Source organism: Amia ocellicauda, chromosome 6 (genome assembly GCF_036373705.1).
Source record: "Amia ocellicauda isolate fAmiCal2 chromosome 6, fAmiCal2.hap1, whole genome shotgun sequence".
Lineage (NCBI taxonomy): Eukaryota > Metazoa > Chordata > Actinopteri > Amiiformes > Amiidae > Amia > Amia ocellicauda.
Genome location: NC_089855.1, coordinates 984,980 through 1,057,068, shown reverse-complemented (window position 1 = coordinate 1,057,068; position 72,089 = coordinate 984,980). Strand labels below are relative to the sequence as shown.

At 39.7% G+C, this 72,089-nt stretch overlaps 2 protein-coding genes, 2 long non-coding RNA genes and 1 gene segment (V, D, J or C); all 5 read right to left on the bottom strand.

Moving 5' to 3' along the window:
• Nucleotides 1-12,584: 12,584 nt before the first annotated feature.
• On the bottom strand, nt 12,585-34,480 carry LOC136751675 (uncharacterized). The gene is made up of 10 exons (XM_066707468.1): nt 32,662-34,480; nt 32,280-32,556; nt 31,548-31,901; nt 27,378-27,728; nt 23,707-23,772; nt 23,143-23,244; nt 22,936-23,078; nt 22,170-22,293; nt 14,408-14,457; nt 12,585-12,719 (listed from the first exon to the last, which is right to left on the bottom strand). The coding sequence occupies exons 2-10, from the start codon at nt 32,320-32,322 to the stop codon at nt 12,585-12,587; spliced, it is 1,368 nt and encodes a 455-aa protein (XP_066563565.1). The 5' UTR covers nt 32,323-32,556; nt 32,662-34,480.
• A 256-nt stretch (nt 34,481-34,736) lies between these two features.
• Nucleotides 34,737-35,259, bottom strand: LOC136750721 (uncharacterized). The gene is made up of 3 exons (XR_010816946.1): nt 35,214-35,259; nt 34,958-35,010; nt 34,737-34,763 (listed from the first exon to the last, which is right to left on the bottom strand). It is a non-coding gene; the product is annotated as an uncharacterized LOC136750721 (long non-coding RNA).
• Nucleotides 35,260-36,019: 760 nt separating this feature from the next.
• Nucleotides 36,020-37,465, bottom strand: LOC136750720 (uncharacterized). Its single transcript, XR_010816945.1, has 3 exons — nt 37,325-37,465; nt 36,736-37,075; nt 36,020-36,157 (listed from the first exon to the last, which is right to left on the bottom strand). It is a non-coding gene; the product is annotated as an uncharacterized LOC136750720 (long non-coding RNA).
• Nucleotides 37,466-38,332: 867 nt separating this feature from the next.
• On the bottom strand, nt 38,333-46,670 carry LOC136750727 (uncharacterized). The gene is made up of 6 exons (XM_066705766.1): nt 46,580-46,670; nt 45,840-46,184; nt 45,054-45,089; nt 44,575-44,697; nt 41,243-41,280; nt 38,333-41,032 (listed from the first exon to the last, which is right to left on the bottom strand). Exons 1-6 carry the CDS (start codon nt 46,620-46,622, stop codon nt 40,880-40,882), a joined length of 738 nt encoding a protein of 245 aa, XP_066561863.1. The 5' UTR covers nt 46,623-46,670; the 3' UTR covers nt 38,333-40,879.
• Nucleotides 46,671-49,733: 3,063 nt separating this feature from the next.
• LOC136750728 (Ig kappa chain V-V region MOPC 21-like) lies at nt 49,734-56,992 on the bottom strand. The segment is given in 5 exon segments: nt 49,734-49,823; nt 50,743-50,795; nt 51,398-51,508; nt 56,095-56,448; nt 56,912-56,992. Coding segments are annotated over 5 exon segments (651 nt in total).
• Nucleotides 56,993-72,089: the final 15,097 nt, after the last annotated feature.

Genomic DNA, 72,089 nt, shown 5'->3' with positions numbered 1-72,089 from the left:
ACATGGGAAAACAAGGAAGTTACTGAAGGTATAACTTAATGTAAAATAAATAAATAATTGAATGAGATAGTGTGGCAGGGAGGGGGTTAATTGTCCCTCCCTGCCTGCTCATTGACTGCAGGTGGCTGGGGTGATTGATCAGGGCAGCACTCTGGAGTAGTGGTTAGGGCTCTGGACTTATAACCAGGTTGTGGGTTTAAATCCTAGGTGGGGCAGTGCTGTAGTACCCTTGAGCAAGGTACTTCACTTAGATTGCTCCAGTAAAATACCCAGCTGTATAAATGGGTTCAAATGTAAGTCACCCTGGATAAGAGCGTCTGCTAAATGACAAGTAATGTAATGTAATAATGTAATTAAGGTCAATCAACCCCAGCCACCTGCTATATAAGGAGGCCTTTAGTTTAGGAAGGTATTGGGTGTGGGAGGAAACCTGCCAGTGGTGTGTGCTGTTTTGGTTGGGCTTGTGGTTTTGTTTAGTGTTCTTTTCACACAGTGAAGTCCTTTGACTAGCCTGTGGGTATTTTGGTGTCTTTTTGTTTACTTGTTTTGTGGACCATTTTTGTTGGCCCTCGTGCCTGTTTATTTTGTTGATTTAAATAAGTCTGTTTTTGGTTACCTGTGGTTTGTCTCTGAGCCTCCATTCTTGGCCACCCCGCCACAGAAAGTCTTGGAAAGTTTAAGTCATGAAATCGATTGGAAATAATCATTTTACAAACAGAAATACCCTATCAATCAGGAAGGGATCCACCCTCCAGAAAGGAAGCGGGGAGTAGGGGTGAGAAACTGCCTGTGGCCTGAGCTCTTCCTGCTCATCTGTCAGACAGCTCTCTCACAAAAAAAGTTTAAAAGACTGAGAGAGAGAGAGAGAGAGAGAGAGAGAGAAGAGAGCTGCCTTATAAATAAATGCAACTGTTCTACTACAAACAGAGCAAAAGTGTCTACAAACAGTGATGTCCTGGGAAATCGAGAATAGTTACATTACTAATGCTAATAATATTGATAAATGGAAAAATAACTACTATTATCTGTCAGGAACAAGCAACAATGAATTTCCCTCAGATTTAGTCCACAGGTTCTCTACCCACATGCCATGACAATGCAAAGTGCATATTCTCCCCTCTCGCATTGGCTTCCGCTCTTAGTGCTGCGTAATTAATGATTAATTTTAAGTGCTGAAAATTACATAATTTTATCTTTCAGAAAAATTGGAGAAAGGCCTGAAGAAATATCTGAAAAAGACAATACATTGAAAAAGGAATTTCTGTGTATGCTATAATAACAATGGAAATAGATGAAAAGGTAACATGAATAGTCATACAACTCCAACCTCTTTTAAATCTTTAAATCTTTTAAATCTAAGCGTAACTAAAGCATACAGAGTCTGGTGGGACTATGTGCATTTCATTAACTATCCTTTCCATAGTTGAATAGAGTGACTACTGGATTTAGAGAGTTGTGCTGTTTGGCGGTATGACTGAAATGTGAAATTAAATTGCACAGTCTTTGGTGTGGAACCTTATCAAAAGCTTTCTGGAAATCTAAGTATATCATATCACATGCTTTCACGTGATCTACAGCTGCAGTTGCATGTTCAAAAAATTCTAATAAATTAGTAAGACATGATCTGCCTCATCTAAACCCACGTTGACTATCTCCAAGAATATGGTTTTCATTAAGATGATCCTCTATTTTCTGTCTAATCATTTATTCTAATAATTTATTTTCCAGGTGATGCAGGTGAGACTGATTGGTCTGTGTGAGGCCGGGAGGTACAGAAGAGTGGGCAGGTCCTGGCCTCTGGTCCCACTCCAGCCCAGGAGTCCATACACTGGGAAGTCACTGGTGGAGGAAATGGGAAATGGGTTCCAGCAGGCAGTATCTCCAGGATTAGCACTGGACAGCTCCCAGCTTCTGCCTGCTGAGGCTCCGTGCATCGAGCAGCTGCAGCACCATGGAGAGCAGCTAGAGGCAACAAAGGCAGCATCTCCTGATGAGGAGGGAGGCTTATATAACAGCCCTGCACTCACCCTGGCAGCTGGGTTTCAGCTTTGTTGTGGTGTTGGAAATATACAATCTGGCCCAGGAGATTTGTTGGTTTTTAATTCTGCTAGTCCCTTTAGTACCTCCTCATCTTTACCCTGATCTCTCTTAGGATTTTGACTGGACTGATTGTTAACCTGTGGCATGTCATCTGTTTTTTATTTTGTTAAAACCTCTGTGAAATACTCATTTAGAACATTTGCCACATCTTGTTCATTTTCCAAGATACTTCCATGTTTGCCATTTATCTGTTTCACTTCCTCCTTTATTGACCTCTTGCTGTTATAGTATTGTTTTTTTTAAATTTAACAATCCATTTACAACTGAATCTGTACAATGCAACATCTTTCTGAATATCTGAGTTGGGTGGCCTGTAACACACTCCTACCACTAATCCTCCAGATCTCTTGTTCAAAAGTTTCACCCACAAAGATTCTGTTCCCTTACTGGGATCTAGTTTTAGTTCTTCTGTCTCAATGTCATTTTTCACATATAATGCTACCCCACCACCTCGTCACTTTTGCCTGTCTCGCCTAAACTGTGTGTATCCTTCCAACTTGTATTCATCCCCATCATTTTCTGTAAGCCATGTTTCCCTTTGTTTTCTTTCCTTAGTAGAACATCTCCCATTGTCAGAGCTCCCTGCCCACCTAGTTTAAAAAATCCTCAATTACTCTGCACAAATGCATCAGCCCCACATCTGTTTAGATGTGGACCGTCCTGTTTGTACAAGTCCCATCTATCCCAGAAGAAAGACCAATGCCCCATAAATCTAAAAACTACACACATGTGCTGTATGCAGGTGTCAGAGCTCAGCAATGGGACTGAGTGCCTTGGAAGTTAAACCCTGCAGTGAATGTGAAACAGGTTGGCCAGACCTAGCTCCAGCCTCAGGACACAACTGGGATCAAATAAATACAATAGGGCAGGGGTGGCCAACCCTGGTCCTGGAGAGCCGCAGGGTCTACAGGCTTTTGTTCTATCCAGATTGTTAACTGCTTAATTGAACCAATTAGTCAAAATGTCCCAGTATTCAAGATATCCATTAATTTGTAATTTAGAGAGACCTGAAAATCCTGCAGGATTGTGGCTCTCCAGGACCAGGGATAGCCACCCCTGCAATAGGGCTATACATTTAATATAAATACTAAAATATTTGTCATGGCTTTAATGAGGTTCGTATAACACAAATCGGCTGCTTGCCACAACAAACACAAGTCAACGAAAATTACAGGATGTAAATAAACAAAGAAAACAAACAAAAGGGCGCTCGGAGCACTGAGACAGAGGAGGAGTAATGACGGATACAGAAATGTCCACTATAATTACACTATGGTAGGAATAGAACTAGATGAAGTAATGCATGAGAAAGACCTAGGAATCCATGATCCCATGTGATTCATCACTTTCTCCATCCAAACAATGTGAGGAAGCAATAAAAAAGGCAAACACAATGCTAGGGTATATTGTCAAAAGTGTAGAACAAGGGCAGTGATGTTCAGACTGTACAATGCACTAGTTAGAGCTCATCTGAATACTGTGTACAGTTCTGGGCCCCACACTTCAAGAAAGATATCGCTGCTTTAGAGGCAATTCAGAGGAGAGCAACCAGACTTATTCCAGGTCTGAAGGGAATGTCCTACTGAGAGATTGAGGACCTGAACCTTTTCACCCTGGAACAGAGGAGACTAAGTGGGGACTTGATCCAAGTCTTCAAAATCATGGGCATCATCAAAGGCATCGACCACATCAAACCAGAGGAGCTTTTCCAGATCAGCAGGGACACATGCACCCGGGGACACAAATGGAAATTGGGCTTCAAGGCATTCAAGACAGAAAACATGAATGAGAATGAATGAGAATGAATGAGATATTTCACACTTGTGATTATAATAGCATAAGAACACAAGCCCCCCTTCTGAGCATAGATCTGCAAGAGGCGAATAGTCTTTGAGATGTCTATATATAGCATTGTAACTGAACCGTTTAGTAGCCAATCAAATGACAGTCTAATGTGCTCAGTCCTTTCATCTATAGATTTGTAATCTTCAGTTCAGACAGAACACTTCATTGTGAAGAACGAATAGAGAAGACAAACTCTAACAGAGTACAATGAACATAATCTTATTTCTCGTTTCATTTTGCTCTAAAGCAGGTAAGGCTTAGTGTTCACAAATCTGTATGACAGTCCTTAGAGAAAAAACACATTTCAAAAACAGTAAAGTATTTAATAGCAATACATTCATTATAATACAATTAATATCTGCTGGAAAACCTAAAACTCAGATTATCTTACTGTAAAGTAAATGGTAATACATTGCAGATGTTTTGGTATATATATATATATATATATATATATATATATATATATATATATATATATATATATATATATCTTTACCTTGTCTTACAATATGCTCTTTCAGTTGCTTTGTTTATTGATACTCGTTATGATGCAGTATTTGAGAGCAGGAGGTCGTGTTCAGATGGAGCTGTATGTCGTCCTCCCTGCCCGACTCCCTGTGTTTTCCAGGTCTGCTTCTCTGTCAGGTGTTTGCTCAGTCCCCTTCCTCGGTGACAGTGGAGCTCGGAGGTTCAGTTACCCTGAGCTGCAGCGTTCCTCAGCGTTACTCAAGCCATTTATTGGTCTGGATCAAGCAACCATCTGGAGAACCTCCAAAATCCATAGTTTCATTTAAAAATAATGCAGCTTCATTTCATGGAGGGTTTGACAACAACAAGCGCCGTGCAATAGATAGAAGAGGTGATTCTTTTAATCTCAACATTTCCAACATTGAAGCGTCAGACGTTGCCAGATACTACTGTGGAGCAATCAGGGACACATCAGTGAGATTCGGATCTGGAACTTCAATACGACTGAAAGGTAAGTCCAGCAATTCACTACTACTGGTTTTCCACTGAATTACAGTGATACTATTTAGGCGGCATCATCTTTAAAAGGCTGTCCGCTCACATTATCATAAAGAAAGGTATTACAGGATTGTCAAAATATTCTCCCTATAAAAGCATTGTTTGTGTTTGGCTGTGTGTCACTAGATGCAGCGCTGGAGGCAGATTGAGTTGCCTGCTGCAGTACAGATCTGTCACCCGTGTGTTTCTGTCAAAAAGACTAGGATCTCATTTCACAAATCATAAATACATGCAAAGAAGAATACTCAAAGCTGCAGTGCTTCTCATGATGCAAAAACTAATGTATTGAGTAATATAATAATAATAACAATAATAATAATAATAATAATAATAATAATAATAATAATAATATAATGTAATTAATTAATATATAAAGTAAATGCCTTATAGATATTCTTTATAAAGGCCACAATAATATAATAGCTCCTTGTCTTAACATAATTCATAATAAAAATAACAAACCAATACAAGATACGAATACATTTTAAGTGGCGGAAAGAGCTGACAAAGCCAGAAAAGATGAGACATGTTTAGATAAGTTTATATAGGAATTGTGTTTATTAAAAAAAATTGGGCAAATAATTTAGAAAATTTACAAAAAACAATTAAACATTACAAATGAACAGCTACGTCAAGATGTAAAGATTCAGATTACTTTATATAACACAATCTCAACTGTATATTAACCCTTACATTACTGATCCAGGCTGCAATGTGTTACTGTAAACCATACTGTCACTCTCTCAGGCTCAGGGTCCGTCAGCAGGAGAGTGGAGCAGCAGCCGGCGTCTGTCCCCGTCCAGCCAGGAGACAGTTTGACTCTGCAGTGTACAATACACACTGAGACCTGTGCAGGAGAGCACAGTGTTCATTGGTTCAGGCATGGCTCAGGAGAAGCCCTTCCAGGACTCATTTACACCCATGGGAACAGGAGTGATCCGTGTGAGAGCAGCTCTGAGCCTGGGCTTCCTGCACAGGGCTGTGTCTATGAGCTCCCCAAGAGGAACCTCCGCTCCTCTGACGCTGGGACTTACTACTGTGCTGTGGCAACATGTGGGCAGATCCTGTTTGGCAATGGGACACGGCTGGAGTTTGCAGGTAAGCTGCAATTTCAAATAAATGTGTGAGTGATTTTTTATAAAGGCATACCTGTGTGACAAATGAAAAATGCCCTTACAACTCTTGTAAGAACAGAATTATAATTCAGACATTCCACAATATTATTGAAAGCTAGAAGAGATAGAAAATGGCATATCATGGAAAGAAATGGGTTTTATTAATAAAATAAAAAGCCTGTAGTATGTATGCATCTAGGAATTAATTAACAATGTATTAATCAATTAATTAATTGATTGATACAATACATATTGTGAAAGGGTTAATTAATGAATAATGATCATTGTGATTGAAAACTTCTTTTGGAGATTACATGTTTCTGTAATCTAAGATTTGTTTTCATTGTAATTTTTTTACTGACATGACACAAAGCAAAGTGTTAAAAATTACATTTCTATGAAAAATAAGACAGCCGTCAATCAGCCAGTCAGTGTTTCAATTCGAAACACTCTTATGTTTCTGTTTGCATCCATTCCAGAGCACCCCTTCTGACATGTTGACTTGGGACATTGTTTCAGCAAATTAGAACAACTGCTTGTAGTTCTTCTAAAATTCATTATTATTTTAACTTTCAGTAACTTAATCAATAATAATAATAAGTAATAATTACACAGAAAATAGACTAAACAAACAAACAAAAAAAAAATATATATATATATATATATACAGTGAGGGAAAAAAGTATTTGATCCCCTGCTGATTTTGTACGTTTTCCCACTGACAAAGACATGATCAGTCTATAATTTTAATGGTAGGTGTATTTTAACAGTGAGAGACAGAATAACAACAAAAAAATCCAGAAAAACGCATTTCAAAAAAGTTATACATTGATTTGCATGTTAATGAGGGAAATAAATATTTGACCCCTTCGACTTAGTACTTGGTGGCAAAACCCTTGTTGGCAATCACAGAGGTCAGACGTTTCTTGTAGTTGGCCACCAGGTTTGCACACATCTCAGGAGGGATTTTGTCTCAGTGCTCTTTGCAGATCCTCTCCAAGTCATTAAGGTATCGAGGCTGACGTTTGGCAACTCGAACCTTTAGCTCCCTCCACAGATTTTCTATGGGATTGAGGTCTGGAGACTGGCTAGGCCACTCCAGGACCTTAATGTGCTTCTTCTTGAGCCACTCCTTTGTTGCCTTGGCTGTGTGTTTTGGGTCATTGTCATGCTGGAATCCCCATCCACGACCCATTTTCAATGCCCTGGCTGAGGGAAGGAGGTTCTCACCCAAGATCTGACGGTACTTCGCCCCATCCATCGTCCCTTTGATGCGGTGCAGTTGTCCTGTCCCCTTAGCAGAAAAACACCCCCAAAGCATAATGTTTCCACCTCCATGTTTGAAGGTGGGGATGGTGTTCTTGGGGTCATTCCTCCTCCTTCAAATACGGCGAGTTGAGTTCGATTTTGGTCTCATCTGACCACAACACTTTCACCCAGTTCTCCTCTGAATCAGTCAGATGTTCATTGGCAAACTTCAGACGGGCCTGTACATGTGCTTTCTTGAACAGGGGGGCCTTGCGGGCGCTGCAGGATTTCAGTCCTTCACGGCGTAGTGTGTTACCAATTGTTTTCTTGGTGACTATGGTCCCAGCTGCCTTGAGATCATTAACAAGATCCTCCCGTGTAGTTCTGGGCTGATTCCTCACCGTTCTCATGATCATTGAAACTCCACGAGGTGAGATCTTGCATGGAGCCCCAGACCGAGGGAGACTGACAGTTATTTTGTGTTTCTTCCATTTGCGAATAATCGCACCAACTGTTGTCACCTTCTCACCAAGCTGCTTGGCAATGGTCTTGTAGCCCATTCCAGCCTTGTGTAGGTCTACAATCTTGTCCCTGACATCCTTGGACAGCTCTTTGGTCTTGGCCATGGTGGAGAGTTTGGAATCTGATTGATTGATTGATTCTATGGACAGGTGTCTTTTATACAGGTAACGAGCTGAGATTAGGAGCACTACCTTTAAGAGAGTGCTCCTAATCTCAGCTCATTACATGTATAAAAGACACCTGGGAGCCAGAAATCTTGCTGATTGATAGGGGATCAAATACTTATTTCCCTCCTTAACATGCAAATCAATTTAAAACTTTTTTGAAATGCGTTTTTCTGGATTTTTTTGTTGTTATTCTGTCTCTCACTGTTAAAATACACCTACCATTAAAATTATAGACTGATCATTTCTTTGTCAGTGGGCAAACGTACAAAATCAGCAGGGGATCAAATACTTTTTTCCCTCACTGTATATATATATATATATATATATATTGAACTGCAAAGAGACCTTAAGAAATAGATCAGGAAAGCAAAGAGGGAAATAGAAAGAAACATAGCACTTGGAGCTAAAAGTTTAGGCCTTACATAGAGACAGGCTATTCTGTACTGTTGATGTAGTTCTCATTCCAGCTACAAGCTGCCATGGCTTTCTATTCTAATACAGAATACACTGTCTGTGGCTTTCATAGTTTTGTAAACAGAATCAGCATCTGATTTGTTTTTGAAGGGTAAGGTGTTTTATTTTTTGTGTCTGATTCAATTTTTCTACTTTCTATTTGGTTTTCTTGCTGTATCGCATTTTTCTGCTCTGTCTGAAAATCGTGTCTATTCTCTATTCCCTTTTAAGGGCCGTACAAGCCATTATTCATTCTGGCCCTCTCACATACATACATTCTCCTTTCACATACATATATTTTCACTCTCACATACATACATTCTCCTTTCACATACATATATTTTCAATCTCACATACATGCAGTCAATGTATACATGCAATTTTATATATAATATATGTATGTAAGAAGAAAATATATGTATGTAAGAGCAGAATGTATGCATGTGTGAGAGAGTATAGTGGAAACGGAAGGGAGGTCATTTATTGCGTTGTGATTGGCTGAGAAGCTTGTACTAGGTCATGTTCAGGTCACGGTCAGCGTGGAAGGGGGAGATGAGATGCGAGTACTGCAGCAAGCCATTGGGGTATTAAGAAATATTTGATCATCCCCTGAAACTGTCACATCCTTGTCCTCTTCCCTTGAGCGGCAGGGGACAGGCTCATCTGCACCTCACATTTAAGCTTAACGTGGTTTAATGTGCTTTAAGCATAATCATTACTTAGGCACGTCCTACTATGAATAAAGGATGGATATGTTTTTACTAACATAAACAATATGATTATGACCTTAGGCTCTGCGTATATTAATTCACGTAAGGTGAATAGCACTTAATGTAGAAAATGCTCAACATGACTTACTGTATTAAAACACAGCCGTTTACATCCCATCTATAAATGACAAGACTGACACTTTCCAAACTGTTACACAAAAGATTGGATGTTTAAAATGACATTAAAAGCATAACTCTTGATTAAAAGCCTCCTCTCGATTAGACACTTTCTTATGTCATCATGTTCTTATGTTTTTATGTTCTTACATGTAGCTGTTGATTTCCCCATTGCAGGTGAGGCAGGAGGCAGTGCGGAGGGCCCGTGTGGCTGCGGGGGCCACAGTGCACTCTCTCTCAGTGTCCTGACTCTGGCTGCAGTGCTCTGTGTGTTTGGGACGCTCGTCACAGCGCTGCTGTGCAGGAGACACAGAGCAGGGACGGGCCCCCAGGGTGCTGGTAGGCTGCTTTACACTGCACTGCATATGACTGTGCTCAGAGTGTGCTCTATTACTGTTTCAATAACCAACAAGTGGGACGCACATGAACCGCAATATAATTTATCTTTATGATCAAAACTTATCTGTATCATCAATGTTTGTTTTTGTCTTGAATCCCAATCTGCATTACTAATGATGCCCTAACAATATGAGGGTCCTAATAGAGAACTCCACCTCAATGCAGACTGAAATCTTATCTGTCCCTGTCACTGGTAGCCTCTCTGTCCCACAATCCCCTGGGCCGGGCAGTCTCTGCATCACCTCTCTCTGCTGTGTTTTCAGAAGCAGCTTCTGGACATCCTCCTCACAGTGAGCAACACTGCAGCCCTGCCCACAGCACAGACACAGAGTCACAGGTACACAGTCCTCTGCACACAGACACAGAGTCACAGGTACACAGTCCTCTGCACACAGACACAGAGTCACAGGTACACAGTCCTCTGCCCACAGACACAGAGTCACAGGTACACAGTCCTCTGCCCACAGACACAGAGTCACAGGTACACAGTCCTCTGCACACAGACACAGAGTCACAAGTACACAGTCCTCTGCACACAGACACAGAGTCACAGGTACACAGTCCTCTGCCCACAGACACAGAGTCACAGGTACACAGTCCTCTGCCCACAGACACAGAGTCACAGGTACACAGTCCTCTGCACACAGACACAGAGTCACAGGTACACAGTCCTCTGCACACAGACACAGAGTCACAGGTACACAGTCCTCTGCACACAGACACAGAGTCACAGGTACACAGTCCTCTGCACACAGACACAGAGTCACAGGTACACAGTCCTCTGCACACAGACACAGAGTCACAGGTACACAGTCCTCTGTCCACAGACACAGAGTCACAGGTACACAGTCCTCTGCCCACAGCCTCTCACACACGGGTCACACTGAACAGTAACTCACATGATTTCTGAGTGAAGGATCAGTGTTGTACACGTGTTACTGTTACATAACTGTTTTCCAGCAGAGAGGAGAAAGAGACGTGATGACGTACGCAACCGTGGATTTTGATCAGTATACAAGGAAAGCTGGAAAAAAGAGGAGAGAAGGGAGGAGTGGCTCAGAGCTGGCCTCGGAGTATGCTGCGGTCAGGACCCAGAGGAGATGAAGCTCCTGTGAAATGTGCTGTGATCGTCAGTTAATGCTCTTTTCACACCTTAAAGACACCTTTTTAAATCCAAAAAATACCTTGCTTTTACATTAAATTATATTAAATATTATAATATTAAATATATTGTTTTTACTACACACTAACTATGTTGTAATTATTAAACCATACAATGTGTTATAACTCATGCATTAGCATCTGATAAAATTGAATCTGGCATCAATAACCAGGACCTTAATATAATGTGTTACTGATGCATTGTGCTTTGCTTGATTGACTATGCACTGTCCATGACCTCAGTGTTGACACTCGTGTACGGACACTGTGGGATGTCTACTCCACAGATAAATGCTACTGCTAGTTTTAATATTTGTGTTGTTGATTATTTTCTGTCTGCATTAACATATTAGTGAAATTGCATGTTCAATAAAAACATAATTATAATAAATATGTGTTCTGTCTCCTGTTATGGAAATCAATGTGTCCCTGAATGTAAAAACCTCAACACAGTGTTTCTCATTCTCAGAAATTCCTGCAGATCTCATTGACTGCCTGCCATTAATGCAGTGTTAAACCATGTGATCCAGTCCTGGTCGTCACCAGTGAGTTCACCGGTGTTCACAGGAAGTGCTCAGCCGGCCAACCATTTTATACTATTTTTATTTTACTTTATTAAATTAAATTATTTTATTGCAATACAACAATGATTCAATTAGTACAGTGCTATTACACACAATTACAATGTAGTTAAAAGTAAAATAAATAGATGAATAGATACATAAAAGGTATCTGAATCTTGCAGGGATTGTAGTTTCAACATGCATCTTGAAAGGAGTTTTCACAATGAAATCCTCTGAGATGGAGGACCAAGTGCGGGCAGATAGCAAAGTGGGAAAACAGGCAGAAGGTCTGGGGCCAGCTAACAGTTTAGTAGAAAATCCAATAGGCAGAGTTGGGAGCACAAGCACAAGGTCAATCAATCAGGCTAACAAGACAATGAATGCAATCCAAGAGACGATGGTCGAGAAATGGTAAGCAAGGATCAGGAACTTGGAAACACAGAAATAAGCTAGTCACAGAAATATTGCTAGGATGGCAAACAAGACTTTGCAAAGAAATCTGCAAATGTTAATTAGGGACAGGTGAGAGTTATTTGAGTAGGTGATATAGATTGATTATTCAATAATACGGGAAAAAACAGAAAGCCAGGGAAACGGAGAGAGAAGCTGGTGTGACAGGGACATCTGGTGGTGAACTTGGGAACATTCATGCTGAAGACATTACAGGAGTTAATGTATGTTCCTAACGGTATCAATGGTGCCACTGTGAGAGCGTACCATAAGAAGTGCTGTAGCTAGCGTGTGCACAGAGCAAGTTCACTAACACCTGCCCCACAGACGACAATGAAACTAGGAATCAGATCCAGCAGCAGACTCAGTCCTTCAGGATGACTCTCTTCAGGTCATTTTCCCAAGGACATTGAATACGAACATATTTGAATTGATAGTTAATATTTATTATAAATAGCACACGCAGTGAGAAGGTGAACAGTTGTAAATGTCCACACATGTAGGAACACACTGTGGCCACTTGTTACAAGTTCATTATCATTAAGATATAAAATACTTAATTGACTGTGTTTGATGCAGTCGTGTCCTGAGCCTGGAGCTCGTCTGGCCGGCCTGTCTCACAGTCACTGCAGGGTTTAACCCCCAGGGTCAGTCCCATTGCTGAGCTCTGACATCAGCATACAGCACATGTGGGTCCGTCTCTCGCCTCCTTCTCCCAGGATGCACTGCTCTGTTGGCAGTGAACTTCAGGGCAGCGTAATTCACCAGCTCTATGTCCTGATTCTGTTGAAAAAAGCACAAGTGATTTTTATGAATTAAAATTTAAATGTCTGTCTCACATTTTTATAAACATTCTTAGAGTTATTAAAAATTAAACATGACAAATGACAACACAAGATGATTTGTAAAAATGAAAACATGCCATGACCATTGACTATGTTATTGAAACCCGTTGTTGATTGTATATGTCAGATATAGCAACATAGTAGCATCTTAAACCTAACCTTACATGTTCTACTTATTGTTTAATGCTTCACTACACAGCAAAATTGCCAGTGTTCAATGTAGTCTGACTGTTAAATGTAATTTTTTGTTGACATTTCTATTTATTAAACACAATATAGTTTAATTCTGTTTGAAAAAGTTTTTCATAATATTTTGCTCTTTTGCCAAAACAGTTAAAGCCCGTAAGCAGGGCTGCCACTGCAGAGCTCATACAGAATGCAGCCGCCATGTCTCAATATAGAACAAATTGCAGTCTGTTTCAACTTCACACGTGGCATCTTTATATGATGGCAAACCAATCACTAAACATGTCAAAGGTTGTTTCTGCATTAAACATGTTCTTAATTACAGCAACATCTATAGTGTTAAAATTACAGTGTTAAAATATAGTGTTAAAAATCAGTGTTGTTTCAACACTCTTTGGGTGAAATTAACACTCTGAGAGTTAAACCATGTTGAGAGTCTGTGTTAATACTGGGTGTCAAAATAAAGAGTGTTGAATTAACACTGTACTGGTGTAAAACCAATGCTTTGTGGAAGTTTCCGGAATAATTGTTGTTTTAATGCATTTTGTCTTTCTTAATTATTGTATAAATGTTAAGTATTGTAAAGAAATTATTGTTTGAGAGTAAAATGTGCCTTTACCTGCCAATATATTTATATTTGTGTTGTCCGGTTTTAGTACCTTAAGTTTGAAGTCATGTCTTTGAGTCAACACCTACCAAAAAGATTGTCTCCTCTATGTCTCTGCTAGTGGTGGTGCTTTTGAGCATTACTGGTATACAGTATGCATGACTAGCTTGCTTGTCTTAGTGGGTCTGGGTATTTATTTATTTATTTATTTATGTACTTACTTATTTACTTAATTGTACAACCAATTAAATGACAATATGTTTTTAGATGTGTTTATATATATATATATATATATATATATATATATATATAAGGATTGCTAGAAGTGTTGTAAACCCAACAATGCATGAGTGTTAATATAAAATGTTTTGGATGGTCGTGCATGTAGGCCTACACTTTAAACAATGAGCACAGTGCTATTAGCACTGTTGTGGTGTTAATGTTGAATACTGAAAGTGTTAGAAAATTAACTCTGCGATGGTGTTAGAATTTCAAAACTTTGGACGGTGTTGATTTAACACTTTTGTGGTGGTTCCCATATATTCACTTGAATTGAATACTCATGCTGTTAAATTTGAACATTCAAATTTGCAGTGATTGGTGTATTTGCATATAATGTATAACTTTGTTAATTCACACTCAGCACAATACATATTGGACACAGAGTGCTCTATTGAAATCTTATTAAAATGGAGTTCAAAGACCAGTGCTCACTTACAGCTACACTACACCAGGTCTAATGTCATGTTTCAGTTTTCAGTTTTTAACTTGCAGTGAAAGAGGACAGAAAAAGCTCAGCATTGACACTGTAGTAGCACAGCTGCAGGGTTTACCTGGTGACTGGTGTGGGTCTTTACTGCATCAGTAGAGGACTGTGAATCTCCTGAGAGGAAGAGGAAAGAGAAAGACCAGGTTTCAGTGTCTAGTAGTGGTTAGGGTTCTGGGCTCTTGAGTGGAGGGTTGTGGGTTAAGTCCCCAGGTGGGGGAAACTGCTGTTGTACCCTTGAGCAAGGTAATGTACCTAGATTGCCCAGCTGTATAAATGGTTACAAATGTGAAAATAATGTGATGTGTTGTAACAATTGCAAATCACCCTGGATAAGGGTGTCTGCTAAGAAATCAGGTAATAAATCTCCGAATGGAGGTAACAGAGGGTTTAAGTATATTCTTATTCACGTTAATATTGTTTGTGATAAACACGTGTCATTAGGTGTTTAATGCCATGTGCTGCCAGCTCACCTGCGCCAGCACACACACAGCGTTTGACACCCCCAAGGCCAGGACAAGGGGGAAAAGACCACTGGGACCTGTAGCATTAGATTACAAATTATATTCATGAAATATGGCTAATGTCATACCAATCCACAAGAAAGGGGACAAAAGTGAGCCAGGGAATTACAAACCTATCAGTTTCACCTGCATCACCTGTAAAATGTTGTAAAAAAATATTAGACAGAAAATAGAGGAGCATCTTAATGAAAGCCAAATTCTTGGAGATAGTCAACATGGGTTTAGATGAGGCAGATCATGTCTTACTAATTAATTAGAGTTCTTTGAACATACAACTGCAGCTGTAGATCATGTGAAAGCATATTATGTGATAAACTTAGATTTTCAAAAAGCTTTTGATAAGGTTCCACACCAAAGACTGATCCTCAAATTGGAAGCTGTAGGCATTCAGGGTAATGTAAGTAGATGGAGTATGAACTGGTTGATGTATAGGAAGCAGAGGGTGTCGATTAGAGGAGTTGCTTCTAACTGGAGTGAGGTTGTTAGTGGAGTTCCACATGGCTCAGTACTAGGGCCTGTGCTTTTTCTAATCTATGTTAATGATCTGGACTCTGAGATAGTTAGCAAACTTGTCAAATTTGCAGATGATATTAAAATAGGTGTCTCAGCAGATACAATCTCAGCAGCACAGGCTATTCAAAGGGACTTAGATAACATTCAGTTGTGGGCCGACACCTGGCAGATGAAATTCAATGTGGACAAGTGCAAGGTATTACATGCAGGTAACAGAAATGTCCACTTTAATTACACTATAATTACACTATGGGAGGAATAGAACTAGATGAAGTAACGCATGAGAAAGACCTAGGAGTCTACGTGGACTCCTCACTTTCTCTATCCAAACAATGTGGAGAAGCAATAAAAAAGGCAAACACAATGCCCTAGAGGCAGTTCAGAGGAGAGCAACCAGACTTATTCCAGGTCTGAAGGGAATGTCCTACTGAGAGTCTGAGGAACTGAACCTTTTCACCCTGGAACAGAGGAGACTACGTGGGGACTTGATCTAAGTCTTCAAAATCACGAAAGGCGTCGACCACATCAAACCAGAGGAGCTTTTCATGATCAGCAGGGACACACGCACCCGGGGACACAAATGGAAATTGGGCTTCATGGCATTCAAGACAGAAAACAGGAGACACTTCTTCACACAGAGAGGCTCCCCAGCGATGTGGTTACTTTTCCTACACAAAAGCCGACAATTTGGGAACATTCAAAGATAGACTGGATGTCTAAACACCAAACAAGCACAATGGGTCTAATGGCCTCCTCTTGTTAGTAAACTTTCTTATGTTCTTATCCCACAGGGAGGGAGGAGGAACCAGGTGTGTAAAAGGCAGTTGGTTGGAGGTAAGGTGTGTCCGGTTTGTATGGGACCTCCAACAAAATGAAAGTCATGAAAATAATTTAGAAAACACACATGACAATGTATCTGATGCATAATTAAAATCATCTGCACAACAAAATGATAATAATAAAAAAAACTTGAATAAATGAGAAACAAACAAAACTAATTACAGTTATAATGTCTGCACATTGGCACCATATGTGACACTATCAACTGTGTTTTTTGTGTGATATTATTGTGGAGAATGTACAAATGGGCAACAAAAAATGTATTATATGTTATTATTTCCTCTTGTGCTGTGGCAAAGTCCAGGAATATCCAATAGGTGGCAGGCGCATGTGCTTTTTCATAGAATGCATGGAGTAAAGATATATTCAAGTGTACGGTGTCCATTTTAGGACATCCTCACACATCAGTCGTCCTCGACTCAAGTATCAAGCATCACCCACTCCGGTATCAGGATCGTTACTCACCCCTCCCTCAGTCAATCATCACTGCCCAGCCTCATGTCTCCTCCTCACCATCAAATTTAAAGACGGGGTCATGATTGGCTTTGCCAATGTCAGTGAGGCTGTGCAGCATATTCAGTCAGTGCTCACTGACTGAGTGACTCCGCCAAGTGTACAGGAGGACCTCTGTGGAGAACCTCTGGCAAATCATAGACACACAAAATCACATAACATTTCTGCATCTTGGAAAGACAAATTAATGTGTTTTAACTTCAAACTGTAAGGCTGCAGCATCCCAAAACTATCGGAATGTATGATAGAGATAGAGATAGGACACATTTATTTATTTTATACATTTCTTTTTTTAATTAACATTACATCTACTCAAATATTACAAACAAATACATATTTAAAAAAAAACACGAAAATACCAAACAAAAAATGCAGTTAGGACATGTGTCTGTGAAACCATATCAGAAACGGTTATTCTCTCTAGATCTGATATGAAAGATCTCACAGTTTTCTGTAAACCAGCATCATGATCGAGGTTATTAACAGTTTCTGGTAAATTCAGCAAAGTAAATACTTATTTATTCAAGACTATGACAACAAAATCCTGAGCTTTTATTTGACCTAACTCTGTGGACTCCAGCACAGTTTACAGGAGCTTCATCTCCTCTGGGTCCTGACCGCAGCATACTCCGAGGCCAGCTCTGAGCCACTCCTCCCTTCTCGCCTCTTTTTTCCAGCTTTCCTTGGATTCTGATCAAAATCCAGGGCTGCGTACGTCAGCACGTCTTCCCTCTGCAATATAGTCAATAAATAATGGTTATAATTAATTAATTAAAAGATCACAAAATAACAGTAACACCCCCCCCAGATAATGTGTATGTAATGTGTACTGCATAAACATCAATCAATCATATACATAAATCAATAATTATTTTTAAACGATCTAGCTTAATATGGTTATTTTAAGTACATTAATTAAAACAAGTCTGCACATTTACCTGAATATTTTGTGAATGGTGAAAGTGTTGAGCTGAAATATTTCCTGAGAAAAAAGTGTAAGAGAGAAAGAGATGTTAACATATGTTTCAGGAGATATATACCATGTTAGCGTAATCACATTACAAGACCTGAATAACTGTAATCGGCTACAGTTACTTATATGCACTACTTGTAAAAATATTGAGGTTACTTATAAATTACTAAATATATCTGAAACTCAAGACTAACACCAGCACGTCTGCCGCCAGCCCTACACCTAATACAAAATTATTAGCATACATGATCAAACGGGTAACTTATCAAGGCATTGATCCAAAGACCTGTGTTGTATATTTGGGCTGGTAAGATATGTACTAAGGGGGTTTCTGTAGTTCTAACACTGAGGATGATGAGTATTGTAGAACCTGTCTTGGAAATAACTGGAAAAGTCATTGAGATAATGCAAATAGAACTTTAATCAAGCCGGCTTGGAAGCACCACATCAGGGAATTCCTACAGTGAGAACTTAATATTCATGAAGGGCATCGACCACATCAAACCAGAGGAGCTTTTCCAGATCAGCAGGGACACTTGCACCCGGAGACACAAATGGAACTTGGGCTTCAAGGCATTCAAGACAGAAAACAGGAGACACTTCTTCACACAGAGAGGTGTCACAATCTGAACAAACCAGCGATGTGGTAGATGCTGAAAGTTTAAGAACATTTAAAAAATAGATTGGATAGGATCCTTGGATCACTCAGTTATTAATGTACACCAAACGAGCACAATGGGTCAAATGGCTTCCTCTCGTTTGTAAACTTTCTTATGTTCTTATGTTTACAAACATGAATGGAGCTTTATAGGAAGATGACGTAGAATGTTGTGGCCGTTCATCCAATCAGAAGGTACAAGTCCGAGTCTGTTTACGATCTGTCTTCCCATGAAGAGGTGATAGATCCAAAAAGCAGATGTCTTTCTTCGATGTGCACTAGGAAGATGCGATCCCATGGTCGTCATTTACATAGTGTCAATCGCTCATTAACAGAAACGGTTCCTGCCTATCTGGAGAAACGATTAAGTCCAGAAACAGATTTTAAACAAACAGCTGTAGGCTATTTCGGCACTGTGTGATCTTTTATTACTGACAGGAATTTCTAACAAATGAACCTTGTTTGACCTTTTGCTTAGCCTGCTAAAGCTAATCTGCTCAGTCTGTATACAAGCTACTTCTAATGCTAGTATTAATATAAAACATTATATAATTATCAAAAAACACTTTCTTCAACTTTCATATACAGAGTCTTCAGGTATCACATTTGTTACTTAAGTACTTCCTGCAAAAGTACTGTTAAGAGATTTCGTCAGTAAACTAATGCACTTGTTGTGCTCAAACTATTTCCCCGTGTCCATTTCTATTCCTGTATAAGTCTATATTATTGAGAAGTGTCAAAATACAGCAATCTTGGTTTCCAATTTGATCAAGATTGAATTGCAAGGAAAGTTAGAAACTTGCTGAGCTGATCACAGGACAGGCAGATGATATATAGTGTGTGATTCTTCAAAACAACATACATACACATAAAAATAACAAATACTAAAATAAACTTTACACAATAAACTGTAAACTGGTGTATAAATCCATATGCACATATCTTAGCAGACTTGTAGAATCACAACACATAAATAACCAGTTATTAAAATAGCCTAAATCTGAAATATGACATGTTATGCAACATGAAAGCACTTTGAAATGGTTTACAGCTGCATACACCGACGATGCAGAAAACGCGTACCCTACAGTACCCTACACCTAAAAGAAAAAATTGCATTAATTATCAAACCAGTGACTGATCAAAGCATTTATTCAGAGACCTGGGTTTGCAACATGATTAAGATTGAATTCCAAGGAAAGTTAGAAACTTGCTGAGCTGATCACAGGACAGACAGACGAGAGCTAGATCACCTGCGAATCTTCAATTGTTTATATATTGTGACATCTGTTAATATATATATATTTTCGTGATTTGGGTATTGGAGCAATGTATACAATGACCACATTTAAAATTACAACTCAGGGGTTTTGGCATCCAGGTACTTCCCACGTCTGGTTTTGGCGAATGTATCAATTTGTCCTTGATGTTTTTTTAACATTTAAAAGTAATACATGGCACATCCGCTACTATTTCATTCAACGAGGAATCAATCTTCCAAATATTTCAGTGCTTATAAAGTATTCTTCTAACGTCATTAGACAAATAATTGAATTCAGTTGAAAAGTATATTTTATTAACATTCTTGTTCTTACCCGTTTTCTTTCTTCGCATTTAATTAACATTTCAGTATTGTATCCCCTATTTTTGAATTTACAATACATTTCCTTGGATTTCTTTTCAAAACTATCTTCAGTTCTGCAATTTCTTCTCACACGTAGAAACTGTCCAATTGGTATGTTTCTTATCATATGGCGCGGTTGTTGGCTATTAGCTCGTAGCAAACAATTTTGATCCGTTATTTTTGAAAACACAGTGGTTTGTAAGGTATTATTTACTCCCTTAGAAATTTCAAGATCCAAAAACTGTATTGTTTGAATGTCAGACTCACACTTAAACTTTAAGTTACTATTGACAGAATTTATATAATCAACAAACTTTTTTAATTGTAGATCTGTCCCCGACCAAATTAGAAATACATCATCAATATACCAGCGCCATAAGATAATATATAGTTAAAAAATGTTTGAATTGTTGAAAATAAATTCTTCTCCCAAAAACCCATATAAGGATTTGCATACTTGGGCGCAAAGGCTGCTCCCATAGCAGTACCCTTCATTTGCAAAAAATATTTACCTTCGAACAAAAAATAATTAGAGACTCCAGAAAGTCTAAAAGAAGCTTAGACGGTGGAACTGAATCAATAGGTCTAGAATTTAAATAAAAAGATACAGCATCAATTCCACCTGCATGTGGGACATTAGTGTAAATACTGGTTACATCAAGTGAAACAAGAATAGTATCAGATTCAACTTTTAGATCATGAATACAATTTTAAACAAAGATAAGAGGGGAGTAAATGGACAAAAGTTTGCAAGAATGAATCAACATACTGACACAGAGGTTCAATTACAGATCCAATACCCTTCACAATAGGTCTCCCAGGGGGGTTTATAGGATCTTTATGTATTTTCGGCAGACAGTAGAATGCTGTTCGGATTGGATGATCTACATTTAAAAAAATCAAGTTTTACTAATCCAACCAGACGGAAGGTGCTAATGATTCATTTATATCAGATGTATTTAAGAGATTCGCCCATCCTTTTTTTTATGATGCTCTGAGGAAGATAAGTCAAAACGCAAAAAGCATCATGATGTTCACTTTTTCTCCAATAAATAATTTTTGAGACATCAGTGAATGTGGACTGTTTTTAGACGGGAGCTGCTGTCCATCCTTCCGTGACCGGATAATTGTAATACTATATGAATATATGATTTGTAGAAAATCACGTTTCAGCACGCAACAAGATTATAACTCTTCCACAATGATTGTATTACAAAGCCCAGATTGTCGGCTGTTTTATATTCAGTATAGCCTACAGTAGGCGAGGAAAGTATTTATAACTTACTAATTTTGAGGAGTGTACAGCTGAAACGCCCTATATGTATTTAATTAAAAAATTGTAGTAACATAAAAGAAAGGATATGGAGGAGAAATTCACAAACCTAGAGATATTAACTTCTGAAAAGCAAAAGTCGTGCAAAAAAGTGTCTATCGAGGTCCAAGTATTGTTAGTATGGACAGTTCAAGGTTTTGCCGCACAAGGTTCAGGGTTGTGTATCTGTGTGGGGTGAGATAATGTCAAAAGTACAAGAACTGCTTTGTTTGTCTGTGGTAAGAAAAGCATAACATAAGCTTTGCTAAAACAAAGTCATGCTTGATGCACTTTATGTGTTGTGTAAGCTGTGATATGACTGCTCTTTGTAACTATTCTCTGAGCATTGTACTCTAACAGGTTACACACAGAGTCGGAGCCCATAACAGGTATCGATTTGTATTTCTTGTATTATATAGTACATATTATCAGAAAAAAAATATGTAATTAATAATTAACAATTACATTAAATTATTAAGACTACCACTTCAAAGTAAACCATCTACCAGTGCCTTAGGTTTTTTGCAACGATTAACATCTGTATTCATTGTTCATTGCATGGCGCTTCTCAAGAGCGGTGACTGTAATTAGCCCAAGGAAATGAGCTCTTGACATTGCTCTGCCGGTAACGTGTCCCCTTTGTGATTAACATGTCCACTTTACTGTTACATTTTCTTCTCTGTTCCATTGCACGGTTTTGTATCATTATTATGAATTATTATTATTAATACTAACGTTTATATCTACCTGAATACATTGTGTAAAGTGCTCTGTGGTAACTTGTTGCGAAGTGTTCGTCACAAACTAAAAAGTGCGGTCTACCCACAGGGGCAGTGATATATTCCAGGAGTGTATTACTGAAGCCCGTTTACCTGTGCTGTGTTGATTGTGCCTTGTGCGGTAAACCTTCCAGAGAAGGACTGCGATCAGGATCAGCAACACGGCGATCACTCCAGCCAGGCAGGACGCACTGAAGCAGCCCGCCATCGCACTGATCTGTCCAGAGACAATACACTGCTTCATTCATTATGATCTTCCACCAAAGACAGAGCATACATAATCAACAAAGCCATCTGAAGTTTTGTGACTTTCTAGAGCATATTCTACTCAACATGGACTATAAGCATCTGCAACAGCAATAGACTCTGATTCTTCCTACTGTATACAGACCAGGACCTTCCTATCCAAACCTGTGACCTAGAAACAAGGTCACAGAGTTACTTATACACTGATTCTGCCTGCCATCGTCAGGCCCTTCTGGCAATGTCAAATGCAACAATTAACATCCAATTACATTCCCACACTTTAAAAATTAAAACATTACCTTCTCTCTTCACACTTATGTCCCCTGCATCTGTTACAGCTTTGTGCCCTTGAAATCAACCATAACAATTACAGTCATCATCATTGTCATAAGTAGAAGGTACATGTTCAGCACTCTGCATGAAAAGTGTTTTCTCTCATTGGAAAATATAATTTCTCTGGTAATTGTGTATCTAATTAATATTATGGGGAACATATTTTAAAACCCTGGTCAAGTGCAGTCAATATTAACATGATCTTTAGCGATAATTCTATCTATCTATTAAATTATCTATATTATTGAGATTCCTGTAGAGGAATCGCCATCCCAAAGACCATGTGAGCTCCGGGTATCATCCCACAGAAATACAGCCCAGAGTCCGAGGACGCCAGGCTGGAGATGCTGAGGTTAAAGCTCTCTGTGCTCCTCTGCGCTGAGAAGCGGCTGCTGTCGAACCCATTGTGAAGAGTGAACGTGTCTGTAGGTGGACAGTATGCACACAGGAGACCGGTCAGGGTCTTGTTTAAACCAGGCCAGGTGACCTGGGTCTCTCAGCGCTGTGGAGCAGTGCAGGGTGACCGCGCCACCGAGCGGCACTGTGTCCGAGAGAGGAGCCCGGGAGACGGCGCCTGCAGGGGCCTCAGCTGGAATCCACACAGGAGAGAAGCGGTTACTGAGGCAGTGATGACTGGATTTCATATTCTCACCTGTCCAGCACTGACCCCTTTTCAGTTCCAAATTAACAAGATTAATACAGAAACTAAAGTGATACATTATATATTAAAAAAAGGAAGAAGGAAGATTTCATATTCATACAACTTTTTAAAGTAAAGTTTCCTGGTACTGCTGACATTTTCAATTTCAATCACAATCACAGAGATCAGTGCATTCTTAATTCTGTTTAAATACACAAACTCAGATATTATGTTTTTCTCTCCAGTCAAGTATTCCAGCCCAATGTATGTTGTGATCCTATTGCAATATGTGCAATATGTCCATTAAACAGCAACGTGGCAGCAGTGCCTCGGTCTGTGTCTATTGTGTGATACAATGTCAGGCATCCCTGTCATTGTAGATCAGTAACAGCAGTGAAACAACGTACTTACAGGTGGTGTAAAGGAGCAGCAACAGGGCGTCGATGGCAGGCATCCCTCCCCAGTGCTGCTGCTGAGCTGAATGAGCCCAGTGGGGAGGGCAGGGGGAGAGGCCTGGCCCCAGTTCTGATAGGCAGGCCGAGCACAGCCTGCCTGCTCATAGGCTGTCACCGAATTAATCAGTGCAGCTCATCAGCGGGTCAGAGCTTCCACATCAGTCCCTATATTAACACAATTACCTTAAAATAGAGAGCCTGTGATGCGGCAGCCTCGCCGCTAGAGAGCAGAGCCTGGGTGCTTCAACAGGCAGCAGAGACGAGAAGCAGAGTTCATGGCATTATTTCTGTATCACAGGCATTTAGAGTCTGTGGCTCAGTGTGGAAAATTAAAGAATTTACAAAGTCCAAGATACATCAAATCTCATCACAAAGCTAAATTGCCCTTGACTTTATTCCTGGTGTTGATGCATTGATAAATATGCAATTAACCCAATGCAGGAGCTCGTGTGTTGCCTTTTGTGAGTCTCTAGAGCAGCGCAGTGCACAGGCTGTAGGCAGAGCAGGGTCTGGACAGGAATGGACAGCAGAGATCACTTAATACATGAGTTGCACTGACAGCGCCTGTGGGCGAGTGTGTGTGCAGTGCAGTGCTGTCTGACTGCATTAGAGGAAGCACATGACCTCAGTCCCCCACTAGAGGGTGTGTGGGCATATATGGAGCTCAGACTTCACAGCAGTTAGCTCATCTACCTGCGCAGCTGTCACTCAGCTCCCTGAATGTGTGTCCTGTTGTCTCTGAATGATGGACCTGGCTGGAATCAGGCAGCTGGACCGAGGAGCATGTCAGCATCAGAAGAGATGCATGCTTTTAGGTCATGTGCAGTTGTCTACAAGCCGTATAACTGATGTCAATGAATTCCACATGGCTCCATAGAAACTGCTTGAATACAGGCATTATGGGTCTCAGTTGGGAGTCCTGCTGCTCTGGCAATCTCTGGCGCAGTGGCATCTCCTGAGCTCTCAGGGGAAATAACCAGATGAGCCAGAGTCACCGTTTCTGAATCCTGCTTCCCAGAAACCACTGCGGACGAGCTGCCATTCCCGAGTCACTTCCCAACAGCAAAAACAACCTAAATTTGATCTCTGATACAGTTTCCATTCTGCATATTATTCCCGATGTGTGATATTCCACTGGCACACATACGATGTGCACATAAGGGACATTTCCAGAGAGAATGTTTTCTGAATATATTGCAATATTGGAAGAACAGACTAATAAATATATTGAAATATAGTTTGAAAATATAAAGACATTGATATAAATGCATGTATATGAACATATAAATATTAGATTTTGAGACTCTTTCTGTTTAAATGTAATATATCTATAAAACACGCTTTCAGGATATGTTTCTAGAGGGAAAGGACACATATGTTCACAGTACTGTGGTCGGTCATCTTTAGAGGTGAAACAGCAGGAGATTTCAGGTAATGTATTAACTATGATTATGTCTTTTATCTTTATCTAAACTTCTCTTCAGATCAATGAGATTTTAACAGACCCACACGTGCATTATTCTGCAATGGGACACAATTATAACCCCCCCCCCCATGATCAGCTCTGCAGTACAGCTTCCTGGCACAGACGTCTTGGCAGACAAACTTCAAGACCCTGAGTCATGGAAGATGAATCTGGACCTGTAGGGAAACTGAGCCCCCTGCGCAGCTGCCCTCTCACACAGCAGCACGAGCGGCTGCTGGGGATTTCCACAGACCGTCACCTGAGCCCACAGCAATTTCTTACATAACAGCTGTTTCACAGTTTAGTCAAGCAGACAGAGTGCTGTCTGTACCACCATGAGATATGAAATAATGTCATGCCAGACAATACATCACTCAAGCCTTTATTAAATTCAGTCCAAATAAAGTTTTTCATTTTTATATGTTCTTTATTGGTTTAATAGTTTAGATTCAATATTTAGAAATATAAAGTTCACAGTGGAGCTAGGAATCATACAAAATATAAATTATTGTAAATTCATTTCACTATGTTTCTGAATGAGACAATTACTCTTTGTGTCTCGGACACTGTCCGCATTTCCAGTGTTCAGTCTGTCTGATGGTGCTGGACCTGTGAATACACAGCCTGTCTGTCCATCTCCCTCCTCTTCCTCTCGGGCTTTGTCCTGCTGCCTGTGAAGCTCAACATGTCTGCATCCTGAAAAAAGCATCACCGACTGATTATGTACCCTTCTAGATTCTTAAGGGCTTTACAAAAATTATTAAAAAAACATCATTCATTGGCCATGAACGTTCTTCCAGTACAGATGAAGCATCAAAAACAGAATCACACCCTCACCATGTGCACACTGTAAGCAATGATATGAGCAACTATCGACAAAATACATATTTTCATGGTTTAAACATAAATAACAGATTTACCTGACGATATGTGGAGTCTCTGTCAGAGTGGTGACGTGGTGACTGGGAATCAACTTTTAATGAGAAAGAGAGAGACAGAGACAGAGGCAGAGATAGTAGCATGGGTAAAAATACATGTGCTGTATTATAAAACCTTTCTGATCAGAGTTAAGATATCCTATTGGATTTAGATTTAAGATAGCATGTCCTTTTACTACCTGTGCTCCACAGGTTACCCTGCTGAGATATCACACATGTGCCCCCCAGAAAAGAGCAGCTTCTCTGCGCTGGAGCACTACACTCCCACCTGCCCACAGTCCAACTCACTCTACAGTTACTTCTGGCCATTATGTAGCCCTGTGTAAGTCCTGAGTTGACCTACTAAGCCTCTACACCACTGCGCAGGGTCCCACATTTCCATAATGACATGACTAGAACGTTCTGAGCCTCCAGACCACTGCATCCTGGCTTTACCAGACTCTACATCTTCTTAAATGTCATAGTGCTTTAATGTCAGCCTGTGCTGCGCAGGAGGAAAATACTTCTTTCGTACTTGTGGTTAGAAAAGTTCTGAATGTTATTGTGTTGAACAACAATGTATATTTAGTTTGAACTGCAGGAAGCGATCAGTGCATAAAACCTGTCAGGAAAACAAAACAACACACCACACCTCCACTTGATTGCTATATCATCTATATGTTTCCTTTAACCTTAGCTTTTGCCGGGTAAAACTGCAAATAGTTACTTAATTGTATTTTTAATATTCAATTACTCACACTGGACTGACAGAGAAATCACAACAGAACTGTATTTACTGCTTCATTTATAAGACCTGCCAACCTGCACAGTGCCGGTGTGTCCTTGCCTTTCTCCTCCTGCACAGGACCATGGAGAGAACTATCACCAACACAATGTTTTTTGCCACTGATGTCAAAATAATTTAATACAATGTGATTTGAGTTGATGCTGTAACAACGACAAAAATACAACAACTGATTAGTTGTAATCATATTTTCTTAAGCATTATTTTTTATTTATGCATTTTGAAATGTGTTGCAATAAGCAATTAAAAATGAACACCTTCCAATTGCAAGTTATCATCGCAGTGTTTGAGGTTTGATGGATAAAGAAATTTGCTGGGAAATAATGGAATTCACTCAGCAGTTTCAAGACCTCAATCTGAATGCAAAGTTGATTATAACTTTTATCTTTGAAAAAAATATATATATGCATTTTGTACTTCCATAAGTAACAGAAAATAACCTGCAATCTCCAGCCGTGTCCCATTGCCAAACAGGATCTGCCCACATGTGGCCACAGCACAGTAGTAAGTCCCAGCGTCAGAGGAGCGGAGGTTCCTCATGGGGAGCTCATAGACACAGCCCTGTGCAGGAAGCCCAGGCTCAGAGCTGCTCTCACACGGATCACTCCTGTTCCCATGGGTGTAAATGAGTCCTGGAAGGGCTTCTCCTGAGCCATGCCTGAACCAATGAACACTGGGCTCTCCTGCACAGGTCTCAGTGTGTATTGTACACTGCTGAGTCACACTGTCTCCTGGCTGGACGGGGACAGACGCCGGCTGCTGCTCCACTCTCCTGCTCACTGACTCAGAGCCTAAAGTAATTTGTATTTTTTTTAATTATTATATTCTTTGTTTTATGTAGCTGATTTTGTTTCTATCTATATTGCCATATAAATACATTTATATAATTGGAAAAAAGAAACTGACGTCAATGTATGACTACATGTTCCTGAATAAATCTCAGCATGTTCTGTCTTTCGGTTAGCTAATACAGACCTTAAAAAGATAAGAAATAGGATGTTCAGAACCTGTAACAGAAAATGCAGAAATGAATGATAATATCCAATTTTAACTTTAAGTGCCAGAAAGGTTCCGTTCCCAAAGTGTATTAAGTTCTTGAAGATGATCCCGCAGTGAAACCAGGCAACGTCCCCTGACTCAATGTCAGAAAGGGTGAGATTGAAACTCCTGCTGTCCTTCTTCACTGTGAAGCGAGAGCTGTTGGCAAATTGTCCATGAAACTCTGCTTGCTCAGCATTGGAGTAAACCTCTGCTACGCACTGCAGTGCCTGTCCGACGGGCTGCTTGAACCAGATCCAGGGAGCTAATTTCTCAGAGAGAAAACACTCCAGGGTGACGGAGTCTCCAAGCCGGGCTGCCACTGAGGTTCGGGGCTGTGAGATGTTGTCTGTCATGATCAGGGCTTCGCAGAAACAAAGGATTAGTGAAGTAATAAAAGGAAAACAAATTAAATATGAATGGAATCTGATGCCTTAGCAGCAATGGAAAATCTGACAGAGAAAGAGAAACTGGCCTTTTAATTCTGTGTTAATTCTGTGCTAAAATAGGCAATGCTATTCTACGCACTTTTACATTCCTAGCCAGAGGTGCCAATGTTTAAAGAGTTTGTAATTTTCATCATTACCCAGGTAGACTAAGTGAATCCCTGCCTTTTAAGAGGAATTACAATAAAACATAAACATAAAAGAAAAACTGTAAAGATGGTTCATATAATTGAGTAAACCAATGCATACAAAAGTAAATGGAGTGCCTGGACTCTACAGTTGCACAGAGCCTTTTCTTTATTTCATGATCTAAATTTCTGTCAATCGGCTGTAGTACATGTGGGTCTCAAAGTGACTTGAAATGTCCTTTTCTTTTGTTATTTGTATCCTATGGCGTAAACACGTGCTATAAAATATTTCACTCACTCAACTGGTTGAGAAGCAGCAGGGTTATGCACAGCGGCGGCATCGCAGCGGCTCTTATGATGGGAGCTGCCCTGGAGTTGAGGATGCCTGAGGGTGAAGGTGCTTCTTCACACAGGCGGTTCTTCAGTCATTGTAAAGGTGGGTGATATGTTGCATCATCGGGGCTGAGGTGAGAGGAAAACGCCCACTGTTGCTTTGTTTTTTGTTTCTATTGACCAACAGCACACACAGAGTTGTCATGCTGTGCCCTGTATGCTGTGTTAATACATGACACACTCCACTCAGCTACAGGTGTGTCCCAATTCAGGTATGTCTAATTCAGTGTCAGGTGTCCTGAAATGGATTAACAGTAAAGCACAAGATTTAGAGACCCAGTGAAAACAGATACATTCATTCATCAATCAATCTTTCAGTTATTTCATTCTTTTCCTAATTTGCAGTGCTCACATTAAGGGGGGGTATTGGTTGAAATGGGGCAATGGGGGCTGTCTGTTGAGAGGAATCTGCTGGGGCTTCAGATGGGTTTACTGGGGGGTCTGCTGAGAGGGGGGCTCTTTCTGTCTATATTGCGTTTCTGCTGCTTTCCACTGCACTTCTGTCTCCATTCACAAATGGTTACAAGCTGTTTGGTATCAGTAAAGGCAGGTAAAATGCCAGCGGAATGAGAGGCTGGACCAAATCATAACCTTGACCTACCCATGAATCATAAACTACAAACTTGAACCCTTGATCTATAAGTAGCAGAACGTGACTTCTGACAATAAATTCAAACTTGATAGGATACGTTTTATCCAGAAATTAAGCATGATTTTCAAGGTCACAAACATTTATGGACATACATTTTAAAAACATAAAGAAATAGATTTTCAAATATACAAATGTATATGAAAATATATTTCAGCAAACACTGTTTATTGAATGTATTTAAATATGTGTCAACTTGATACTCCTTTATATTTAAATAAAAATATTCATATGTATAATGTAATTCTTGATGGTAAAACACCATCCTCCTCTACCACAATATCCCTCGTTTTCAGAAATGAAGACATGACTATCTGTACAGAAATATGCTCCTATTTAAACACACCATTTATTGTGAGTTATCTCAGTACAATTACACTGTAATGTGCCAGTTTTCCAATGACTTTACTATTCATTGATTTTACCTGGCTGTGGTTTTCCATTGATTTGTTTGTGATGTAACTTCACCTCTAAATGTTCTGACATGATTTCACTTTGCTTTCCTAAGCTTTTTGGCAGTTATACCATGATTAAACTACAGTAAACATCTATAACAGACAGTTAAACTTTCTCAGCAGAAAGAACAGATTGTATTCTGCCTTCCTAACTTAAACTAACTATTTGATCCTGATTATTTGGCAATTAGAAAGAAAGCTTTTAGGATCCTTTTCCCAATTCAGTGACACCGATGTCTTCAAAGGAAAACACAGCACTTGCTTTAATGTAAAAAACAAACAACAAACATGGATTTTATTTGTCTCCTATTGCTTTTAAGTATTTGTGTTTAACATTGCCAAACACATTTTGCTTCAGGACAATTTATAGAAGCACATTCTTTCCCCGGGACAATTCTCAACACAAATGAGACACGGAGATGCACTTTATGGAAACAATCATTTATTTGTATTGTAAAATCAATAATAATCATCTTCATCATCATCACAATTCGATATATATATATATATATATGTTTATATGGACATTACCCCACAATTTTACAAATATAAATAAAATTGAAAATATATAGACGTACAATTTTATATATATAGTATGTATAATAAATAGGATAGTAAGAAAGTACACACATAGATAGTGATAGAAAAGTGTGTGTGTTAAAAGCACACTCCACCAGGAGGTGTTAGTGCTGCTCCTCTCCATGGGACTGTGCTGAGGTGTCGGCTGTTTCCGTCTCAAGAACAAAGCAGAACGTACAGAAACAAACCCACAGTTATCAGCTCTGAAAAAAAGAAATGTTGTGGAAATGATACGTTGTTCACAACAGGTATCCTGCAGATCGTGAGAGAGATGAATGCTGGGATGAGCTCAACAGTCCCCACCCCACAGTAATAGTGCTTTTGTCGCTCCTGCTTTCAGGCATGGCATGTCCCGATCAAAACTGTGTTGTGTCTTTGTCAGTGGTGTTTACTAGTGTGTTGGTATAAAACAGGCCTGCACACACACATACAATTATAGATAAAGAGAGAGACAATCACAGTTTTGGCCCTTCTGACTTTTGTTCATTTCAAATTATTTACTTCTCCCATCCAATATCAAACCATTATTATAATAATATTGTGAATTTGCAAAGTTAACTGAATTATATTCAGTACATATAAGGAGAGAGAGATGGAGACACAGAAGTATGAAAGTCCATGTTCAGTAAACTGGGTTAGGTGTTGTCTTACCTTTACAGTCAACGATGACTGTGTTTGAACACACCCATATCCACTATTGCTATTATTACTAGGATGATTATTATGGCATACAAGTCTATATAAAAATATGAAAATGACGTGTTATTATTATGATCACCATTATTATTAGCATTGTTTGTATATTAGCATAATAATATATCATATACTATTGAATGAATCACCAGAAATAAACCTATATTATTGTGAGGGTCAGGACAATAACTTTGTGCAGTACGCGTGTTACAACACATGGGGTGGGTACCTGCCAGCAGGAGTGCGGTGCCGTTCCCAAACTGCACATCATTGTAGCTCACGGTGCCGCAATAATACATGGCCACGTCTGAGGGCCTCACCCGTGACACGGTCAGCAAGAAGAGACCGCCACCCTTCTTCACAGAGAAACGCGAGTCATTGTCAAACTCATTGTAGAAAGTGGCCGTATCTGAAGTCCCGTAGGCAGACAGGATGTATCTGGGAGGCTGCCCTAGATCCTGTTTAAACCAGATCCAGTTGATCAGTCGTTTTGTTGTAATGTGGCACCGCAGAGTGACAGAGTCCCCGGGCCGCACTGCCACCGCCAGATCGGGCTGAAGGACCACATCTTCAGGAACCACTCCTGGAACATACATACAGATCACACACACACACATGCACAAAACACACACATATAGAACACACACACACACACACACACACACACACGTACATACATAGAACACACACACACACACACACACACACACACACACACACATACATACATAGAACACACACACACACATGCACAAAACACACACATTCACACACACACACAGAACAAACAAATGCACACACTTGTCAATCACTTTAGTGGTTCACTTAAATGCAGTATCATATAGATTATATATTAATCAGGATTAATAATAATAATACAAAAAATGTACTAAGAGACTGCAAATAAATCTTTGTATTAAAATTGTACATCCAGCTCATCAGTTTCGTCAAAGTGAATTACCGGTCGTGAAGTAAAGCCCAGCCAGCGTGAGGAAGAGGGCCATGCTGTCCACGCGTGTCCGGTGGCGCGGGAGTGAGCGCAGCGCAGAGCCCAGGGGTACGGTGTGGAGGACCGCTGAGCGTTTGGTCACACAGGCAGCGCACTCCCAACTGTGCGCTGTTTTCACTGATCACTGCTCTGACTGCCCTGGTGGTTTCTCACTGTGTTGCATCACAGCTTCTGCTTTGTTTCTCATGTATCCAACAGAGAGAAAAAACATCCCACAAGCAGGACTAAACTGGATCAAAAAGAACAAGAAACAGCATCAGCCTTCTCTCTTTGATCTGTCCACACCGGTGAAGCCTGCAAACCACACACATCGCAGTCCTGTCACAAAGCTTACCGGCCGGGATGGTGAATTCAGACAAGGCAGGGCTGTAGCTCATCTGCACTGGGTCAGTCAGCCAGGTAAAGGAAACAGAGCTGTTCATCTGACAGGAAGCTGTGGGTGCTCTGTGCTGCTTGACCTGTCATAGCGGTGGAGCGAATATGTGTCAGGCACTGTGGTCTGAGCTGGAGCGCCACTATTCAGAGCGCTGTAAAACACGAAAGGTCACTGTTTCAGCTGACAAACAAACAGCGTGTCACTGTGATTGAGGTGCTGCAATGCTGCAGTTCTGCAGTGTGACATGGGCCGATGTGCGACTTCCTCAGTAGCTGCCATCACACATCACAATACCTGTTTTATATCTCCTGTTGGTTTAGATGCATCTGCTGTATTTCCTACAGCCTGGGATTGTGCAGCACAGTTGTGTGACTGGTTTCAGGTACTGGCAGGTACAGCCTTCTCACGAAGAACCTCCCTGAAGCCAGACTCTGATGGATGTGGTCTTCCACTTTCAAAACACATTTTTTTTTGGCCTCTGTTTGTCTCTGGATTGTGTTCAGTTACTCTAATTGAAATTAGAATCAGCGCAGCTCTCAGATTTTGGTACTGAAATGTAAACCTCGTGAAAACCAAAAGCCATGTGCCAGAAAATAAAAACAAAAGCTATAACAAGTCAAGAAAGTTGAAATATTAACAGCAGCATTTCCATATGGGATTTCATATTGGTCTGCAGCACTGACGATCCCCACATATGGTCATGATTGTGACATTAGACGGTGTGAGTGAGACCAGGCTGCCCTCACAGAGCACCTGCTGTCTCTATACAGTCTCACTACAGACGAAGCCCCCTGCCGGCCGCGGAGACAGCAGCATCCTCACCACATCATCCACAACACCTTGCACACACGGGGTGGCTGGCTTATCTCCACATTATCTCACCACCACTGCTGTTTGTCAAACAGATCAGTATCTCTGCTCATCACAGTGCCTTCAATCATGTATATATTGAATTACTGTTTCAGTTCTCTGTTGCAATCAACCACGGAAAACCTGCACTATACCACAACATCTCATAGTGGCTTTAATGAGAGCCAGGTTCTGATTCATTCCCTCAACTGTCTGTCAAAGAGAAAATGAAAGTTGTGTTCAGTAAACATTTCAGGGCCTAAAAAACAGCTGACCAGTATCCCTATACTATGTGCTGCATGAACACTGGTGTTGAAATGCTGTTCAATCTCTGTTTCTGCTTTTTAAATGACATCCTTGCTGCAATACAAAAATAAAAACAATATTTAAACATCTAATATGTACGTAATTAAACAGGATTAACTCCTTTTAGGCTTTTGCTTAATATGGTCACACTCATTTAATTAGGAAGAAGCATAATTAATCTGTTGCACAACAGGGGGTGAGGAGGGTTGAAATAGTGTATTTAGAATGTATTCATTGTGTGTTATTGTTTAATAACATCCTAATTACATTGAAACAAATGTGTAATTACAGATACATGCTTAAACCGGCGCAAATATAATGTTCTCGCAGTGAGGTGACAGCTGTCTGTTTTCAACCTGAAAATCATAAACATCTGTCAGACCAATTAAATTGCCAAATATGAGTAACCTTTATTAAGTTTATATTGTTTTCTATTCTATCCATCCATCCATCCATTTTCGAAACCGCTTATCCATGTGGGTCGCAGGGCGTTTTCTATTCTAAAAGCTGTCAAATTCTCACCAGGAATTAATAATGAATGTTATAAATTACACCTGTACAAAACAAACAATGGCAATACAACACTTACAGCAACAGAATTAACCAGGCTTTCATTTTTAAAATAAATTACTTTGACTTTTCAGAATATTCTTCAGAATCATTCTTCTAGGATAATGTATTTTAAGGCATTTAAACTGCTTTGTCAGTCGTGCATTTCCCAGTGAATCTCGTGTCTCTGCTGTGCAGACTGGGAGACACTGTACCCAGAAGCTTCTGTCTGTCTGGTGGTGCTGGACCTGAGAATACACAGCCTGTGTGTCCGTCTCCCTCGTCTTCCACCCGGGTTTCGTCCTGCTGCCAGTGAAGCTCAAGGCAGCGTAATTTAACACGTCTGTGTCCTGACTCTGATGAAAGAGGAGCAGCTTTGGATATGAATATGTTGGTGCTGGAGATTTAATTAAGTCTTTCTTGGTTTGCTATAATGACAATGTTCAGCAATACATACAGTAATTAGCACAAGGTATCGAACAGTTTACTGTTTTACAATATTATCTGGGCATCTCTTTTAAATCCATGCAGTAGTTAGTAATAGTCTTACCTTTACATCACTGGAGTTTTCTCTTGTGTGGTGATGATGGGAAAGTTGTTTACCTGAAAGTTGTAGAACAAGAGAGATTTGATGTGATCTATCAACACCATCCTCATTTTGTCATTACATTTCAATCTGAGGGCAACACATTTTGCTGCATATTAATTAATAAGTTGGTCAATTGATTCATGACTTAATAAGGGTACACTTCTCTCACACCAATCTTATGTTTAAGACTGTAAAGAAATCATGAATCTAAAAATACCTTAATTACACTCTTTATCTCGATGAAATACTCTGTAAATATGTGTTAATCAATTGCAGTGCAAGGTTTTGTCAGCCTGCTCGGGTATTTCATGGCATGGAAACCTGCACAGTGTTCACACTCCTTCGCCCATCTGCAAACGAGGAACACAATGCCACCCGCAAAGAAAAGGTTTGTTGCCACCAGAGTGAAGATGACATAGTAAAGTATGACTTCATGAGGTCCTATGATTTAAAAACACAACAACAATATTATAAAAGTGAATGATTGTTAAATGCATTTAAATGTTTGGTACAAAAATAAGTCGAACTTTGAGCCTCTTAATCTCAGTCCATGAGAAACATATGCATTCAGATCTCAGTCAGTCCTCTGAGCCATCCATCTGATCAAACTGCTAACAATGATGCTTTCAAAAATCTAAAGACTGCTCCCCGAACACAGAAGCTGTGTACACTCTTTAGAAGCTAGCTGTGTGATTTCACTGAAGCCTATTTCATACATACACATGCTTTTAATATGTGGAATATTTAGGGTAACAGAAATTAACAGTTAGTTCATGAGTTAGTGAGTGCATTTAAGTTATTTTAAATTACCTGCAATGTCCAGCTGTGTCCCGTTGCCAAACAGGATCTGCCCACATGTGGCCACAGCACAGTAGTAAGTCCCAGCGTCAGAGGAGCGGAGGTTCCTCATGGGGAGCTCATAGACACAGCCCTGTGCAGGAAGCCCAGGCTCAGAGCTGCTCTCACACGGATCACTCCTGTTCCCATGAGTGTAAATGAGTCCTGGAAGGGCTTCTCCTGAGCCATGCCTGAACCAATGAACACTGTGCTCTCCTGCACAGGTCTCAGTGTGTATTGTACACTGCAGAGTCACACTGTCTCCTGGCTGGACGGGGACAGACGCTGGCTGCTGCTCCACTCTCCTGATCACTGACTCAGAGTCTGAATTAATGCCACAAGCAATATTTCAAATTGGAAATCTTTTCAAAATTAAAATTTAGACTGTCATCATTTAAATACATCCATTAAGATCTACCTGTTAAACACAAATTATTCAAAGGAGGAAAGAGATCGATAATTGCAATAAATGTGCTCTGTGATGAATGATGCTGTGCAGCAATCGTTTTTAGCACTTTTCCTCAATAATATCTAATGCACAGATTTATTTTTTCCTGGTTATTTCAACATTACAGATGTCGATAAAATACTGTCAGGTTTTGAAGTTGTGTCTTAACCCGTAAATCAATTTATATTTTATTTTAAATTATTTTCTTCCCTTTCCTTCATTCAAACATTTTAATCTACATTAAAAATATAATTACTCCACCTTAATCCAATGTTCTCCCATAGTTAAATTATAAATGACAAAAAACTCACAAACAATTTTCATTTTTCAGTAACATTTACATAATTCTCATATCAAACATCACAAGCTATGCAACATGGTCAAAACGTGGTGTGAACCGAGCCCTGGATAAGGGTGTCTACCAAGAAATAAATAACAAATAAATAATATTTACCCTTTAGGATCAATATGGTTCCCTTCCCAAACCTCATGTAGTTGAAGTAGACGGCTCCGCAGTAGTATGCTGCCACATCTGATGGTTTGGTGCTTAGAATTGTTAGATTAAAACTTCTGTTTTTTGTCTGCAAAATCTCCATACAGTTTGACTTCTTCTGAATTTGAGTAAGAAGATGTTATGTGCACAGGTGCCTGTCCCACACGATGCTTGTACCAGACCAGATGAAAGGTCTTCTCTGTGGAGAAACAGCAGTCCAGAGTGACGGGGTCCCCAGGCTTAGCCATGATGGAGAGACGTGGCTGCGAGACGATCCCTGCAGACATGGCACCTGTAGAGCCTTTGGCAGAAAGATAATAAAATAATATCAATCATGAGGCACGGTGAAGGAGAGAAAGACAGAATACTCCATCACATTGTTCTATTTTAATTGTTTATAGAAGAGAAATTAGTCTAAACTGAACTTTACAATAATCATGGTCCTCGTTTGGTTATGGGAATTATTACTTATATCATTTATTACTATGATGATAATGATGATGATGATGGTGATGAAGATTGTTATTACTACACTAAGGTTTCCACTTACACACTTTCCAGAAAAGCATGAGTGTTAGGCAACAATTCCTCATCCTCTCCTCGTCTAGGCAGTCAAGGCAGTTTGAATGAAGGAGCTCAGGCTAGCACGGGGTCCTCATTGCTTCGTAGCACAGCAGCAGGGTGTGATAAACAAGCACACCTTTTGTATGAAGTAAAATCAATCTGATGAGCTGAGAGGAAAAACACCCACTGATCAGCAATGTCTCACTACGTCAGCAAATACCGCAGGTCTAAAAACTACCATTGCACGTGGGCTTTCTTGAGACTTTAAAATGCTCTGTATTTCATAGATTAAATCTTGCCATTTACTGTTTGTCAAGATAGTTATGAGGAATTACATTAACAGAAAAATATGAAATCACAGCAGCTTCTACCATGAACCACCAGAAGCACACAAACTACCAGAGCACACTGTACAGATTCACAGACAGCCTGCTTGCAAGTGGTGGGGCCAAACATTTAGTCTTGTGTAAAAGATTATTTCTCAAACCCACTGAGAATCATATTCATGCAGATTAAATTTGATTATTTTATTCAAAAAGTGAAAATGAAATAAAACCCGATCCTGTACATATGAAAAAAGAAGCATGTCATTTTAATGAAAAGTATTTATTGTACAAAGTGTATTACCTAATACAAGACAAAGGCACATACATTCAGTAGATTTGTGCTCATTCATCTATATTGAGGCCAAAACATTTTCCATACACGAGCTATAAATACACTTCCTATTGTGGTACGCAGGCTTTTATTGTCAAATGCTTTGCTGTTTGCATTGACTACAGAGGGGGGCTTTGTATTTTGATCTGTGTGTTGTTCAGTTTTATAGTAAACAAGTGTGGTTAAGTTTGTACAGTGTGCACCTCCTCCTCAACAGAGTAACAAAAGAAACTAAATAAATAAAACATCCATCCAACATGAATTGACACATATATATATATATATAAATGTTTACATAATTAATATAAATCTAGATACATGAGGGCTAGCCAAATCTATTTTTTAAGATTTTAAATATTGCAATGATTGAAAATAATGTTTCACCAGTTTAGTCATTCATATCTCCATTGGAGGAAATTACAAATACATCAATGAAACAGGATACACTGTAGCCTTTGAGGAGCAGATGTAACCGGTCTTATTTCCCTGATGTTACAGATTGCAGTCGTGGTCAGTTTAATGTAGAATTTTGGAAAGACAGCTGGACTGACAGAGAGGCTGCATGGTTTCCATTCCTCATTGCTCCACCCCCATGGCCAGAAGGGGGACGGACTTCCTGTTCCGCCACCCCCCGGCACTCAGTCAGCTCCTACAAGTGGCTCAACTCCGTAGTACTTGGTTTACTTTATTTTAGTTAATTTAAACTGTTAAAGGTTTTTTGTTTAATTTTTAATTTTGTTGAAGTATGTTTATTACTCTGTAAAGCACTCTGTGGCTACCCTGTGAAGGGCACTATATAAAAAAATAAAAAAGATGAATTGATTGATAGTAGCCAATGCCTGCAGCAGAGCTGAGCATCTCTACAGTGAAGATTTACACAACAGTCTCTCTGCAATTCCCTTATTTCCTGAGACATGTGCACAGACTGTTGGCTACAGTGTGTTAGTTAATTAATTTACAGAAACTCTACCAAATTACATGTATACATGACAGGCCCCATACTGTAAAGGCAAAATAGCAGTGCTGTAGAGCAGGACTGACGGTTTCCCTCTGCAGCCACACAGGGATCCTCTCACTGGATCCCATGAACACCTGTACTGTCTCTGCCTGTAGGGAATGAACAGAAATCAGCTTCATGCGCTCTCAGACTGTGGCGTCATGACCTCGTGCAGCAGAACTGATCTTATCTCTAACCACACCTGCGGTGACTGATTAATTACCACCGCAGTTCGTCTGAACCTGATGTTTTCACCTCTAGTTGTTACTGTTTTATTACAGATGGTGTGAGGTGGAGTAACGCAACTCATCACTGTAGAGTTGAGACTGGATGTTTCTGTGTTTCAAGAAACAATATCCCCCTTGTACACCTTGACTACCTCTAGAGCATTTCTAATAATTGGTACGTGTACGGGACATAATACGTGTTTCAGAATGGACATGGGAATTTATTGAGGAAGTGATTGCACACAAACAGAACATGTTTGTATTCTCAGAAATACACTGTTTCATGTGAAATACAGGTGTGTTTGTTTGTCTTACTTAAGACAAATATTGCCAATTGATTTAATAACAGCAGTTTCTCAAAGGAATATGTGATCTTTTATAGTTCAGTAGAAGACAGGGTACTTTTTGCTCCTGTTTTGTGTAATTGCACAATACCGCAGTTGTTCACCCTGAAAATGATATAATTTGGCCTCAAAACTGTTTCTGAAAAATGTTGTTTTTATTAACGTACCGAATCAGATCTCAGCTTCCTCATATATATTAAGATCCCATTAAACATTTGACATTCTGTAGTTCAATATTTAATGACTCGGATAATCTGACTTAATATTTGCTTCAAATAAGCGACTAGGCAGTATGTCAGTACGTTGCAGTCAGGATTCAACCAGTTTTATTGAGAACCAACCTTTGTTTTTTGTGCCTCAGTGATCTTCACAGAAACCAATGTAAGCACACTGTCCTGAGTCAGCTTGGTATCAATGCACCTACAGAACCATATTACTAAAACAATGATTTAATTTTACACATGTAATTTGGTACGTTTAAAGAGCTAGTGCAACCATGAAAGCTTTCTACGTTGAACAAAATCTTTCTTCTGAGAATCTGAGGAGCTTCTCAGCAGCAGAGCTACAGAAATCAATCAGCACTTCAGTCTCATCTTTTTATGTGGTGCAACCAAACAGCAAGAACTCTGTGTGGGAGGCAGGGACAAATAAACCTGAATAAAGCCAAACACAAAGGATTCAAAATGCCTCTTGGTTTGTTTCAGGTAGTATCGTCAGCTGTTGTGTAAAGATTACTCATCTGTGAGAGCATGTCTGGAGTGTTGTGCGTGAACACCGGGGTCGTACTCCTGTAGTAAAAGCGTAAGAGCAGTGCCAGGTATCTCTGCGTTGTTATTAAAAGCTGCATGTTCCATTCAGACACAGCAGTCTGTGGTCCAGCAGCCTCCACACAGACCTTTACCTGTCTCAACAGAAGCCATTTAATCTGTGTTTAGTTCAACCACATCTCACAGAAGGCCCTGCATGTGTGCAGAGCAGGCCCTCACTGGGTTCCTGCTGCGTCAGTGTGTGCTGTGGCCATGGGGTGTGCAGGAAGCCAGAGCTGGAGAAGGGACACTGTGTGAGAGGGCTGCGGAGGCCCTGTGTCGGGTTTAGGGTGAGCTCTGGCATCTCCCTGCTCTCAACAAGACTCTGAGGACAGAAACATTAGCGCATTGTGAAGTGCACAGTATTCACAGGGAAACAGGAGGAATTATTTTAGCATTGTCTTCGCACAGCAGCCCGGTGGTAACACATTATTCTTCAGCGCTCTGCAGGCTCTTCTACGTCTGATTCTTTATGGAAAACAAACAAATGAATCCTCTTTGCTCATCCCTTCAGAGTAATGTGTGTCTGTGTCCAGGGGGTTCAGTCCCACTGCTGTCCCCTGACACGATCTGTCTGTCCACCTCCCTCCTCTTCCTCCCAGGCTGGACTTGGCTGTGAGTGAAATTCAAGGCAGCGTAATTCAACATGTCTGTGCTTGGGTTCTGCAAGAGAGAAGAAACAGGTGATAACTAACCATCTATTTCAAGATTTTGTTTCTATATATTTATACTTTTTTTTTTGTATCCATTGCACAGTAATAATAATATAACAATACACATTAATATATACAATGGTGTGTATTAAAACTATTCTAATTTAGGTTTATTTTAATTTTGAAAAATATTAATTTCCTTCAATACGCATAATCTTACCTGGTCCTTTGGTGGATTAACAGCCATTTGGTGAAGCCCTTCAAGAATAAATGAGTTAGACAGAGAGTGAGACATAAAAAGGATTACTGATGCAGATGTTGATAAGCTAAGCTTATATAAGTTACGCTATACAGTGGGGGAAAAAAGTATTTGATCCCCTGCTGATTTTGTACATTTGCCCACTGACAAAGAAATGATCAGTCTATAATTTTAATGGTAGGTGTATTTTAACAGTGAGAGACAGAATAACAACAAAAAAATCCAGAAAAATGCATTTCAAAAAAGTTATAAATTGATTTGCATGTTAATGAGGGAAATAAGTATTTGACCCCTTCGACTTAGTACTTGGTGGCAAAACCCTTGTTGGCAATCACAGAGGTCAGACGTTTCTTGTAGTTGGCCACCAGGTTTGCACACATCTCAGGAGGGATTTTGTCCCACTCCTCTTTGCAGATCCTCTCCAAGTCATTAAGGTTTCGAGGCTGATGTTTGGCAACTCAAACCTTCAGCTCCTTCCACAGATTTTCTGTGGGATTAAGGTCTGGAGACTGGCTAGGCCACTGCAGGACCTTAATGTGCTTCTTCTTGAGCCACTCCTTTGTTGCCTTGGCTGTGTGTTTTGGGTCATTGTCATGCTGGAATACCCATCCACGACCCATTTTCAATGCCCTGGCTGAGGGAAGGAGGTTCTCACCCAAGATTTGACGGTACATGGCCCAGTCCATCGTCCCTTTGATGCGGTGCAGTTGTCCTGTCCCCTTAGCAGAAAAACACCCCCAAAGCATAATGTTTTCACCTCCATGTTTGACAGTGGGGATGATGTTCTTGGGGTCATTCCTCCTCCTCCAAACACGGCGAGTTGAGTTGATGCCAAAGAGCTTGATTTTGGTCTCATCTGACCACAACACTTTCACCCAGTTCTCCTCTGAATCATTCAGATGTTCATTGGCAAACTTCAGATGGGCCTGTACATGTGCTTTCTTGAGCAGGGGGACCTTGTGGGCGCTGCAGGATTTCAGTCCTTCACGGCGTAGTGTGTTACCAATTGTTTTCTTGGTGACTATGGTCCCAGCTGCCTTGAGATCATTAACAAGATCCTCCCGTGTAGTTCTGGGCTGATTCCTCACCGTTCTCATGATCATTGAAACTTCACGAGGTGAGATTTTGCATGGAGCCCCAGACCGAGGGAGACTGACAGTTATTTTGTGTTTCTTCCATTTGCGAATAATCGCACCAATTGTTGTCACCTTCTCACCAAGCTGCTTGGCGATGGTCTTGTAGCCCATTCCAGCCTTGTGTAGGTCTACAATCTTGTCCCTGACAACCTTGGCCATGGTGGAGAGTTTGGAATCTGATTGATTGATTGTTTCTGTGGACAGGTGTCTTTTATACAGGTAACGAGCTGAGATTAGGAGCACTCCCTTTAAGAGAGTGCTCCTAATCTCAGCTCGTTACCTGTATAAAAGACACCTGGGAGCCAGAAATCTTGCTGATCGATAGGGGATCAAATATTTATTTCCCTCATTAACATGCAAATCAATTTATAATTTTATTGAAATGCGTTTTTCTGGATTTTTTTGCTGTTATTCTGTCTCTCACTGTTAAAATACACCTACCATTACAATTATAGACTGATCATTTCTTTGTCAGTAGGCAAACGTACAAAATCAGCAGGGGATCAAATACTTTTTTCCCTCACTGTATATACAGACGGGTGACAAATTAAAGGAAAAACTAACATAAAGTGTCTCAGTGAGGTGGTGGGCACCACAAGGATAGATAGGATAGAAATGTGTCACCATTGGATAAAGGTGATCACTCAGAATCACTCTGTCATGATTTGCAGTGACCCTTCCCTCTAAGGGGGCAAGTGGACACAAACCATGCCAGGAAAATGCCCCCCACAGCATAACAGAGCCTCCAGACCCCCTCACTGTAGGGGTCCAGCAGTCAGACCTGTCCCATTCTCTTGGTGTCCCACACAGGCACTCGCCCACTTGTCGAGAATATAGTGAAGGATGACTCATCTGACCAGATCAAGTCTTTGTAATGATGGGTTTCTGCACTGCAGCCCTACTATAATACCCCTCTCTGTGTCGTTCTCCATGGACTGCTCCTGCTGACACAGTCTGATCACGTCCTGCATTGACATTCTCAGGCACCTGGGGAAGAGTTGCTCTTCTGTTTGTCCTTACATATCACAGTAATGCACGAGAATCACGGACATTGAATGTGCGCTGAAGAACCCAGCCTTGATGCACAGATGATAACATGGATTTATTTAACATGCCGGGCCTGGAAGGGCAAAACATGGAAGCACTCTACCTCAGCAGAGACTCTCACTGAATAACAGAAGTGGACAGCTTTTATACATTGCAAAACATGTGGGTCTGTGGGCAGGGACATTTTCCCAGAGTGTTGTCTTGAGGTCAGGTTTCTGACCCTTGTAATGTTCATGGTAGTCTTCCTTGGGAGAGGTGAGGGATCCAAAGAACATATGTCTTCCTTTGATATACTGGGAAAGGTCCGATCCCATGGATCTTATTTTAACAACTGTCAATCAATCATTAACAAAGACAGTTCCTGCCAATCTGAGGAAGCAATTTGAGGCCACAAATAGACCTTTAACAAACAGCTGTGGGCCCTCTCTCTCTCTCTCTGCAGTTTGATCCTTTTATAATTGACAGGAATGTCTAGAGTGTATGCCCTGCAAAGTGGCTGTTGCTAGCTTAATACATTTACTTTGCTTGGTCTGCATATTATTATTAATATAAAACATAATACAGTTTATATAAAACATTAATAACAGCTCTACAGCGCTTTAACCACAATTTCCAACCCTTTTTACTGTTGTCTTTCTCAAAGATCTCAATGCAGATGTGACTTTAGTCACTGTTCCTATTGAAACAGTAGCCAGTTGAGCATCTTTGTGACTGAAGCTCCTGTCATTCGTGCTCCAATAATGACCCCTCTTTCAAAGTCAATTAGATCCTTTCCTCTTGCCATCTTGATCCAAAATTGAGGTCAACTGGGCCTGCTCAGCATTGTATACATGCCTCAGAGGATGATGTGAATTGCTTAATTGTGTCATGCAGTACACCTGTTTGGAGGCGTCTGCATTCGTTATGTTCCTCCACTCATTTATTCAGGTTTTTCATTTAATTTGTCACCTGTCTGTATATATAACTTAAAAAATAATTTTCGACATTAAACATTTTCCTCCCTTGCACAATGACTTTTTCCATCAACTGTTCAGTAAATGTTACATAGTTTATTAGTTTCAGTTATGTAGAGAATACACACAAAGTTACAGCTTTATCAACAGCACTTACCTCTTGCAAGCCTCCTGCTATTTTTCCACAGGCAGATAAAGACAACATTCGATATCACAAATACAGTGTTCGCCACAACCAAAGAAAGGATAATATAATGACAAGAGCTGGGATGAGTACGCTCTAGGGCAAAAACACAGAAGAGAGAATGATACAAGACATGGTCTTCATCTTCTGAAACTGAATTACTTAATTTGAATATGTGCGTATATAGATGCTTATAAGAGAAAAAATTCTTAGTCCTTTGGTAATTTTAAACATGTTAAGAACATATTTTAATTCATACATATAATTAATAACACATATGTATACATTAACAAATTGATACAGTGACTGAAATGTACCACCTGCTGTGCTTATTCAAACTAAAATCTTAGCTAAAATCACATCAGTCTTTATAGCTTTTCTATCACAAGCATTATTAATAATTAATTATAAACTAAGAATATACAGTATTCTGTAAAATAAGGAAAACGTACCTTCTGAATCTTGTGATGCATTCTTAGACTCAGATCCTAAAAAGAATTGACAATTAAATTGAGTGGACAATCTCCTCTATAATCAATGTAATCTCTCTCTCTCTCTCTCTCTCTCTCTCTATATATATATATATATATATATATATATATATATATATATATATATATATATATATATAGACAGTAGACTTTCAATTAATACAGCTCCCAAAATTAAGATTGGAATTAAATTAAAACAATTTCATTTTTTAATGAACAAAGCAAAACTTTGTAGTCAAGAAGGTAGTGATCCTATTTTATTAAGAAAGTCCTCACAGAAACACCTAAATGGCTTTAAAAAATCCTTGAGTTATTAATTTATGTCAAAATCTCAAGTGCACAGTTAATTTACATATCAAATGTATACACAAACACACAAACATATATTTTGTTTTGTTTTGTTTTTCCCCCCACCATAGATTTGAAATGCATGAAATCATCTTTCAATACACTATAGGATTAAGTCTCCATCTTGACATCACTGAAATGTATGAAAATTAAAATCTCAGGATAGCCTGATAAAATGATGATGATGATGATGATGATTATTATTATTATTATTATTTTAAATCTAATATAAAATACTGTACATTTTATCTTCATTTAAAGTATAAATGTAACTATTTATCACTAAAATAAACATTTTTTGTATCTTTCTAGTCCATCCTGTGGTAATATTTGTGAATTAAAGATATACTGTACAATATTGTTAATAAAACTCATATAATAAATATCAGTGCTTTTTACCGTTGAGGAGCAGGTGGGTGCCATTGCCGAAGCTCATGTAGCTGAGGTAGTAGGCGGCACAGTAGTACTTAGCCGCGTCTGACCGCTCAGCGCTGGGGAACCTCAGCTCAGAACTCCCTGAGTTCTTCTTCACCTCGATTCTTGTATTATTTTTTAATTCTCCAAATGTTGTTGATTGACTAAAATGAGAAGAAGCACTGGCAATGCAAACTGGGGGCTGATCTTTGCTCTTCTTGAACCAATGCCACTGAACCCTTTTGTCTGCAGGGATGAGGGTGACGGGGTCTCCAAGCCGTGCGCTCACCGACAGATGTGGCTGAGAGACCACTGCTGCCCCGCGGACATCTGCACACACAGCACAACAACTACAATACATCTGCACACACAGCACAACAACTACAATACATCTGCACACACAGACACACAACAACTACAATACATCTGCAGACACCTGTGTCAATGATAATTTAAGCTGTTTGTAACAGAAATCATTGAACTACAGTCATCAATAGATGTAACTAAGCAGTAAATATAAACATAAAGAATAAATGGACAATGAAAAAATTATTATTTAAACTGCTCCTAATAAAAGTGCTCCTCTTCAGCATGTAATGTCAATACATGCTTTATAAATTAATAATATATATTTAATAATGCAGTTATAAAGTATTAATAATAATGCGATACATTGCTGGATACAAAAATATGATTGAATTGTTGCCAGTGCGTGCTGTACTCACACAGTGTGCAGAGCAGTAGAGCAGATACACAGAGGGCGGTCATGGTGGCGTCTCAGGGCTGAAGGTGTCCTCTGTCCCTTGCAGGAATGGAGGACGTCACTCGGATGCCAGCTCTTATAGCAGCAGGCAGCCAGCACACACAGGCACCTGATTGGCTGCTGTGATGTCATGGTGTCTCGTGTGGAAAAAGTGCACCAGACTTCCCCTCTTTCAAACAGTTTCTCAGTAAAGAGGGGAAGACACAGACAACACCTCAGGCGAGAGTTTTCAGGAAATAACTTTTCTGTTGAGCCTCTATTCTCAATGTGTTTCACTTAAACATACTATAATGCAGTTAAAGTATAATACTCCCATAAAGATGGTCAGATTGCAAAATTAACTACATCATCACAGTGAAATCATAAAAGGCTACAGAGGCCTTCACACTGAAAAGCACCTATACTGATCGAGGACTGGTTGTTGATGAACAGTTAATGTTCTACACAGTGCTTCTTCATATTGCCCATCACATCAGTGGCCACCCCAGATCTGAACTGATTCCACACTAGTTCTTTATTAATTTAATGGTCAATATATCTACTGAGTGTCAGTTCCTGATAGATATTCTGATCAGAGTGGCAGGACAGTGCCCCCTATAGGTGTGGACATCCATGTTTAAACATTGCCCATGGAGAGGAAAGACTTTTTATCAAACAATTCTCCTTTCTTCTTATCTTATCACTTTCTTTCTGTACATTGGTCCTTGTCAGAGTGCTGATCCTGATTTAGAGTTTGAGGTTGATGGGTCTGATTAACCCACTGAGGACTTCAACAAATCTCTCTTTGGTCAAGGCTGAAGAACTTCACAGTTTGAAATACCTGTCCGTTCTTGGAATATTCTGATTACCCCCATGGTCTCCTTGTTGCACAACAATGCCCCCTTTGTAATGTGAGCAAATCAAAACAAGGGAGCCTGTAATCTGAGCCTGCCAGGGACTGGAACAGTGTGGACCTCGTGGACAACAGTTATCCACTGTGGAGAGGTTAATTCATGATCATTGATCATGTATTTAATTTAAATAATATATGAGGATAAATATGTACAATAAGCCACACATGCCAAACCTCTGCTCTGTCCTGTGCTCTGACTGCATACTGTTAGTGCTCAAGACAAGCTAACCCTCACAATACAGGATGAAAGGGTTGATTTTCCACCCAGCCCTATACTTATATATAGACATACAGATTGTGAGATATGCAGGCAATACTGTGATGAGTAGAGAGCGCATTGAGGGGAAACTATCAGGCACATATGTGTGTAAATTCATTCACACCTCTTCCTCTTTGTAGAAGACAGTTCTTCAGAGAATAGCAAATACCTCCAAAGAGGATTGTTTATATCATGACCTCATGCCCAGTTCTAATTGCAATCTGGCAATGCAGAATGAGAATTCAAACTTATAATCAGAAATAAGTTGAATTTTGCTTTACACTACTGGCAGTGTGTGCTGTGAGGGGGATTTTACTAAGACTCCCGAGTCCTGGTCACTCTATGCTTCACAGACAGTGCAGACAGAGACAGTCCATAGCCTTGGCAGGCAGGCTGCTTGTCAATCCTTAATGTATAAAAACACAGCAGCATCTGCAAGGCTGACATCTGTCCTGGATACAGAATGACTTATTGACCCAATAAACAGAAGTATCTGCTTTGTCTGCATGTTCCTTATATGGAGTTGTTGTTTCTAAACTAAGTGTATACATGTCTGCCAAAAGATGGTGTAATTTCAGAATCAGAGAGACGGTGTGCCCTTGAGGAACCTGGGATAATGTTTTATATAAAATGTATAATGTTTGAAATACTATTATGTCAGTTGAGCCAATTTAATTAATTGTCAAGCAAGCAAATGTTAGCAAGGCTGTTTTTAATAGTGCTGACGCTGCAGAAGTCACTCCCAGCATCTGCATCAAGATTTCTGTAGCTTATCTTAAGGTTGGAGAGGTCACCTCATTGTTATTGATCAACAGTTGCTTTGAGGACTATGGAACCAGACCTCTCCCAGTAAATTAAAGGAAGCCATCTGGTTGCTACATTCCACACCTCCCCCCCAGGAGGACAGCCACAAACATTCAGAGACCTGATCTCAAGACAACACTCTGGGAAACCTGCGATTGACACTGTCCACAGACCCACATGTCATGCATTGTATCAAAAGCTGTTCATTCCTGCTATTCAAGAAGAGTCTCTGCTGGAGAGCTTCCATGTTGGGCCCTCGTAGGCCTGGGATGTTAAATAAATGCATGTTATCATCTGTGAATCAAGACTGGGTTCTTCAGCCCTGCCTCTCCAAAGGCCTTCGTAATGAAAGCCTGTTGATTCCAAAATCAACAACAAAGGAGAAAATAGTTTGAGTAATATTCATCATTTCAACATTAAATCATTGTGGTTTAACACATTTTTATGTTCACTGAAAATAACTTGTGGAGAAGAAAATACAAATAGAATCTCACTGATCTGTGTCTTGTAGATCTTGCCATGCTGTAGGTGAAGGGTGGTCTATGAGCAAGACCACAGCTTGTGTATGTGTCTGCTGTATTGTCCGGGGTGAATGGGGTGTTTCCTGACAGACTCTCTCTCAGTCTTATACTTGACTAGATAGAATGCATGACTAGAATAATGTGGAAGTATGAATCGCTTTTAAAGCAGTATCTTTAATAACCAAAACAATATTTTTGGTTTTAAGGTCTTCTGTTTGCCTTTCTCTACTCTATGACCCATTGGGCCATCCAGTCAAAAGAAGTTTCAAGATTCCAATGTCCTTCCATATCTCAGACAAAGTCCTTTAAAGTTGTGTCTGGAATTATTTAAATTACATATTTACCAACAAGAGTTGCCCATAGATGCTCTATTAGGAGTACATGATGATATCCAGGTAAAAAATACCCTTCAGCTGTGCTAGGATGCTGGCCTCCAGTCATGGGGGGTTTCCACAGACTTTTCTGAGGAGTCTAGTGACGTTATGTCACTGTAACAGCACCATGTACTCCATGATCTCAGTCACACCGTCTTTTGAGATAACTGGAACAGAACTTCAGAAGCTGTGGAAGCAGTCCTCGATGGTTCTCCTGTGGAAACAAGACTAACTCACCTGTCCTCCAGAGCTGCTCCTTTTCCACCCTAGTGGAACGACCTTTCCACTGAGGTCAGGACAGCATAGACCCTGAAACCTTCCTGTGATGACTCAAGACACATCTGATCAGACTGTACCTGTAATACAGCAGCTTAGTCTGTTCATCTGTTCACATTTTATATAACTATACTTCCTTATGTTCCTGCTTACTGAAGTCTGGCCAGAAATAAATCATAATAAAAATATAATAATGAAGAATTTTATTAATTAATTAATCATATATTTACCCAAAAAAGATTGAAGGAATGAGAAACATATATTATAAGTTGTAATAAAGCAGTTGGGTTTATTGAAGAAGCAACAGAGAGATAGCACGATCTAAGGAATTATACATTTGTATTTTTAACTTACACCCCTGTACACTTATACCCTTGTACGCATGTACACACGTCTTTGTGTTGTATCACTTATTTGATCACTTCCAGCCTACACTGTATCTGCCTTTGAATTACAGTTGGAAATTCATTTTTTTAATCTCTGATATGCCTTGGACATGCTGTGTGCATTGTCCTCTGTTATTTCCTGCATCTCTCTAAAAGTAGCTCACGCTGTGTCAACACTCCCCGAGTAATCAGTCCCGTTGTTGACACCTGACATCAGCGTACACAGCCTGTGTGTCCGTCTCCCTCCTCTTCCTTCCGGGCTTCGCTCTGCTGCCAGTGAAGCTCAAGGCAGCGTAATTCAACACGTCTGCGTCCTGACTCTGAGAAAGACCAGCGGGTGGTCATTTATAACTAATAAAAAATATATTAAACTGCATGGATGTATTTTATTGAAATCCCTACTAAATACCAAACGTGCTGCCTACGTATTGATTCTGATGAAGAGGTTTGATGCAGGTGGTTTTAATGTTAATCTTTCTGTATATTTCTCTCATTAAACAGACAATTCCAGGTTCATTGTTATATTGTAAATGTCATTTTTACATTTCTTGTCAAACATATTAAACTCAGAGAGGCTTCCTTTACAGTCTAATTGCAGCATCGCTCTACGTACCTGATGACTCAAAGGGTCTGAGTTTGGGACGTCCTGCACGGCTCCTGATTTTCCTAAGTTCAAGGTGAAACAGAGAAATTAAGAAATTAGTTTTATTGTTAGTTGTACTTGTTTAGTTGTAGTTTATGTCATTTTTAGCAAGAGCTATACAGTGCAGTGACGAAATACATTCAAAAAACAGAATAATACAGCTGAATACAAGGCAGTGAAGCAGTGTCTGCAGCAGCCAGATTCATCACAATGTGTTTCAGTGTATTATTTTAATTTGCATTTCTCTGTCTATTGTTTATTACTTTGTATTTACATTTTAGTGTACTGTTTATTATTCTTAATAACATTTTGGAATTTGTACCATATGTAATAATATCTATTAATGTTAATAATTACTGTACTTAATGTCTTTTATAAATATGTACTATTTGGTTGAAATTAGCTTTTAGATTTTTGAAACTCTCTGTTCCACACATAGATTTCATATCTTTGCACAAGAAGAATAGCTAAAATACTGGAAATGAACACCCTAAATAAACTTCCTGACACCACCCATGGCCAACTATGCATACATCTGAGGATGTAGCTATATACATTTCTATCTCACCAATCCTAATTTCTAGAACATGTCATTAGTGTGTGATGCCGTGTGCAGCCAGCCCACCTGCGCAGCGCATGTTCCTGGTGCAGACGAGGACAGCGATCACCAGCACACACACAGCATTTGACACCCCCAAGGCCAGGACAAGGGGGTAAAGACCACTGGGACCTGCAGCTTTAGATACATCACAAATTAGACTTAGCTCATTCAGTCAACATAACATATTGATTATATACATGTTTTCATTATCACAAATATAGTGTTCACCGCAATCAAAGAAATGATAATACAATGACAAGAGCTGGGATGAGTATGCCCTAGGGCAAAAACACAGAAGAGAGAATATTACAAGGCATGATCTTCATCTGTTTAATTAAATTATTGGTAACACTTTATTTTAAGTGTCCATTATAAACAACCTATTAACACATTATTAATTATGTTATTAATTGTTATAGGATTATTATTACACAGTATAAATATATTATTAGACATTTTTATTTAAAACTTTTTTGCTATAACACATTATAATATATTTAATTACATACTTAATAAAAGGTATTATAACATGACATTTTCACGCCGACATCAATCTATTATCATAATCTGCCATGCCATTTATTAGCTGCTATTAAACATCTTATAATGCTATTTAATTACATATACTATAAGAAGACAGCATTATATGTTATAGCTCTACCTATAAGGTAACCTTATAAGTACCATTTATAAATCAATTTTACTGATGTATCTCTGAATTGTAATGTTTTGGCTCTAAGTCTATTCTATGATATAGTATATAATTGTGTTCTATTTGTGTTTCTCATTACATTGCCAGGTATTCTGAAGCATTGCTCAATTCTTCTCTTTTGTAGCCATCTAATTAATTTTAAGGTCATGTTGGTGGTTACTTTATTTTCAATATTTTGTATATAGTATATAATTGTGATATACTGTTATGTCAATTGCCTGAAAAAAGTAAAAGACGTGCTGAGCAGAGTGTTTTAGTCAGATGTGTGACAAGATTTAGAGTACTTCCAACTGGACAAGTCCATTTAAATTTCATTCTGGTATTCTGACTGAAAAGGCAATTTAAATTTTTAACACACGCACACGCACACAAACACACACACACATACATATATGTCTTCCTTCTAAACATGTATAATATGTACCATATTTAACAAACAATTGCTTTTAAAGCAGGTTTTCACAAACACCCCCATAAGAAATGAAAGAGTTGGACCGGGGAGATTACTAAGTTTTAATTTTAACTGATTATGTTCAAGAGAATTGTGATTTTAATATGCATATACTTATAATACATGTAACATGAATTTAAACGTTTTTGGGTAAATGACTGCTATTTAATATCCCCCTCATTGCTTTGCTTCTTGTGTTAGTTTTGTTGTGTTAGCTTGCATACATTAAAACAGGTGATGGCAAGTGTACATCTTGCTATTAATTTTGATTGTTTGTATTTAATACAAATACATAGAAATTGTATATATTTAACTTTAAACACATTAGCTGGTTGTGTAATTTCTACAGAGATGCACTTTTGTGTGCATAGTGCAGCTGTGGTGTCAGGGCGCATGTGCGGTAGCGCTGTCGCTTTAACAGGAAAGTTCAGGGAATTTCCCTCCGTTACACGTCACTGGAAACTGCGTGTTTACAGGTAATGACTCTTGTCTTTATTGAGTTTCTCATGATAAATACTGCTAATTCCTTAAAGTAACGATTAATATTGTATATATATATATATATATAAATGTAGATCAATTACGTTTGTCATATTTGTCAGCTTTCTTTGTAAAATAGCGGGAAGGCTCAGGCACTGGTTGTTTTACGCCAAACATTGTTTTTAATTTAATATATAAGATTAATATTGCTTAAACTAAGATCTTTTTATGTTTTGTTTAATATGATGAGATATCATTTACTTCTAATTTTGTGGAGTTTTGAAAATAAGTTTGTTTTTCTTGTGCCGAGTGTCTGAGCAGGACTGTACTGAATTTGAAGTAAAGACTCAATATGAGGGGATTGTATGCAAACGATTAAACAAGTGATGGACTTGAATTATGAATAAAATAAATTGTAAATTTACATCACAGAAGACACTGTGAAATGCAGTTCACTCTGAATGTGTTGTGTACAGATGTGAAGCTGTGAATGTGTCTGCACTGAAATAAATACGCTTGTGAATATCTACTGCATTGGTAGACTTGTAACGTATATATATATATATATATATATATATATATATATATATATATATAGCTCTGGAAAAAAAAAAAGAGACTTCTGAACTTGGGGTGGTTTCTTAATTTTTTCCAATTGATTTATAAATGGTACTTTTAAGCTTACCTTATAGGTAGAGCTATAACATATAATGCAGTCTTCTTATAGTATAAGTAATGAAATAGCATTATAAGATGTTTAATAGCAGCTAATAAATGGCATGGCAGATTATGATAATAGATTGATGTCGGCGTGAAAATGTTATGTTATAATACCTTTTATTAAGTATGTAATTACATATATTATAACGTGTTATAGCAAAAGTTTTAAATAAAAATGTCTAATAATATATGTATAATTTGTAATAACAGTCATATAACAATTAATAACATAATTAATAACATGTTAATAGATTGTTTATTATGGACACTTAAAATAAAGTGTCACCAAATTATTTAATTTGAATGAGTGCATATTTTTCCTCTCATTGTTGTGTTACTATAGCAAGCCAAAATATCATTAGGGATGTCTTTAATTAATTTAAAGATATCTTCAAATATTTAAAGATATCTCTAAATCATTTAAAGATATCTGCAAATAATTTAGAGATATGTTTTAAAAGCACCATAATTAGATATCTCTAAATGGTTTGTGGATATCTCTAAATTATTTAAAGATATCTTAAAATGCATTTTGAGATATCTCTAAATAATAATTTGGCTTACCATATGTTACTGGTAAAGGGGTTTAATTTTAACTTAAATCGCATCAGTGTTTGTAGCTTTTTTCACATGTGCTAATTATTAACTAGTAACATACAGTCAGTATTCTGTAAAATAAGGAAAAAGTACCTTCTGAATCTTGTGATGCTTTCTTAGAGTCAGATCCTAAAAATAATTAAGACATAATTCAATTGAGTGGAAACCCTCCTCTATAGTCAATGTCATCTCTTTCTCTCTCCGCAATAACCGAGTCTACTGTGCATATATATATATATATATATATATATATATATATATATATATATATATATTAAGTTTGGAATTAAACTATGAAAATTATTTTTAATGAACCAAGCAAAAGTTTGTCGTAAAGAATGAACTGATCTGTTTAATTGTAAAAGTCCACACAGAAGATCACACTCACCAAAAATCCTTGAGCTTTTGAGTAATTTACGTAAAAATCTCAGGTGCAGGGTTAATCCTTGAATCAGATTAATCAAGAGTCTGCTGTACACACACACACACACACACACAGGAGAGGGGATAATATATATATATATATATATATATATATATATATATATATATATATATATATATATATATATATTCTTTATATATATATATATATATATTACGCACTGCTATGCTTGTCGGTTCACAAAGGTGCTGACCAAGTTTCTCCACAATCTCTTCTGGGATGCAGTGAGTTGGGTGACAGCTACCTTTTTCAATATACCGGTCAGAAATTTTAGAACACCCCCATTTTTCCTGTTCAAATTGAAATGTAAATTGTTAAAGTCCAGTGAATAACCTGAAATGGTACAAAGGTAAGCTGTAAACTGCCAGAGGTTAAAAAAAAAATAGGTTCCAAAAACTGAAAAAAAAATTACATTTCAGAGTTATATACTGTGTTACTACACCCTGTTAAGCATTGTTTGGCAGAGTTACGCGCAGCTCCTGTGCATAGAAGTGACTCTGTATTCCTACAAAGCACACATTGTTTGAAAGCAAATTCTCTTGGCTGCCAGCGCGTTTTATCTCAAATACATCCGATTCACAGTGTCTGTGTCGCCCCGTCATTCAGAGCCCGGGGGGTAAACGTGCAGTCTGCTCCGGGGGTCTCATTCAGACAGGTACAGATCACTCAGTTTCGATCGGATTTCTTTGCAAATTGTCTTGTTTTTTGTTCAGAACAACCTAACGATTCAACCAGTATATATTATTTGATGTTCTATCAAATTATGTAAAATCATTGTGTATTAGTACACTATAAACAGAGTTTTCCATCTTGACATGTTGAGCTCTCTGTGGGTGTGCGTTGCTTCTACCAAAATGTGGATGCCCTTGTTTTGATCAGTAGAATGTCTGGTTCCAGACTATGTCATCATTGTAAATATTTCCAGAGATTTTGTATTCCTACTGAGACCACATATCCCCCCATCTCCCATTACAGAATACGGAATACGGAGGAGGGGAATATATACATATTCTCGCCTCTCCTTACATGAAATCATAATTCAATACACTAGCTTTGGGGTTATTCTGGATTAAGTCTCCATGTTGACGTAATTGACATGTATGGAAATGGAAAGCTCAGTGTAGACATTAATTATATTATTTTTAATGTAATACATTTTACCTTCATTTAAATGTAACTATGTATCACTAAAATAAACATTTTTATTATTGTATCTCTCTAGTGTTTTCCAACCTGTACATTAAAATCTGTGAATATTAGATATACTGTACAATATTGTTAATACAACTCATATAATAAATATCAGTGCTCTTTACCATTGAGGTGCAGGTGGGTGCCATTGCCGAAGCTCATGTAGTTGAGGTAGTAGGCGGCACAGTAGTACGTAGCCACATCTGACCACTCAGCGCTGGAGAACCTCAGCTCAAATCTCCCTCTGTTCTTCTTCACCTCGATTCTTTTATTATTATATAATTCTTCATATGTTGTTATCGCATCACGATCAGAAAAGACAGAAGCAATGCATTTGGGAGCCTCTCCAGTGGGTGTCTTGAACCAAAGCCACTGAGACACGATGTCCAGAGACAGAGAGCACTGCAGGGTGACGGGGTCTCCAAGCCGCACGTTCACCGACAGACGGGGCTGAGAGACCACTGCTGCCCCGGGGACATCTGCACACACAGCACAACAACAACTACAATAAATCTGGAGACACAGCACAACAACAACTACAATGCATCTGCACACACAAGTCTCACCAACTGTTTATCTTACACAGACATCTTATAAAATAAAAAAATAAAAAATAAAATTAAAGGCCATAAAATACTTAAATCTGTTTTTTAGAAAATACATACTAAATTCCTAATCAATCTCTGAATCTGACAGTAAGGTAATTACAAAAATGAATGTGTCCTTCCCTTCAGAAAAGTATACTTATTAAAACAAATACAGTGATCATTTCTGACTTACAAATGTAGAATAAATACATTTTCTTATTGAGTAATTTTAAGGTATGCTTTATAAATTAATAATATATATTTAATAATGTAGTTATAAAGTATTAATAATAATGTGATACATTGCTGGATACAAAAATATGATTGAATTGTCTCCAGTGCGTGTTGTACTCACACAGTGTGCAAAGCAGCAGAGCAGATACACAGAGTGCGGTCATGGTCTCTGGGCTGAAGGTGTCCTCTGTCCCCTGCAAGAATGGAGGACGTAAGGGCTGGAGGACGTCACGTTACCAGCCCTTATAGCTCAACAGGTGGGCAGTACACACAGGCATCTGATTGGCTGCTGTCTTAGTGCAGTCCAAAAAGCACAGACTCCCTGTTTCAAGTACTTTCTCAGTCAAGAGAGGAAAGTGCAGATGACATTCACACGATACCCAGAGTAGAACTGGAAAAAACTGGGGCTTTACAGAGACACATAGACCTGTCACAAAACAATGACATTTCCTTTAGAGATTATCTGTTGAATATACTTTGTACAAGTAATCAAAAATATTGCAGACAAAGATGCTATTCAAGTAAAATAGAACTAAAACCAAAAAACAATTAAATTAGAGGCTGTAGAGGTCTTTAATCAGAAAGGTTGTACAAAAACTGTCTGTTTATTGTTTAGACAGGAAATTACTATTCACAATACCTGGTCAATTGCATGACTGTCTCGATTCTACAGAGATTGGATTTAATTCCAGCAGATCATGCCTCAGATACTGATTAAATATACTGGCAAGAGTAGGGTTGCAGTGTGGAGTAGTGGTTTTGGGCTCTGGACTCCTGGTTTGTGGGTTCAATCCCAGGTGGGGGGACAACTGAGCAAGGTATTGTACCTAGATTGTCCTATTAAAAAAAAAAAAAAAAAAAAGTTTAAATGGGTAATTGCATGTAATAATAAAGTGATATATTTTAACAATTTTAAGTCACCATGGATAAAAGTGTCTGCTAAGAAAGGTAATAATAAAGAGTGGCAGAGCAGTGACCCCTACAGGGCTGCACAGATCAGCCCTGTTAAATCCCATTGCCCATGGTCAGGAGACATGAGACTTAACCTAATTATTTTATTTGTTTTAATTTAAGGATAAAATGTTCATTTTTATCTATTTCTCATTATATAAAATGCCTTGGAGGTGCTGGGTAAATCTGATTGCTCTTTCATTGTCTCTTCTCCCTATCTCATATAGTAAGAAAACTGACACAGTAATCAGCAATAATTATCTCTCCTCTCACTCTCATATATGTATATATATATATATATATATATATATATATATATATACATACAGTGGCTCTCAAAAGTATTCATCTCCCCTTGGACTTTTCCACATTTCATTGTGAAATCAGAATGGATTTTATCGTTATCCTTGCAAGGGGAGTGTGGCAGGATGGCCAGGAATGGAGGTTCAGAGGCACACTGCAGGTACAGGAAACAATACTTTTATTCAACAAACACACAGAATAATCAGGCATAAGGGCCATAGCAAAGGTACACAAAACAATAGAACAGCAGGATGGACCTGTTCAGCACTGTGTAACAATAACAAAACCACAGAACAAAACAGCAAACCAAAACCAAAGCACACATCCTTGCTTTCTCCCAAACTGTCCCCTCTTGTGAAACTGAGGCCTCCTTTTATAGCAGCTGGGCTGGGGTTGATTGACACTAATTGATTAATCAACCCCAAACACCTGCAGTGCATGAGCAGGCAGAGAAGGACTACTAAGCCCCTCTCTGCCACACATGGAAGGCTGTGATTGGCCACCCACCTCAAGAGGGAAGCCGCCGGCGCACCCGAATCCCCTTCCCCAGCTGGAACACAAAACTTAGGGGAGGGCAGAAGTGGTGCCCCCTCAGGGCATGGTGGCAGTGATGACCATGGGCCAGTACCACATCTCATGGGATGATGGAGAACTTGGTGGCAGTTGAGGGATAGGGTTGGCTACTGTTGCCTGGGGTGGCCATTGCTCCTCTTTTTCTGCCTGGTTTTGGGGGCATCCTGCCCTGTTGTGGCTGTCCATCTCACAGTGACCACACCAGTCCAACAGTGGGTAATCTGTGCAGGATCGGCTGTGGTGGTCCAGCTCCCCACACCAGGAGCACCAGGGGAAGAGGCTGGCTGGATCCTGCAGAGGTGGGGGTCAGCAGTTGCTGTTGCTGCTTTTGCTGCCACTGCTGTCTGCTCCTTTTGCCCATTCCCAGTATTTTTTATTTTATAAAAAAAAATTAACAAAACCCACCAAAATTACCCAAAACAAACCTCTAGATGGCACTATCCCACGTCTAACACCATATGTGGCAGGATGGCCAGGAATGGAGGCTCAGAGACAGACTACAGGTTAAGAAAACAATACTTTTTTTCAAGGGCCAAAGCAAAGGTAACCCCTTCCCTGCCACACACCTCCCGAATGAAGTATGGAAGGCCGCGATTGGCCACACACAGGGAGGGGGCACAAAGTATTAAAAATAAGGGTGACAACCACCAATTGTGACACATTGTAATATTTTTGGAAACAAATGTATAAATTGAGTAATGTGTAATTTTGGTTGATTCCCTTGACTCATTAATGAAGTGCAATATTCCACATTTGAAAATGACAACTTATTTAACTTAATGTTAAAAAAATACACACAGGTCAGTTTTAAAGTCAGTTTAAAAGTCTCTCCAGTGTGGTGTGGGGGAACTGTCACATCTGCCTCGGGGGCTCGGGAACAGGGGACCCAAATGCAGTGCTGGATCGCGGGATGGTCGGACAGGCGTGGGTCGGGTACTGGCGGATCAGGGCAAACAAGGGCTGGGCAAAGACGTGGTCGTGGTCATGGGCGATGGTGGGAGGAACAAGGGCTCGGAGGAACAGGGCTCGGAGGAACAGGGCTCGGAGGAACAAGGGCTCGGAGGAACAAGGGCTCGGAATCGCAGGCAGCGCTGACGAAACTTCGCCCTGAGTGAAGGCAGTGAGGGGTTTATAAGGGGGAGCAGGAACCAGGCTTGGGAGGTGCAGGGCGAATGGGAACAGATGGTGGAAGCAAGAGTGCACATGGTTGACTGGAATGTTAATAGACTGATTGATGAGAGCAGGGAGAAGGCAGGGAGATGGTGGCCCCTAGTGGGGATAGAGGGGGAGCGCTAGGGGACCATGACAGGAACTCTCAGAAATGAACCCAAGGGCTTGAATGCACTGGCTTGTTTTAGTGATCACTGTCCTAGGCTCGGAGGAGCATTAAAAACCCCCATGCATGTTCTTTATGCGGTTGGGGTTGTGTGGTTCAACACCATCAGAGTCCCACCGTGCAAACAAAGCCTGCATTCTCTTTTGTTATCTCTGAATGGAAGTTATTCTTACATCAAGGCACGTGACTTCAAAGCAAGCAACATGTTAAAATCTTTCCAGACTGGGCTGCTGAGGTGAGCATTAAATAACCTTGTGATCTTTATTTATGCAGCTTCTTGGTTTGCTTGTTTTATTGTTATTGTTCTCTCAAGCCTGTAGAATCCCAGCAAATTCTGCTTTCCAAATCCGATAGCACAGGAGTGAGAGAGATATTAATTCACATGGACAATGTGCTACATTCTTACAAATGAACAGATGGTGCACAGCACAAATGTGGCAGAACTGCAATATGATAACTTGCAAATGGAGCAAGACATTATCTCTGCAGATTTTCTTTTATCTAATATCTTTAATATAGATCTCCATCACATTCATGTAAGTGCAAACACTGACTTATCTTACACTGTCTGAACTCCAGCTGTAAAAGAGAAAAACAAGTTGTGGTGTGGCAGGCAAGCAGCAAGCTTAACTTGTGTTGTGTGAGTTGTGTGAGATGAACAGTGTGACTCTGTTGAGAACCATGGAAGGTGAGTCAGCACAGACACGCACACGCACACACACGCACATACACGCACACACGCGCACACATGCATACACACCTCTCAGACCCCGGTGAGCTGTTGGGTGTCACACACAAACAGCAGAATCTCTAGAAGTGTTAAAGTCACGTAGCCCAGTTTAGTGCTTTTAGCTGCAGTACTGAAGACACAAACATTGTTTTTTTTATAGTATTAATTATTGTATTACTTTATTATATTACAAATTAAAAATACACAATTACAAAGATAATAGGGCCAAAGTTTAAAGAGTAAGGGGATTCATATTTATTTGAATGAGACATTCAGAAGCATGCTTCAGACCAATATTTAACATTCAAATCCATACGTGTCTGTCTGTTGTACAAAGCTAGGTTCCTATCCATTGCAGTATTTCAGGAGAAGCTGCTGTCTTTGTTGTCTGGGATGCATTGGCACCATCCTCTGACTGTTCAGCCCCACTGTTGACACCTGACATCAGCGTACACAGTCTGTCTGTCCATCTCCCTCCTCTTCCTCCCGGCCTTTGTGCTGCTGCCAGTGAAGCTCAAGGCAGCGTAATTCAACACGTCTGCGTCCTGAACAGACAATACTTACAATACTTAAAACACACACTTACACTCAAAGTTTGTTAATCTGAAATAATGTATTAATTAGATGTTGCATACAGGGACATCTATATTGGGATATACCATCACAGTGGGCTCGATTTTATTGATCATCAGCATGGCATGAAATCTGAGGTCTTCTCCTTGGATAATTCAGTAATTTTAAACAGTTTTGTTTTTAGTTTTTGTATTATTATTCTTTATTTATACTGTAGAACCCAGAAAGGATTGTAGAACATTCTGCCTACAACTTTGTTACACGAACCTTGTTTCTCACAGTCAGTGTTGGCAGGGTCTTGAGAGGCTGCCGACTTTGTTAAATGATAAAGGAAAAATAAAAAGATATTTAATGTTTTTAGAGTTATATACAAACATGAAAAAATAACAATGAGAGCTGGGTGAGAGTAATTAGTTTAGTTTTAAACTAAGAGTCTAGTTTTTTTTCTTCTGTAATGTCTCTATTAAATTATTATTTGAAATATTTATATAGTATTCGATGAAAATTAAATTGGATGCCCATATAATTTTGAAAACCCTAATATAGACATTCATATATACACTGTGCCCTTTTCAAAGTTATATTAGGCACTGTATGAAAACACCAACTTTTTATTTCAACTTTCAATTATTTTTTTAACCATTTTAACTACCTAATAATCTGCTTGTTATGGTTGCTTTGTAAACAAACATCTGTTTAGCAATATGGGAATATTGTTGCAGATGTAACACATTTTTGTAACACTTTATTTTAGGGTTTGCACAAGTAATTGTATAAATTAATCATAAACTAATCTCTAGGTGCATCTATGCATGAATGAACAATTCACACTTTGTTAAAAACAGGCAGTTAATAACTAGTATATTTGCACTTTGTATTGCTCTTATATTTTGTAAGACGCCCTGGACAAGGGTGTCTGCTAAGCAATAAATAATAATAATAATAATAATAATAATAATAATAATAATAATAATAATAATAATAATTGGACTGGCATCCCGTCCTGGGTGTATTCCTGCCTTGCACCCTGTGCCTGATGGGATCAGCTCCGGCTTCCCTGTGACCCTCACCAGGATAAGCGGTTTCGAAAATGGATGGATGGATAATAATATTTCAGTGGTACCTGGTTATTAACAGCTTGTTAGCTTGTATTTATATATTTTCACATTATTAAGCATAAAGTGCAAGTTATGAATCAAGTGTAAATGTTAATTTCCAAGGTATTAATGGATGTATCATGAATGTTTCACATAGACATGGAAAGCATTTTTTAATATATATTTAATTGCTGTAGTTGTTTTAATTTTCATTATATGTATTACAAAGTAATACAATAGTTATTACATTGTAATTATCACACAATAATAATAACAATGATAATAATAATAATAATAATAATAATAATAATAATAATAATAATAATAATAATAATAATAATAATAACAACAATCTTTCTTCCCCTCTATGAAATCAATAGGACAATAATAGGTGTCAGAGCTGCCTTAACATAAAGGAATTTAAAACCCAAGGTTAATGTCACAGCAATCTCTTATAAAATAATACAATAGTGAATATAGCAATCCTATGTGTATATATATATATATATATATATATATATATATATATGCACCGATCAGCCATAAAATTATTAACACCTGCCTAATATTGTGTAGGTCCCCCTCTTGCGGTCAAAACAGCCCTGAGGCATGGACTCCACTAGACCTCTGAAGGTGTGCTGTGGTATCTGGCACCAAGACGTTAGTAGCAGATCCTTTAAGTGCTGTAAGTTGCGAGGTGGGGCCTCCATGGATCGGACTTGTTTGTCCAGCACATCCCACAGATGCTCGATTGGATTGAGATCTGGGGAATTTGGAGGCAAAGTCAACACCTTGAACTCGTGATACATCAGACCAGGCCACCTTCTTCCATTGCTCCGTGGTCCAGTTCTGATGCTCACGTGCCCATTGTAGGTGCTTTCGGCAGTGGACAGGGGTCAGCATGGGCACCCTGACTGGTCTGCCGCTACGCAGCCCCATACGCAACAAACTGCGATACACTGTGTGTTCTGACACCTTTCTGTCAGAACAAGCATTCACTTTTTCAGCAATTTGAGCTACAGTAGCTCGTCTGTTGGATCAGACCTCACGGGCCAGCCTTCGCTCCCCACGTGCATCAATGAGCCTTGGCCACCCATGACCCTGTTGCTGGTTCACCGCTTTTCCTTCCTTGGACACTTTTGATAGGTACTGACCACTGCAGACCGGGAACACCACACAAGAGCGGCAGTTTTGGAGATGCTCTGACCCAGTCGTCTAGCCATCACAATTTGGCCCTTGTCAAAGTCGCTCAGATCCTTACGCTTGCCCATTTTTCCTGCTTCTAACACATCAACTTTGAGGACAAGATGTTCACTTGCTGCCTAATATATCCCACCCACTGACAGGTGCCATGATAACGAGATTATCAGTGTTATTCACTTCACCTGTCAGTGCTCATAATGTTATGGTTGATCGGTATATATACATAATCCCTTGTACCTGTAGTATGGAATATTTTAAACACCTTAATTCATATTTCAGACCACTCAAGTATCACACTACTAAAAAATATTTCTTCTAACATTTACCTATATTTTGGCCAAAGGAAACAAAATGCAATTTGGGCTTGTAGCTACACACATTTCTGTTCCACCACTGTTAATTTTAAAGCAGGTAAACCAGTGACAATGAACACATGTAATCTGGTGTTTAATGCCGTGTGCAGCCAGCTCACCTGCGCAGCGCGTGTTCCTGGTGCAGATGAGGACAGCGATCACCAGCACACACACAGCGTTTGACACCCCCAAGGCCAGGACAAGGGGGAAAAGACCACTGGGATCTGCAGCTTTTGATATATCAAAAATCAGTCAAAATAACATATTAAGAACATAGGATTGGCTATCTTTTGTAAACTAGATTAGCTTACAGTATAATACACAATGATTTAGTGTGTATTTACCTGCAATGTCCAGCCGTGTCCCGTTGCCAAACAGGATCTGCCCACATGTGGCCACAGCACAGTAGTAAGTCCCAGCGTCAGAGGAGCGGAGGTTCTTCTTGGGGAGCTCATAGACACAGCCCTGTGCAGGAAGCCCATATACATATACTGTATCTGTACAACATTTTCAAAATCAAACAACGAATAACCATTTCATAGCTGTTGGATATTTCATTTGCTGAATATTGCTCATATGTAAGACTTATCCACCATCTTTTTTTTTAAATACATCCTACAGACATATAGTATATATATATAGTAGTTTTCTGTATGGGTAACTACATATTGTTTGGATGTTTAACTCCATTAATAAACACCAGCAATCTAGAATATACGTTTAAGACATGGTTTACCATTAAGCCTCAGGAACGTTCCTTTTCCAAAGTAAGGCACATCGTATTGAAGTATTCCACAGTAATACACTGCAACATCCGAGGATTCGGTATGCAAGAAAGATACATTTAAACTTGTGTCGTCCTTCTTCATTGTCACACGTGAGTTATTTTTTAATTCCCCTTGAAACAGTTCTCTATCATAGAAAGTTGCTAATATGGTTCTCAGGGCCTGTCCGGCTGTGTGCTTCAGCCAGACCCACTTTCTGACTTTCTCTGCCCCTGTGTAACACTGCAGAGTGGCAGGGTCTCCGAGCCGCACTGACACCGAGAGCTGGGGCTGAGAGACGACCACCTCTGAGACCACATCTGTAAAACACACATATCACAATGTTACCGACAATACATATTTTTTTGCTCAATTAATATAATTTGTAAAAAAAAAAATGTAATTTTGTAAAATGTAGCATACTATATGTCAGTATTTTACACTTTATTTTACAGCTTTTCATTGTGATTGGCCACCAAACATGTACACATTATGTCCTTCATGACCAAAACATACAATTCAGACATGCACTTACAGTTTGTCCAGAGAACGGCCAGAGTCAGCCACAGTGTGATCATCGCAGCGGCTCCTTTGGGCTGAGGGCAGCTCAGACAGTGAAGGAGCTCACTGTGACTCCAGGATATCTGGACCAGCAGCACAAGGGACATGCCCTGCCTGTGCTGATTGGAGGAGGAGCACACAGAACTGTGACCTGTGTGTGCGTGACACACCAATCACCGCTGTTCCCATCACATCAAAGTGTCTTCAGCATAAACAATCACCTCTAGGAAATTATTGCACAACTGTTATGAGTAGATAGTAGGGTTTTTTGGGCGCGGCCTATTTTGTTATGACGTATGCCCTAAGCTTATTAATATTCCTACGTCATAATTTGGGGGCGTGATTTTAGGTAGAGTTATTTCCTTAATTATTCGTACGTCATATCCGTCAGAAAGTGTACACCCATAAAACCCTGAACAACAAGGCCACCCATAAATACCCCCACCCCTCTGAAGGCAACGCCCCGAAACTTTCCTCTCTATTTAAGAACCCGCGCTGCTTTTAGGCAATACCTCTTTAATTCTCAGCATCTGAAACATCCCGCTTCTTCAACATGTCCAGCGACATCAACATGAAACCCCGCAAGAAACAATCCCGGGCAAGGGTTCCTGTACTCACCAATTTGAAGATTGAACGCTCCTGGGTGTTGTTCTGGGGTGCTCGACGGGGTTACCGCTTTAAAAGGGACCCCAGCTATGTTGGAGTGGAGCTTTTTGCTTTGGGAGAGAAGGAGGGTACGTTGGAACCTTTTGAGACGGTAATTGAATACTCTTATGAGGACTGGTTGAAGGTGATGGCCTGGAGAGATCTGGGGCTTGTGGATAAGACTCTAGAAGGCTTGCAAGAGGGTCCAAGAGAATGCGAAACAGAGTCTCCGACTCAGGGTTTTGAAAGGTGTGAATGGGAAAGCTTGCAGAACTACGGTAGAGTGGTGAAGAGTCTATCTCTAACTACAGATCGTAAGGTTTTGTTTAGCAGTACCCTGATTACAAACCCTATTGAAGGGGGTGTGGAGGATCCAGAAAAACAGGTTACTGAAATTATGTTTGACGCCGTGGACTGGCCGTTCTTGAAAGAGGTCATAACCTGTATAAATGACGGTTTTGACATCTTGACCAAATGTTCGCAACTGGATTCGGTTAGAAGGAGAATATGCTGGATTATGGATTATACATCCCCCTTGAAAGACGACGACGATGATAAAACAGACGATGTGTGGGGTTTTGGAGGGGGGTCTGACGGCTCAGGGGCTACTCTCTTCTAAGAGGGCGGTGTGTCGTGACGTAGTGAAGAGATAGGATAAAAGGCGCAACAATTCATTCATGGTTTAAAATTAAAGAGAATGTCTTACCCGAAAGCTGCGGACGTCGACAGGCTCTACAGGCCTCTTCAAACCCGGGATCTCCCCTGGTTCTATTCCCCAGATTTTGTATACACTCCGGAACCCTCTGATTGCGGTTACCCTCCAAGACCTCAGACCCCGGTCCCTCAGGACGAAACAGCATGCGGTGCGATGGATGTCCAAATGAGTCTCGGTGATCCCCAGCCTCTGGAGCTCATGGAGGGCCTCGATTTTGCCGAACTGTCTACCGTCTGTGCATCTCAGGAGGGGGTCAGTCCAATGGATGTAGAAACACCCCACAAACCACCAGGCGACCCAATGAGCATCGGACTGTCCCGGGGGCGTGATGAAGACGCAGGATTTATGCCCGGGGTATGTGACCAAGTAAGCAGAGTGGTTAAAAGCACCCTGGTGTATATTCTGAGTACTCTCATTGACCGAGCTCTGAAAGAAGTCTGTCGGGGGTGTGAAGTGAATCACCCCAGTCAGTTGAGACACAGTTGTTTGTTTGAACCAGACCGTTACTATTTCCTGTTCTATTTCAACGTGTTTTACAGAAGACTGAACAAACTGTGGCTGAAACCGGCACTAATCAAGGCGCTGTCTTACTCCCACATACATGTCACTGCGGGACAAGTCCAGAAAATCATAGATGAGATTTTGCTGGAGCTGAAAAAGGAGCCGTTTATAATAGAGAAACTTGGTCAGCTGCTCAATGAACTGGATGAGCTGAGTAGAAAAACCACTGGCAAGCTAAAAGCTTATTTCTTCCGTAAAGAAGTTAAAGCTGGGGGCAGCGACGAAGAATTCGACATCTACGCCACTGATTCAGACTCTGACCTGAACTAAGGGACTTTGAACATGGGGAATGTTCTGGACTGCTTCTGCAACTGGTTCTGTCATCAACACTCTGCAGCTAACCTGAGAGCGCTATTACACCATGTGCTTGACAGAAAAGTAGCCAACGCGAGCCTTTTCTCTACAGATTTAACCATGAGGATCAACTTTCAAACCTGGAAAAGTTAATGGCTGCTGTAACAAAGACCGGGGCGTACGAACACTGGGATGAAGTGCTCAAGGGGGCCAAGAATGATATTAGGCCATTTCATCAACATCTGTATGACCTTTTATTGAGCATGTTTAATACACCTCTGTTTACTTTTAAAATAGGCCATATTGTTGTTTTATTTACATATGTAACTGAGGTGTGTGCCTACAAGATAAAGAAACAGGTATTTGTTGATATAGATCAAGTAACCAATCATCTGATTTATTTTTGTCTGGACCGTAGAAAAAATTGTTGTGTATGTTATACTTTTCTCAAATGTCTAAAAAGGGGTATCTGCTCTCCTGAAGTTGAATAAAAAACCTTGTATAAAAACTTTGCGCATAGTGTGGGTCTGTGTTGTTTTTTAACAGAATGACTCAGCAAGCTCCCCAAATGCAGGAACTATACTACAACCCAGCCAAGATTGGGGGTTTGGCGGGTAAGAAGGGTTTTCAAAGAGGACTCGCTGAGGCCGGAGTGAAGGTTAATGATGTGGTTGTTTCAGAAACCTCTCAGGATTAACTTTAAAAGAAACTGCGTATATGCAACTGACATAGACTCACAATGGCAAATGGATCTAGTCGATATGTCAAATTTATCAAAACATAACAATGGTCACAAATTTATGTTGATGTGTATCGATGTGTTATCGAAATATGCCTGGGCTCGCATTCTACATAATAAAACAGGTCGGGCGGTGACAAGGGCCTTTGAGGATATATTGTCCCAGGGTTGATGTCCTAAAAAACTGCAGACTGATAAAGGAAAAGAGTTTCTCAACAGAGAATTTCAGAATCTACTGAAGAGACACAAAATACATCATTTCACCACCGGTAATGAGCTTAAGGCATCGGTAGTGGAGAGGTTTAACCGCACCATAAAGACCAAAATGTGGAGATATTTTACAGCAGTCAACACGTTCAAGTATTTTGATAAAGTTCAGGATTTTATCGATGCTTACAACGAAGGGTATCACACCAGTATTAAAATGAAGCCTATAGATGTTGATCAAAGTAATTCTTTTAAGGTCTATAAAAATGTATACGGACCATTTATTAAGAAGGGAAAAACGACGTATAAGTTCAACATCGGTGATGTGGTTCGCGTTTCAAAGCTAAGGAGTACTTTTGCCAAAGGTTATGAACAAACATTTTCTGACGAATATTTTACAGTTACCGAACAGTTGGCTAGAGACCCCCTCGTGTACCGGTTAAAAGACTATAATGGGGAGGATATAGAAGGAACGTTTTACGAAGCCGAGTTACAAAAAATTATTGTGGGTAAAGACAGTGTATACAGAGTTGAAAAGATATTAGCTGAAAAAACCCAGAACCGGAAAAAATATGTGTTGGTGAAATGGCGAGGATGGCCTGAAAAGTTCAATAGTTGGGTCCCGGAACAACAGGTTTGCGATATTCAATCCTTATAACAACATGCCCGCGGGTGTGTTGGGGGCATTACTTTCGATACTCAAGATGGAATCAGGAGGCTTCTACGTGACTCTACCCAGTAACGCCTCTCTCGATATATATCCTAAAAATGAAATATCCAGTTACACGGTATAATTTGGAAAATCTATAGATCTAAGGGGGTCGTGGGAAGTGAGGTTGGCGGAAATACAGTATCCTTACACTTGGGCTGTTTTACAAGATAAGGATGCCACCTTCGCCATTTTTGATGATGTTAAAAAGAGTCAATGGACATTCACGATACAAGGAGGTTATTATGACAATGTGGATAAAATATTAGATGAGATGCATAAACAGTTCTCAGAAGGCACCCCCAACATCAAGCTATATTACAACCCTATTAAAAACAGAGTGTACAAGGTGTCAAAACCAGGTATTAGCATTCAAACCAGCGGCCAACTGGGGCGTATATTAGGGTTCTATTCTGACACAGAGAGCAGGTTCTCAGAAGTGGTGGCCCCCTTCCCGGCTGACATCAGGGGCGGCTTTTACACTCTTTATGTGTATACGGATATCATAACCCACCAGAGGGTCGGGGATAGTTATGTCCCCCTTTTGAGAAATGTACTTATTAAAGGTAAAAGCAATGACATTGTCACAATTACTTATGACAAGCCACACTACGTACCAGTCTCAAAGACCCACTTTGACAACATCACGATCAAAGTAAAATCGGATCAGAATATCGACGTACCCTTCCGCTTCGGTAAAGTTATTGTCAAACTACATTTTCGACCCCTGAAACAGTGTGTACATTATTAAAATGGCTACCTCGAGGGGTTATGTAGATCCTAGCGCCTATGTGGATTATTACAAGACGCAAGCCGGGAACGGCTTGCCCGGTTTTGTAGGAGCCCCCACAATGTATGGTGCCGGTCTAGGAGGGCTCTTTCGTGGTCTCTTTAGAATGGCCATACCCCTGCTTAAGAGAGGCTTTGCTATAGCCAGACCCCACTTGAAATCAGCGGCTAAAAACATTGTTAGTGACGTGTTCACCAATGTTATGAACCGGGCAGATAGCCATGAGCATCAGGAGGGTTCGGGTCTCATGGTAATGGCGAGGAGGGGGGGTAAAAGAAGAAACAGCATGTGTCCACCAGGGCGACGAAGATCCGTGGCTAACAAAAAACGAAGAATCGCTCATTCTCCAACATATCGTGGAAACACTCGGAGAAGGAAGCAGCACAAGAAAAAACCTGCAAAAAGAAAGTCTCAAAGAAAGAGAAATAGAGCCTCAGGATACATCTTTTAAACATGTCTTTTGTCCACAGTCTATCGGAAGAATGCGTCAAATCAGAACTGGATCTGTTTACAGTTCCATACACTCAAACGAGTATAGATAAGAGCATATATGTACAGATTCCCCCTCTTTCCGCAATTTCAGACACGGCCCCTCTGGAGTTTTTTATAGCCGGCAATGGCGAGGATTATATTGATTTGAATAACACATTTATTTTAATGAACTGTAAAGTGACTGATGAGGATGGCAATGCAATCGAGAAGACGGCCAACGCTGGGGTCATCAATTACCCGGTGGCCACCATGTTTTCACAGGTGGATGTGACCCTGGGAGATCGGCTCATTAGTCAAAGCAGCAATACTTACCCCTATAGAGCCATGATGGAGTGTATCCTTAATTATAGTGAGGAGACCCTAAGCAAACAGTTCAGCCCCGGCCTTTTCTTCAAAGACACCCCGGAAGCTATGGACAACAAGGATCCAGAGGGACTCAATAAGGGTTTGCAAAAAAGAACGGCCTTTTCAACAGAAGGGCGGACCTTTGAGCTAATGGGGCATATTCATGCAGACATATTTTTCCAAGAAAAACTCATGCTCAACGGGGTAGACATTAAAATTAAAATGATCCGTAGTAAAAGTGCTTTTTGTCTTGACCCCTGATACTGAAAAATATAAACTGACCATATTATCGGCCTCGCTGTTTGTGAAAAAAGTGTCCGTCTCCCCGGCGGTTAAACTAGGACATGCGCAGGCGTTAATGACGGCAAACGCCAAGTACCCGATCGAAAGAGTCTATATGAAAGTCCACAGTATCCCCGCAGGGACACGGGTGAAGAACCAGGAAAATCTGTTTCTAGGACAGCTCCCAAAACAGGTTATTATAGGTCTCATGGATAATGATGCATTTACCGGGGTTTACAGCAAGAACCCCTTTAACTTTAAACATTATAACGCGGAATTTATAGCGTTGTACGTCGATGGTGTGCAGGTTCCATCCAGACCTTTTCAACCTGACTTTGAAAACGGCAATGCGGTTCGTGAATATTACAGTCTAGTACTGGCTACGGGTCGCCATCTCAAGGATCAACTTCTGCTGATCGATCACCGGGAATACTGCAGGGGTTACACCCTGTACGGTTTCAACCTGACCCCTGACGAAGAGTGTGGACAACATTTTTCACTGATGAAGATGGGCAATATGCATTTGGAGGTGCGTTTCAAGCAGCCTCTACCACGCACTGTAAATATGTTCGTGTACGCTGTGTTTGACAACATTATTGAGGTGAATCAGAGGAGAAACGTTCTGTATGATTATTATTAAAATGAACACCAGAGAGCTCAACCACATCATGAATGCCCTGGCCGGCTCACGGAAACTGTTTCAAGGAGTCTACGCCTGCGACCAGCTGCCTAAATTTAAGATCAAGAATATACATGCAATGTACATAATCAACACACACCCTAAAAATATGCCCGGAGAACATTGGCTGGCTATTTATCTAAGGGAGGACCACTGTGGTGAATTTTTTGATTCCTATGGAAACCCCCCGGATATCAGACCTTTCCCTCGGAAGATGAATAACTTTCTGCTCAACAACTGTCAAGAAACCATTTACAGCGGTCGTCAAGTACAAAGTCTTCAGACCTTCACTTGTGGTCAACACTGTGTGTTTTTCTTATATCATAGATCTAAAGGAAGGTCATACCCCGATATTATGGCCTTGTACAGTGAGGATTTAGGCCAAAATGATAAAAAA

Bases quoted from the DNA above. Each gene is read 5' to 3' on its own strand.
- LOC136751675 (XM_066707468.1), bottom strand. From the start codon at position 32,322: ATGGCCCTCTTCCTCACGCTGGCTGGGCTTTACTTCACGACCG. The intron at 23,773-27,377 runs GTTATTTTCTGT...GGGCTCATTCAG, and splicing joins GACACGGCTGGAGATTGCAG to CTCAGCAGCAGCACTGGGGA. The intron at 14,458-22,169 runs GTAAACGGGCTT...TCTTCCTCTCAG, and splicing joins GCACAATCAACACAGCACAG to GAGATTCACAGTCCTCTACT.
- LOC136750727 (XM_066705766.1), bottom strand. From the start codon at position 46,622: ATGACCGCCCTCTGTGTATCTGCTCTACTGCTCTGCACACTGT. The intron at 46,185-46,579 runs GTGAGTACAGCA...CTGTGTGTGCAG, and splicing joins TCTACTGCTCTGCACACTGT to ATGTCCGCGGGGCAGCAGTG. The intron at 41,033-41,242 runs GTAAGATTATGC...TCTCTCTTGCAG, and splicing joins TTAATCCACCAAAGGACCAG to AACCCAAGCACAGACATGTT.